The sequence below is a fragment of the Hetaerina americana genome, unplaced genomic scaffold, assembly GCF_022747635.1.
Source record: "Hetaerina americana unplaced genomic scaffold, ioHetAmer1.1.p SCAF_31, whole genome shotgun sequence".
Taxonomy (NCBI): Eukaryota; Metazoa; Arthropoda; class Insecta; order Odonata; family Calopterygidae; genus Hetaerina; species Hetaerina americana.
The window spans coordinates 5,129,172-5,201,260 of record NW_027286886.1 but is presented as its reverse complement, the minus strand read 5'-3'; positions in this window follow the sequence as shown (position 1 = coordinate 5,201,260).

The following is a 72,089-nucleotide window of genomic DNA, read 5'->3' as shown; positions in this document are numbered from 1 at the left end:
CTCGATGCGATCGATCTTTTACTGTGTTATTTAAACCTCGACTTTAGTCACACCGTTAGAAGCAATGAAATAGAAAAATGTACGTCTATCACATAATATATCGGGCACTTGATGGATTTCTGTTGCACAGAAGATATGTAATGTTGCCGTGCACCAATTGTGAGAAGGCATCTGAGCCACGCCACGTAGTCTTCAAAATAATAAATGAAAGGACCCTTGTGACGAGCGATTGAAGGTGGGTAATTTAGCTAACGAAAATTCGAGAGCATAATAGAAATATACATCCTGAAAATCTCTTCGATCGTTAAACGTTTATTTATTTGTGCATTTACTCATTTATTTAGGTTTGAGATGTACCACCCTGAGAATGCGAGCTCAAGAGGTTTGAAGGAAGATTTAGTAATACTGGGAGGGTGAAGACTTGGTGGGAATTCATGAGAATATGCTGCATGGTATCTGCGAACGTCGACTTATTTTTCCAAGTGGAGGAATAATAGACTTGAACATCATCTCTAACTTATGGGAAAAGTCCTGTACGTTATGTATTTTGCGGTGGAACATTTATGTTTCATGTATTTTCCTACCATGTGTTATGAAAATCAATCCTCATGAAAAACAAGCTTGTCTAATTTATGAGCTGTATGTTTGAAAGAAATAAATGGATGTAAGAAAAAAATCCTTATGTTTCACTTCAGCGTCGCATATACACTTAATTTAAAATAATGGCCGCGGCTGAGAGTAGTACCTTTGATGATTAATGTTAGTTCTGGTAATAAACGTACACCTCATATCATGGTGTCATTGAAGCCTTCCGGTACAGTAATCTATGATTGACCTGCCCCAAGCCTTGTTCGTGGTCTATATCCAGGAAATATTAAACTTCGCAGTTGGTTGGTGTTGGGAATACAGAAGTGAAACCGGCAATTCACGATTGTTTAGATGGATTACGTGGTGACCCATAGGTTTAATTGATGGTGCATAAACAAATGCAATGTTAAGTTAAGAGCATTTCATATTTGGAGGTTCGGTATAAGACTTGCTCATACTTTAACTCCTTTTCATGAATACTCCCTGAGAATTTGTACTATAATTTAATCGCCTTACCGAAACAAAGCAAATTGTGAATGGTCATGATGACTGCAAAGTTTTGTCATATTTTTTAAATGCTGCAAGAGGTTAGAATGAAACTGAACAAGATTTCATAGAACTAAATGGTTTTTCCTAAATATGTTTATCAAATAGTTAGCAATGGACTCTGTTCATTAAACGAGCAATACATTAGATTGCTGTCCACGGCAAAAAGCTGTTCTCGTAGAAAAACATAAATTGATGTATTGGCTGAGTACTCTGTCTGTGATTCCGAAAAAATGATGAATATGCATTTCCCGAAGCTATAAATTGGCACTTGCTTCTATTGCTTAGTCTGTAGTATGTGCAAAACTAATGTTCTGTTGCATTATGCAAGGAGAATGAATAATCAATCGCACATTTCTACTATTCTCTACCCACACTTGCCAAAAAAGGGCCTTGATAATTTTTGTTCTTCTTGGAATACAGGTGCGCCTGATATCACGGTGGTCATTGAAGCCTTCTCGCACACTGCCCACTAGATTGGCCCTCCCCAAGCTCTGTTCCTGCACTATATGCAGGAAATTTGTAATAGTTTTATTTTTGCTATTAACTAGAAACACTTCCAACTGCGCATAGACCAAATGCCATGCATGAGGGCCCGCTGGTCATTTATAATAGTGTTAAATCAAAGGGAGTGTTTAGTTGACAGTATTTCTTAATGGTTGAAGTCTTTCACACGCTTTTATTGCTTTTAGTGAATGCTTCCTGAGAACTTGTATTTTGTGATGAACGCCTTAGCCATAAAATCAAAATTTGAATTATCATCTTTGTTCCATTTTTAAGAGAACCATTTCCAATAAGTCAATTGGTTTTTTAGGAATAAATCAATTGCAATATATATTATACAATTCCTGTGAATGATTCACATTATGTCAACAATGCCATGCCCAGGCAGTTCACACCTAAATTCATAAGAGTTAAAGGTGAACAAATAACCATAATATTGTTCTCCTTGTAATCATGAAGCTATTTCAATATATTGAAGGAAATTTTTTAATTATCACATGGAACGAGTAAGGAACCAAAGAATCTAAAGTTACCTAAATAGTAATTATTTGAAGCATGTGATCTTCTGGTAAGGGAGCGGAGACTCTGGTTGCTTTCTCTAAGAAGCGCACCCTAGCACATTGCCTTGCCCGCAGTGCAAATTCATGCATGCCACCAAGGGGGTTCTCCAAGGTGCCTTTGTGATCAGGACCCCCACACATAAATGGCATTTGTCACGGTAAAAGGACAACTACATATAATACAGCTTTCATTCATTCTTTTAATCATTTAATTCGAGCTTGAAAATATTTCTAAACTTTTAAAATACTGCAACAGGTGCGGATGAATCGGAGCATGGGCTTATTTGAATAATTTATTTTTCTTTGACATTTTTCACGAATATCAGCCATTGTCTTCATTCATAATACAGGCGAAACATTGCTCTACTTTCTGCTGCCAGAGGCTATTGTCATAGTGAAAACTATTTCACTCTTTGGACAAATATTTTTTCCCAGATAAAAAAAAATGATGCATTGGTACTTCCCAAAATGAAGTAGGGCACTTGTTCTTATAGTTAGCCTGTAGTACCTGAAAAAGTTTTGTTGAGTTTAAGTTTTTTCAGAAGCAAAATCCACCAAAGATTTCCAACTATATTTACTAGACAGATAACAGCAAATGAGCATTTAAGAAGAAAATATTATTTTGGCTCTATTAGTTATTATACAATGATCACACACCATGTTATTACAATTTGGTGGAAAAAATACTTTCCACACTGCTACTTTGTCATAATTCTTGCAAGGTAAGCAAGTTTTGCATGTCCAGGTCCCATCAGAGGATATATAGTATTTCGGATTTTTGAAATGAATTTTTCTATCCAGATATATTGCCCCTATTGAGTCATTAGCCTTAAGTAGCCACATGACACTAATACCAAACAGACAAGAATGTCTTTGGTGGACATTAAGTCAGGTATTATGTTATACGAGGAAGTTTTCCCAAAGTTGAGAGATTAAATGATAAGTTCATTGAATAATGATGTTGGAGACATTTTGAATGAAGTCAAGCTTTTCCGGCGATGTACCTCAGTCATTAAACCTCATTGGCTTGCTTGCATTACACATGATTCAGGTCGTGGCAAAAAGAAAAGTTTCATGGTAGAAGAAATCAGGAAATGTAGATTCAGAAAATTAATGCCGGCAAATTAGCATTATTATTATAAGACAGAAAAGAACAGTAGCCAGGCATGGAATATGGCAAGTTAAAAATTAGAGAGTTAATGGGATAATCCTTAAAAAGATTTATGGTTACAAAAAATGATGAGGAACGGTTTTTTATCATTTGGTTGAGGTAAGCTATGCTGGTAATGACTGATTCATGTAGAAGAACAACATATGATACACCTAAAGATGAGCATTATGAAACTTCCAGGTAATGGCTGTGCATTTATCTGTAAAAATTAATGCTCATAATTACACACAGTTTATTATTTTATGCTACCTTTCAAATGCATGAAGTGTTGAGTTCATAATTAAAACATGTAACAAATGGTGAAAGGGCTGCATGATAGATTACCCTGTGGGAAGATATAATAAAAAGGGTACCGTGTATGGTTTATAGAGATGCTCTGGACTGATAGTTACAACTCTTTCCCAAGTAAGGAAAAGTATTGCAAAAGCACGGAACTGGTTTATCAACATAACAATGGAAAATGCAAGATGGTCGAGTTATTTTGATAACAGTGATGGTTTTGCCAGTACTGACACTTTGATGAGGAATACTAACTACATTATGATCCATACCTTAGGACCAGGCAGGTCATATTTCATTTAGGTATGATGAGAACCTTCTGGGGCAAGAGGGTCAGGGAATAATGTCCTAGGTTAATTGACAGCTTATGAATTGATTGTAAAAGTGTTTGCTTTGAGGAATATAAAGTGGTACAGAAAAGGATTTTGAGTGGTAGAGTTTGTCAAAGTAGAGTCATTGACTATGACAATGGGTGAGCAGCTGCCAACTGTTGATATTTTCAGTCATACGAAGTAAACTATTTTTGGAACTAAATATGTTTTCAGGATCATGACAAGATTTGCAAGAGAGCATAGAAAATTAATACGAACCTCTGGCGACGATCCTAGATTACATTATTTATGTGGTTAAAGAAATGGTTCACTACTTGGTTGAAAGAGAGAAGAGGTATTTAAGAGGATTGGAGGTGATTAGGCTTTATTGCTAAACATTATAAATAGAAGTATCTGGGACTTTTGTGTTGAAAATTCATAATCCTAGGTGGCAATTATGCCATTCCTCCTTCAACAATCTTCTATATCTAATATAATGATTATGAAGTTTTTGCCACACCTTCTCTGGCAGATGTTTGCATTTCTTGAATCATGCAACATTGCTTTTTTCATAAATTGGAAAAGCCATGTTATGGGTAACCGAAGTAATTGGATTGTAAACGGGAAAGAAAACTTCAACTTATGTTGAAGCCTTCAGTTTCATTTGCAGCCATGTTTAAAGGTAAGTTATCCGAGGTAATTATTTTCGATTGACGGCGTTTTCTTGTCATCGTTTTAATTGTTTCGATACCCGCAAACTACAGAATTACAAATCATACTCAGCTTCAATCTACATAGATGGAGGGCTTAGTTTAGCACAAATTTGAGCATTCAGGCTCATTTTTTTAAAAGAAGCACTGGCATATTTTTTGTTTCCAAAAGGGTTTTTAAATTAAGCGGTTTAAATGATTTTTTTGATTGATATGTGCGATTTTTATTCGGTTACGTTTGCAAAAGATAGAATTGTGCAAAAGAATTATAAGAAAATTCAAAACACAAATTTAATCGCATATCGAAGCATTCGATACTCGATGCGATCGATCTTTTACTGTGTTATTTAAACCTCGACTTTAGTCACACCGTTAGAAGCAATGAAATAGAAAAATGTACGTCTATCACATAATATATCGGGCACTTGATGGATTTCTGTTGCACAGAAGATATGTAATGTTGCCGTGCACCAATTGTGAGAAGGCATCTGAGCCACGCCACGTAGTCTTCAAAATAATAAATGAAAGGACTCTTGTGACGAGCGATTGAAGGTGGGTAATTTAGCTAACGAAAATTCGAGAGCATAATAGAAATATACATCCTGAAAATCTCTTCGATCGTTAAACGTTTATTTATTTGTGCATTTACTCATTTATTTAGGTTTGAGATGTACCACCCTGAGAATGCGAGCTCAAGAGGTTTGAAGGAAGATTTAGTAATACTGGGAGGGTGAAGACTTGGTGGGAATTCATGAGAATATGCTGCATGGTATCTGCGAACGTCGACTTATTTTTCCAAGTGGAGGAATAATAGACTTGAACATCATCTCTAACTTATGGGAAAAGTCCTGTACGTTATGTATTTTGCGGTGGAACATTTATGTTTCATGTATTTTCCTACCATGTGTTATGAAAATCAATCCTTATGAAAAACAAGCTTGTCTAATTTATGAGCTGTATGTTTGAAAGAAATAAATGGATGTAAGAAAAAAATCCTTATGTTTCACTTCAGCGTCGCATATACACTTAATTTAAAATAATGGCCGCGGCTGAGAGTAGTACCTTTGATGATTAATGTTAGTTCTGGTAATAAACGTACACCTCATATCATGGTGTCATTGAAGCCTTCCGGTACAGTAATCTATGATTGACCTGCCCCAAGCCTTGTTCGTGGTCTATATCCAGGAAATATTAAACTTCGCAGTTGGTTGGTGTTGGGAATACAGAAGTGAAACCGGCAATTCACGATTGTTTAGATGGATTACGTGGTGACCCATAGGTTTAATTGATGGTGCATAAACAAATGCAATGTTAAGTTAAGAGCATTTCATATTTGGAGGTTCGGTATAAGACTTGCTCATACTTTAACTCCTTTTCATGAATACTCCCTGAGAATTTGTACTATAATTTAATCGCCTTACCGAAACAAAGCAAATTGTGAATGGTCATGATGACTGCAAAGTTTTGTCATATTTTTTAAATGCTGCAAGAGGTTAGAATGAAACTGAACAAGATTTCATAGAACTAAATGGTTTTTCCTAAATATTTTTATCAAATAGTTAGCAATGGACTCTGTTCATTAAACGAGCAATACATTAGATTGCTGTCCACGGCAAAAAGCTGTTCTCGTAGAAAAACATAAATTGATGTATTGGCTGAGTACTCTGTCTGTGATTCCGAAAAAATGATGAATATGCATTTCCCGAAGCTATAAATTGGCACTTGCTTCTATTGCTTAGTCTGTAGTATGTGCAAAACTAATGTTCTGTTGCATTATGCAAGGAGAATGAATAATCCATCGCACATTTCTACTATTCTCTACCCACACTTGCCAAAAAAGGGCCATGATAATTTTTGTTCTTCTTGGAATACAGGTGCGCCTGATATCACGGTGGTCATTGAAGCCTTCTCGCACACTGCCCACTAGATTGGCCCTCCCCAAGCTCTGTTCCTGCACTATATGCAGGAAATTTGTAACAGTTTTATTTTTGCTATTAACTAGAAACACTTCCAACTGCGCATAGACCAAATGCCATGCATGAGGGCCCGCTGGTCATTTATAATAGTGTTAAATCAAAGGGAGTGTTTAGTTGACAGTATTTCTTAATGGTTGAAGTCTTTCACACGCTTTTATTGCTTTTAGTGAATGCTTCCTGAGAACTTGTATTTTGTGATGAACGCCTTAGCCATAAAATCAAAATTTGAATTATCATCTTTGTTCCATTTTTAAGAGAACCATTTCCAATAAGTCAATTGGTTTTTTAGGAATAAATCAATTGCAATATATATTATACAATTCCTGTGAATGATTCACATTATGTCAACAATGCCATGCCCAGGCAGTTCACACCTAAATTCATAAGAGTTAAAGGTGAACAAATAACCATAATATTGTTCTCCTTGTAATCATGAAGCTATTTCAATATATTGAAGGAAATTTTTTAATTATCCCATGGAACGAGTAAGGAACCAAAGAATCTAAAGTTACCTAAATAGTAATTATTTGAAGCATGTGATCTTCTGGTAAGGGAGCGGAGACTCTGGTTGCTTTCTCTAAGAAGCGCACCCTAGCACATTGCCTTGCCCGCAGTGCAAATTCATGCATGCCACCAAGGGGGTTCTCCAAGGTGCCTTTGTGATCAGGACCCCCACACATAAATGGCATTTGTCACGGTAAAAGGACAACTACACATAATACAGCTTTCATTCATTCTTTTAATCATTTAATTCGAGCTTGAAAATATTTCTAAACTTTTAAAATACTGCAACAGGTGCGGATGAATCGGAGCATGGGCTTATTTGAATAATTTATTTTTCTTTGACATTTTTCACGAATATCAGCCATTGTCTTCATTCATAATACAGGCGAAACATTGCTCTACTTTCTGCTGCCAGAGGCTATTGTCATAGTGAAAACTATTTCACTCTTTGGACAAATATTTTTTCCCAGATAAAAAAAATGATGCATTGGTACTTCCCAAAATGAAGTAGGGCACTTGTCTTTTAGTTAGCCTGTAGTACCTGAAAAAATTTTGTTGAGTTTAAGTTTTTTCAGAAGCAAAATCCACCAAAGATTTCCAACTATATTTACTAGACAGATAACAGCAAATGAGCATTTAAGAAGAAAATATTATTTTGGCTCTATTAGTTATTATACAATGATCACACACCATGTTATTACAATTTGGTGGAAAAAATACTTTCCACACTGCTACTTTGTCATAATTCTTGCAAGGTAAGCAAGTTTTGCATGTCCAGGTCCCATCAGAGGATATATAGTATTTCGGATTTTTGAAATGAATTTTTCTATCCAGATATATTGCCCCTATTGAGTCATTAGCCTTAAGTAGCCACATGACACTAATACCAAACAGACAAGAATGTCTTTGGTGGACATTAAGTCAGGTATTATGTTATACGAGGAAGTTTTCCCAAAGTTGAGAGATTAAATGATAAGTTCATTGAATAATGATGTTGGAGACATTTTGAATGAAGTCAAGCTTTTCCGGCGATGTACCTCAGTCATTAAACCTCATTGGCTTGCTTGCATTACACATGATTCAGGTCGTGGCAAAAAGAAAAGTTTCATGGTAGAAGAAATCAGGAAATGTAGATTCAGAAAATTAATGCCGGCAAATTAGCATTATTATTGTAAGACAGAAAAGAACAGTAGCCAGGCATGGAATATGGCAAGTTAAAAATTAGAGAGTTAATGGGATAATCCTTAAAAAGATTTATGGTTACAAAAAATGATGAGGAACGGTTTTTTATCATTTGGTTGAGGTAAGCTATGCTGGTAATGACTGATTCATGTAGAAGAACAACATATGATACACCTAAAGATGAGCATTATGAAACTTCCAGGTAATGGCTGTGCATTTATCTGTAAAAATTAATGCTCATAATTACACACAGTTTATTATTTTATGCTACCTTTCAAATGCATGAAGTGTTGAGTTCATAATTAAAACATGTAACAAATGGTGAAAGGGCTGCATGATAGATTACCCTGTGGGAAGATATAATAAAAAGGGTACCGTGTATGGTTTATAGAGATGCTCTGGACTGATAGTTACAACTCTTTCCCAAGTAAGGAAAAGTATTGCAAAAGCACGGAACTGGTTTATCAACATAACAATGGAAAATGCAAGATGGTCGAGTTATTTTGATAACAGTGATGGTTTTGCCAGTACTGACACTTTGATGAGGAATACTAACTACATTATGATCCATACCTTAGGACCAGGCAGGTCATATTTCATTTAGGTATGATGAGAACCTTCTGGGGCAAGAGGGTCAGGGAATAATGTCCTAGGTTAATTGACAGCTTATGAATTGATTGTAAAAGTGTTTGCTTTGAGGAATGTAAAGTGGTACAGAAAAGGATTTTGAGTGGTAGAGTTTGTCAAAGTAGAGTCATTGACTATGACAATGGGTGAGCAGCTGCCAACTGTTGATATTTTCAGTCATACGAAGTAAACTATTTTTGGAACTAAATATGTTTTCAGGATCATGACAAGATTTGCAAGAGAGCATAGAAAATTAATACGAACCTCTGGCGACGATCCTAGATTACATTATTTATGTGGTTAAAGAAATGGTTCACTACTTGGTTGAAAGAGAGAAGAGGTATTTAAGAGGATTGGAGGTGATTAGGCTTTATTGCTAAACATTATAAATAGAAGTATCTGGGACTTTTGTGTTGAAAATTCATAATCCTAGGTGGCAATTATGCCATTCCTCCTTCAACAATCTTCTATATCTAATATAATGATTATGAAGTTTTTGCCACACCTTCTCTGGCAGATGTTTGCATTTCTTGAATCATGCAACATTGCTTTTTTCATAAATTGGAAAAGCCATGTTATGGGTAACCGAAGTAATTGGATTGTAAACGGGAAAGAAAACTTCAACTTATGTTGAAGCCTTCAGTTTCATTTGCAGCCATGTTTAAAGGTAAGTTATCCGAGGTAATTATTTTCGATTGACGGCGTTTTCTTGTCATCGTTTTAATTGTTTCGATACCCGCAAACTACAGAATTACAAATCATACTCAGCTTCAATCTACATAGATGGAGGGCTTAGTTTAGCACAAATTTGAGCATTCAGGCTCATTTTTTTAAAAGAAGCACTGGCATATTTTTTGTTTCCAAAAGGGTTTTTAAATTAAGCGGTTTAAATGATTTTTTTGATTGATGTGTGCGATTTTTATTCGGTTACGTTTGCAAAAGATAGAATTGTGCAAAAGAATTATAAGAAAATTCAAAACACAAATTTAATCGCATATCGAAGCATTCGATACTCGATGCGATCGATCTTTTACTGTGTTATTTAAACCTCGACTTTAGTCACACCGTTAGAAGCAATGAAATAGAAAAATGTACGTCTATCACATAATATATCGGGCACTTGATGGATTTCTGTTGCACAGAAGATATGTAATGTTGCCGTGCACCAATTGTGAGAAGGCATCTGAGCCACGCCACGTAGTCTTCAAAATAATAAATGAAAGGACTCTTGTGACGAGCGATTGAAGGTGGGTAATTTAGCTAACGAAAATTCGAGAGCATAATAGAAATATACATCCTGAAAATCTCTTCGATCGTTAAACGTTTATTTATTTGTGCATTTACTCATTTATTTAGGTTTGAGATGTACCACCCTGAGAATGCGAGCTCAAGAGGTTTGAAGGAAGATTTAGTAATACTGGGAGGGTGAAGACTTGGTGGGAATTCATGAGAATATGCTGCATGGTATCTGCGAACGTCGACTTATTTTTCCAAGTGGAGGAATAATAGACTTGAACATCATCTCTAACTTATGGGAAAAGTCCTGTACGTTATGTATTTTGCGGTGGAACATTTATGTTTCATGTATTTTCCTACCATGTGTTATGAAAATCAATCCTCATGAAAAACAAGCTTGTCTAATTTATGAGCTGTATGTTTGAAAGAAATAAATGGATGTAAGAAAAAAATCCTTATGTTTCACTTCAGCGTCGCATATACACTTAATTTAAAATAATGGCCGCGGCTGAGAGTAGTACCTTTGATGATTAATGTTAGTTCTGGTAATAAACGTACACCTCATATCATGGTGTCATTGAAGCCTTCCGGTACAGTAATCTATGATTGACCTGCCCCAAGCCTTGTTCGTGGTCTATATCCAGGAAATATTAAACTTCGCAGTTGGTTGGTGTTGGGAATACAGAAGTGAAACCGGCAATTCACCATTGTTTAGATGGATTACGTGGTGACCCATAGGTTTAATTGATGGTGCGTAAACAAATGCAATGTTAAGTTAAGAGCATTTCATATTTGGAGGTTCGGTATAAGACTTGCTCATACTTTAACTCCTTTTCATGAATACTCCCTGAGAATTTGTACTATAATTTAATCGCCTTACCGAAACAAAGCAAATTGTGAATGGTCATGATGACTGCAAAGTTTTGTCATATTTTTTAAATGCTGCAAGAGGTTAGAATGAAACTGAACAAGATTTCATAGAACTAAATGGTTTTTCCTAAATATTTTTATCAAATAGTTAGCAATGGACTCTGTTCATTAAACGAGCAATACATTAGATTGCTGTCCACGGCAAAAAGCTGTTCTCGTAGAAAAACATAAATTGATGTATTGGCTGAGTACTCTGTCTGTGATTCCGAAAAAATGATGAATATGCATTTCCCGAAGCTATAAATTGGCACTTGCTTCTATTGCTTAGTCTGTAGTATGTGCAAAACTAATGTTCTGTTGCATTATGCAAGGAGAATGAATAATCCATCGCACATTTCTACTATTCTCTACCCACACTTGCCAAAAAAGGGCCTTGATAATTTTTGTTCTTCTTGGAATACAGGTGCGCCTGATATCACGGTGGTCATTGAAGCCTTCTCGCACACTGCCCACTAGATTGGCCCTCCCCAAGCTCTGTTCCTGCACTATATGCAGGAAATTTGTAATAGTTTTATTTTTGCTATTAACTAGAAACACTTCCAACTGCGCATAGACCAAATGCCATGCATGAGGGCCCGCTGGTCATTTATAATAGTGTTAAATCAAAGGGAGTGTTTAGTTGACAGTATTTCTTAATGGTTGAAGTCTTTCACACGCTTTTATTGCTTTTAGTGAATGCTTCCTGAGAACTTGTATTTTGTGATGAACGCCTTAGCCATAAAATCAAAATTTGAATTATCATCTTTGTTCCATTTTTAAGAGAACCATTTCCAATAAGTCAATTGGTTTTTTAGGAATAAATCAATTGCAATATATATTATACAATTCCTGTGAATGATTCACATTATGTCAACAATGCCATGCCCAGGCAGTTCACACCTAAATTCATAAGAGTTAAAGGTGAACAAATAACCATAATATTGTTCTCCTTGTAATCATGAAGCTATTTCAATATATTGAAGGAAATTTTTTAATTATCCCATGGAACGAGTAAGGAACCAAAGAATCTAAAGTTACCTAAATAGTAATTATTTGAAGCATGTGATCTTCTGGTAAGGGAGCGGAGACTCTGGTTGCTTTCTCTAAGAAGCGCACCCTAGCACATTGCCTTGCCCGCAGTGCAAATTCATGCATGCCACCAAGGGGGTTCTCCAAGGTGCCTTTGTGATCAGGACCCCCACACATAAATGGCATTTGTCACGGTAAATAATAATAATAATAATAATAATAATACTTTATTCATTTTAAAAATGGTACAACCATATTAAATGTCGTCAATCATAATATTACTTAATATATAAACATAAGTTCTTAAATGTGATGAAGATTGTCACAAAAGAATTCATCCAATGAGTAAAGTGGGTGAGCAAGTAACCAGGTATATACCCTATTCTTGAAACTCTGGATACCATCTGATTTCAACTGAGTAGGCAGATAGTTATACAGTCGTATGTTCATATTGTGAAATGTGTTGTAAGTTGATGACAATCTACAATAAGTAGTATTTAGATTCGATTTACCTCTTGTGGAATAGTTATGGAGGTTGGATCTTAATTGGTAAGTTTCTAGATTAACTTTCACATGAATCAGAGCCTTAAAGATATACAAACAAAATACAGTCATGATTCTATACCTAATAAAAAAAGGTTTGCAGGAATCACGTGGTGGTATATTAGCAAGAGAGCGAATAGCTCTCTTTTGCAGTAGCAAAATTTGTTTAACATGAGGGGAATGACCCCATAACTCAACACCATAATTCAAATGACATTGAAAGAAGGCATGGTAAAGTGTTAAACGATACTTATTTGAAATGATAAAGTTGAGCTTTCTTAACATATAAACAGCTTTACTAAGTTTATTACAGGTCTGACTGATGTGAGTCTCCCAATTAAGTTTTGTATCAATATAAATTCCTAGTATTTTAGCAGTTTCAATATTAGTTGTTTTTGATTTAAGACTGCACACAATATGCTGAGTTTTGTTAGTATTTAATTGTAAATGATTAACATCAAACCATTCCTTAGCCTGTTTTTGGGTAGGGCTAGATCGTAACTTTGCATCTTCTGGATGTTGACACTTTTGTACAAAAGTAGTGTCATCAGCATATAAAACAGATCTAGGTTTCATATTACAGGGCAAATCATTAATCATGATAATGAAAAGTACTGGGCCAAGCACAGAGCCCTGTGGTACACCACATTTTACTTTAAAAGCTGCAGACCGACAGCCATCAAGTTCAACCAATTGGTGGCGATCATCCAAATATGACTTCATTAGTTTCAGTGCAACTACCTTAATACCATAATATTCTAGCTTTGTTAGTAATATTGAATGATTAACACAGTCGAAGGCCTTACTAAGATCACATAGTGTCACTGAGACTGATTCCTTTTCTTCAAATGCATTAATGACATAATTAACTATGGACTCTACTGCCAAAATTGTAGATTTCCCAGATCGAAAGCCGTACTGGGATTTGGAAAAGAGATTATTTAACTCAAAAAAATTACATATTTGATCTTTCATAATAGCTTCAAAAATTTTACCAAAAACGGGGACTATGGAAATGGGGCGGTAGTTAGCTAAATCATCTTTATCACCTTTCTTATAGACAGGTACTGTTTTGGAATATTTTAGAGCCGTTGGAAAATCTCCTGTCTCAAAACATAAATTGACTAACATTGCTAATGGTTCCGCAATGAGCACAATAATGTCCTTTATTAGGGAGTTAGAAAGACCATAAATATCCTTACTGTTGGATTTTTTAAATTTTTTAACAGTCGATATAATATCAAGTGGAGTAACAAAATTCCATTTAAAATTTAAATTATTCGGAGGAAGATTTTGCAGCATATTACCAATATTGGCAGCATCAACTTTTCGAGAGAACAAATTGTCTTCAACAGCTTTTAAGAAAAAATTATTTACAGCATCTGGGGTGAAAGGAAGATTTTCTTTTCCATTACCATGACCAACTTCTTGATTGATTACACTCCATGCTGCCTTTTGTTTATTTTTTGCATTCAATATAAAATCCTTGTAAGCATTATTTTTTGCACACCTAACTAAATTATAATAATCTCTTTTGTATTTCAAGTAGGCCTCTTTGTCATGCCGGCTTCCACTGGTTTTGTAAGAGTGATAGTAACTAAGTAAATCATTTCTAAGAGCTAATAACTCCCCAGTATACCAGAGATTTTTTAGGACAACTACATATAATACAGCTTTCATTCATTCTTTTAATCATTTAATTCGAGCTTGAAAATATTTCTAAACTTTTAAAATACTGCAACAGGTGCGGATGAATCGGAGCATGGGCTTATTTGAATAATTTATTTTTCTTTGACATTTTTCACGAATATCAGCCATTGTCTTCATTCATAATACAGGCGAAACATTGCTCTACTTTCTGCTGCCAGAGGCTATTGTCATAGTGAAAACTATTTCACTCTTTGGACAAATATTTTTTCCCAGATAAAAAAAAATGATGCATTGGTACTTCCCAAAATGAAGTAGGGCACTTGTTCTTTTAGTTAGCCTGTAGTACCTGAAAAAATTTTGTTGAGTTTAAGTTTTTTCAGAAGCAAAATCCACCAAAGATTTCCAACTATATTTACTAGACAGATAACAGCAAATGAGCATTTAAGAAGAAAATATTATTTTGGCTCTATTAGTTATTATACAATGATCACACACCATGTTATTACAATTTGGTGGAAAAAATACTTTCCACACTGCTACTTTGTCATAATTCTTGCAAGGTAAGCAAGTTTTGCATGTCCAGGTCCCATCAGAGGATATATAGTATTTCGGATTTTTGAAATGAATTTTTCTATCCAGATATATTGCCCCTATTGAGTCATTAGCCTTAAGTAGCCACATGACACTAATACCAAACAGACAAGAATGTCTTTGGTGGACATTAAGTCAGGTATTATGTTATACGAGGAAGTTTTCCCAAAGTTGAGAGATTAAATGATAAGTTCATTGAATAATGATGTTGGAGACATTTTGAATGAAGTCAAGCTTTTCCGGCGATGTACCTCAGTCATTAAACCTCATTGGCTTGCTTGCATTACACATGATTCAGGTCGTGGCAAAAAGAAAAGTTTCATGGTAGAAGAAATCAGGAAATGTAGATTCAGAAAATTAATGCCGGCAAATTAGCATTATTATTGTAAGACAGAAAAGAACAGTAGCCAGGCATGGAATATGGCAAGTTAAAAATTAGAGAGTTAATGGGATAATCCTTAAAAAGATTTATGGTTACAAAAAATGATGAGGAACGGTTTTTTATCATTTGGTTGAGGTAAGCTATGCTGGTAATGACTGATTCATGTAGAAGAACAACATATGATACACCTAAAGATGAGCATTATGAAACTTCCAGGTAATGGCTGTGCATTTATCTGTAAAAATTAATGCTCATAATTACACACAGTTTATTATTTTATGCTACCTTTCAAATGCATGAAGTGTTGAGTTCATAATTAAAACATGTAACAAATGGTGAAAGGGCTGCATGATAGATTACCCTGTGGGAAGATATAATAAAAAGGGTACCGTGTATGGTTTATAGAGATGCTCTGGACTGATAGTTACAACTCTTTCCCAAGTAAGGAAAAAGTATTGCAAAAGCACGGAACTGGTTTATCAACATAACAATGGAAAATGCAAGATGGTCGAGTTATTTTGATAACAGTGATGGTTTTGCCAGTACTGACACTTTGATGAGGAATACTAACTACATTATGATCCATACCTTAGGACCAGGCAGGTCATATTTCATTTAGGTATGATGAGAACCTTCTGGGGCAAGAGGGTCAGGGAATAATGTCCTAGGTTAATTCACAGCTTATGAATTGATTGTAAAAGTGTTTGCTTTGAGGAATGTAAAGTGGTACAGAAAAGGATTTTGAGTGGTAGAGTTTGTCAAAGTAGAGTCATTGACTATGACAATGGGTGAGCAGCTGCCAACTGTTGATATTTTCAGTCATACGAAGTAAACTATTTTTGGAACTAAATATGTTTTCAGGATCATGACAAGATTTGCAAGAGAGCATAGAAAATTAATACGAACCTCTGGCGACGATCCTAGATTACATTATTTATGTGGTTAAAGAAATGGTTCACTACTTGGTTGAAAGAGAGAAGAGGTATTTAAGAGGATTGGAGGTGATTAGGCTTTATTGCTAAACATTATAAATAGAAGTATCTGGGACTTTTGTGTTGAAAATTCATAATCCTAGGTGGCAATTATGCCATTCCTCCTTCAACAATCTTCTATATCTAATATAATGATTATGAAGTTTTTGCCACACCTTCTCTGGCAGATGTTTGCATTTCTTGAATCATGCAACATTGCTTTTTTCATAAATTGGAAAAGCCATGTTATGGGTAACCGAAGTAATTGGATTGTAAACGGGAAAGAAAACTTCAACTTATGTTGAAGCCTTCAGTTTCATTTGCAGCCATGTTTAAAGGTAAGTTATCCGAGGTAATTATTTTCGATTGACGGCGTTTTCTTGTCATCGTTTTAATTGTTTCGATACCCGCAAACTACAGAATTACAAATCATACTCAGCTTCAATCTACATAGATGGAGGGCTTAGTTTAGCACAAATTTGAGCATTCAGGCTCATTTTTTTAAAAGAAGCACTGGCATATTTTTTGTTTCCAAAAGGGTTTTTAAATTAAGCGGTTTAAATGATTTTTTTGATTGATATGTGCGATTTTTATTCGGTTACGTTTGCAAAAGATAGAATTGTGCAAAAGAATTATAAGAAAATTCAAAACACAAATTTAATCGCATATCGAAGCTTTCGATACTCGATGCGATCGATCTTTTACTGTGTTATTTAAACCTCGACTTTAGTCACACCGTTAGAAGCAATGAAATAGAAAAATGTACGTCTATCACATAATATATCGGGCACTTGATGGATTTCTGTTGCACAGAAGATATGTAATGTTGCCGTGCACCAATTGTGAGAAGGCATCTGAGCCACGCCACGTAGTCTTCAAAATAATAAATGAAAGGACTCTTGTGACGAGCGATTGAAGGTGGGTAATTTAGCTAACGAATATTCGAGAGCATAATAGAAATATACATCCTGAAAATCTCTTCGATCGTTAAACTTTTATTTATTTGTGCATTTACTCATTTATTTAGGTTTGAGATGTACCACCCTGAGAATGCGAGCTCAAGAGGTTTGAAGGAAGATTTAGTAATACTGGGAGGGTGAAGACTTGGTGGGAATTCATGAGAATATGCTGCATGGTATCTGCGAACGTCGACTTATTTTTCCAAGTGGAGGAATAATAGACTTGAACATCATCTCTAACTTATGGGAAAAGTCCTGTACGTTATGTATTTTGCGGTGGAACATTTATGTTTCATGTATTTTCCTACCATGTGTTATGAAAATCAATCCTCATGAAAAACAAGCTTGTCTAATTTATGAGCTGTATGTTTGAAAGAAATAAATGGATGTAAGAAAAAAATCCTTATGTTTCACTTCAGCGTCGCATATACACTTAATTTAAAATAATGGCCGCGGCTGAGAGTAGTACCTTTGATGATTAATGTTAGTTCTGGTAATAAACGTACACCTCATATCATGGTGTCATTGAAGCCTTCCGGTACAGTAATCTATGATTGACCTGCCCCAAGCCTTGTTCGTGGTCTATATCCAGGAAATATTAAACTTCGCAGTTGGTTGGTGTTGGGAATACAGAAGTGAAACCGGCAATTCACCATTGTTTAGATGGATTACGTGGTGACCCATAGGTTTAATTGATGGTGCGTAAACAAATGCAATGTTAAGTTAAGAGCATTTCATATTTGGAGGTTCGGTATAAGACTTGCTCATACTTTAACTCCTTTTCATGAATACTCCCTGAGAATTTGTACTATAATTTAATCGCCTTACCGAAACAAAGCAAATTGTGAATGGTCATGGTGACGGCAAAGTTTTGTCATATTTTTTAAATGCTGCAAGAGGTTAGAATGAAACTGAACAAGATTTCATAGAACTAAATGGTTTTTCCTAAATATGTTTATCAAATAGTTAGCAATGGACTCTGTTCATTAAACGAGCAATACATTAGATTGCTGTCCACGGCAAAAAGCTGTTCTCGTAGAAAAACATAAATTGATGTATTGGCTGAGTACTCTGTCTGTGATTCCGAAAAAATGATGAATATGCATTTCCCGAAGCTATAAATTGGCACTTGCTTCTATTGCTTAGTCTGTAGTATGTGCAAAACTAATGTTCTGTTGCATTATGCAAGGAGAATGAATAATCCATTGCACATTTCTACTATTCTCTACCCACACTTGCCAAAAAAGGGCCTTGATAATTTTTGTTCTTCTTGGAATACAGGTGCGCCTGATATCACGGTGGTCATTGAAGCCTTCTCGCACACTGCCCACTAGATTGGCCCTCCCCAAGCTCTGTTCCTGCACTATATGCAGGAAATTTGTAATAGTTTTATTTTTGCTATTAACTAGAAACACTTCCAACTGCGCATAGACCAAATGCCATGCATGAGGGCCCGCTGGTCATTTATAATAGTGTTAAATCAAAGGGAGTGTTTAGTTGACAGTATTTCTTAATGGTTGAAGTCTTTCACACGCTTTTATTGCTTTTAGTGAATGCTTCCTGAGAACTTGTATTTTGTGATGAACGCCTTAGCCATAAAATCAAAATTTGAATTATCATCTTTGTTCCATTTTTAAGAGAACCATTTCCAATAAGTCAATTGGTTTTTTAGGAATAAATCAATTGCAATATATATTATACAATTCCTGTGAATGATTCACATTATGTCAACAATGCCATGCCCAGGCAGTTCACACCTAAATTCATAAGAGTTAAAGGTGAACAAATAACCATAATATTGTTCTCCTTGTAATCATGAAGCTATTTCAATATATTGAAGGAAATTTTTTAATTATCCCATGGAACGAGTAAGGAACCAAAGAATCTAAAGTTACCTAAATAGTAATTATTTGAAGCATGTGATCTTCTGGTAAGGGAGCGGAGACTCTGGTTGCTTTCTCTAAGAAGCGCACCCTAGCACATTGCCTTGCCCGCAGTGCAAATTCATGCATGCCACCAAGGGGGTTCTCCAAGGTGCCTTTGTGATCAGGACCCCCACACATAAATGGCATTTGTCACGGTAAATAATAATAATAATAATAATAATAATACTTTATTCATTTTAAAAATGGTACAACCATATTAAATGTCGTCAATCATAATATTACTTAATATATAAACATAAGTTCTTAAATGTGATGAAGATTGTCACAAAAGAATTCATCCAATGAGTAAAGTGGGTGAGCAAGTAACCAGGTATATACCCTATTCTTGAAACTCTGGATACCATCTGATTTCAACTGAGTAGGCAGATAGTTATACAGTCGTATGTTCATATTGTGAAATGTGTTGTAAGTTGATGACAATCTACAATAAGTAGTATTTAGATTCGATTTACCTCTTGTGGAATAGTTATGGAGGTTGGATCTTAATTGGTAAGTTTCTAGATTAACTTTCACATGAATCAGAGCCTTAAAGATATACAAACAAAATACAGTCATGATTCTATACCTAATAAAAAAAGGTTTGCAGGAATCACGTGGTGGTATATTAGCAAGAGAGCGAATAGCTCTCTTTTGCAGTAGCAAAATTTGTTTAACATGAGGGGAATGACCCCATAACTCAACACCATAATTCAAATGACATTGAAAGAAGGCATGGTAAAGTGTTAAACGATACTTATTTGAAATGATAAAGTTGAGCTTTCTTAACATATAAACAGCTTTACTAAGTTTATTACAGGTCTGACTGATGTGAGTCTCCCAATTAAGTTTTGTATCAATATAAATTCCTAGTATTTTAGCAGTTTCAATATTAGTTGTTTTTGATTTAAGACTGCACACAATATGCTGAGTTTTGTTAGTATTTAATTGTAAATGATTAACATCAAACCATTCCTTAGCCTGTTTTTGGGTAGGGCTAGATCGTAACTTTGCATCTTCTGGATGTTGACACTTTTGTACAAAAGTAGTGTCATCAGCATATAAAACAGATCTAGGTTTCATATTACAGGGCAAATCATTAATCATGATAATGAAAAGTACTGGGCCAAGCACAGAGCCCTGTGGTACACCACATTTTACTTTAAGAGCTGCAGACCGACAGCCATCAAGTTCAACCAATTGGTGGCGATCATCCAAATATGACTTCATTAGTTTCAGTGCAACTCCCTTAATACCATAATATTCTAGCTTTGTTAGTAATATTGAATGATTAACACAGTCGAAGGCCTTACTAAGATCACATAGTGTCACTGAGACTGATTCCTTTTCTTCAAATGCATTAATGACATAATTAACTATGGACTCTACTGCCAAAATTGTAGATTTCCCAGATCGAAAGCCGTACTGGGATTTGGAAAAGAGATTATTTAACTCAAAAAAATTACATATTTGATCTTTCATAATAGCTTCAAAAATTTTACCAAAAACGGGGACTATGGAAATGGGGCGGTAGTTAGCTAAATCATCTTTATCACCTTTCTTATAGACAGGTACTGTTTTGGAATATTTTAGAGCCGTTGGAAAATCTCCTGTCTCAAAACATAAATTGACTAACATTGCTAATGGTTCCGCAATGAGCACAATAATGTCCTTTATTAGGGAGTTAGAAAGACCATAAATATCCTTACTGTTGGATTTTTTAAATTTTTTAACAGTCGATATAATATCAAGTGGAGTAACAAAATTCCATTTAAAATTTAAATTATTCGGAGGAAGATTTTGCAGCATATTACCAATATTGGCAGCATCAACTTTTCGAGAGAACAAATTGTCTTCAACAGCTTTTAAGAAAAAATTATTTACAGCATCTGGGGTGAAAGGAAGATTTTCTTTTCCATTACCATGACCAACTTCTTGATTGATTACACTCCATGCTGCCTTTTGTTTATTTTTTGCATTCAATATAAAATCCTTGTAAGCATTATTTTTTGCACACCTAACTAAATTATAATAATCTCTTTTGTATTTCAAGTAGGCCTCTTTGTCATGCCAGCTTCCACTGGTTTTGTAAGAGTGATAGTAACTAAGTAAATCATTTCTAAGAGCTAATAACTCCCCAGTATACCAGAGATTTTTTAGGACAACTACATATAATACAGCTTTCATTCATTCTTTTAATCATTTAATTCGAGCTTGAAAATATTTCTAAACTTTTAAAATACTGCAACAGGTGCGGATGAATCGGAGCATGGGCTTATTTGAATAATTTATTTTTCTTTGACATTTTTCACGAATATCAGCCATTGTCTTCATTCATAATACAGGCGAAACATTGCTCTACTTTCTGCTGCCAGAGGCTATTGTCATAGTGAAAACTATTTCACTCTTTGGACAAATATTTTTTCCCAGATAAAAAAAAATGATGCATTGGTACTTCCCAAAATGAAGTAGGGCACTTGTTCTTTTAGTTAGCCTGTAGTACCTGAAAAAATTTTGTTGAGTTTAAGTTTTTTCAGAAGCAAAATCCACCAAAGATTTCCAACTATATTTACTAGACAGATAACAGCAAATGAGCATTTAAGAAGAAAATATTATTTTGGCTCTATTAGTTATTATACAATGATCACACACCATGTTATTACAATTTGGTGGAAAAAATACTTTCCACACTGCTACTTTGTCATAATTCTTGCAAGGTAAGCAAGTTTTGCATGTCCAGGTCCCATCAGAGGATATATAGTATTTCGGATTTTTGAAATGAATTTTTCTATCCAGATATATTGCCCCTATTGAGTCATTAGCCTTAAGTAGCCACATGACACTAATACCAAACAGACAAGAATGTCTTTGGTGGACATTAAGTCAGGTATTATGTTATACGAGGAAGTTTTCCCAAAGTTGAGAGATTAAATGATAAGTTCATTGAATAATGATGTTGGAGACATTTTGAATGAAGTCAAGCTTTTCCGGCGATGTACCTCAGTCATTAAACCTCATTGGCTTGCTTGCATTACACATGATTCAGGTCGTGGCAAAAAGAAAAGTTTCATGGTAGAAGAAATCAGGAAATGTAGATTCAGAAAATTAATGCCGGCAAATTAGCATTATTATTGTAAGACAGAAAAGAACAGTAGCCAGGCATGGAATATGGCAAGTTAAAAATTAGAGAGTTAATGGGATAATCCTTAAAAAGATTTATGGTTACAAAAAATGATGAGGAACGGTTTTTTATCATTTGGTTGAGGTAAGCTATGCTGGTAATGACTGATTCATGTAGAAGAACAACATATGATACACCTAAAGATGAGCATTATGAAACTTCCAGGTAATGGCTGTGCATTTATCTGTAAAAATTAATGCTCATAATTACACACAGTTTATTATTTTATGCTACCTTTCAAATGCATGAAGTGTTGAGTTCATAATTAAAACATGTAACAAATGGTGAAAGGGCTGCATGATAGATTACCCTGTGGGAAGATATAATAAAAAGGGTACCGTGTATGGTTTATAGAGATGCTCTGGACTGATAGTTACAACTCTTTCCCAAGTAAGGAAAAAGTATTGCAAAAGCACGGAACTGGTTTATCAACATAACAATGGAAAATGCAAGATGGTCGAGTTATTTTGATAACAGTGATGGTTTTGCCAGTACTGACACTTTGATGAGGAATACTAACTACATTATGATCCATACCTTAGGACCAGGCAGGTCATATTTCATTTAGGTATGATGAGAACCTTCTGGGGCAAGAGGGTCAGGGAATAATGTCCTAGGTTAATTGACAGCTTAGGAATTGATTGTAAAAGTGTTTGCTTTGAGGAATGTAAAGTGGTACAGAAAAGGATTTTGAGTGGTAGAGTTTGTCAAAGTAGAGTCATTGACTATGACAAAGGGTGAGCAGCTGCCAACTGTTGATATTTTCAGTCATACGAAGTAAACTATTTTTGGAACTAAATATGTTTTCAGGATCATGACAAGATTTGCAAGAGAGCATAGAAAATTAATACGAACCTCTGGCGACGATCCTAGATTACATTATTTATGTGGTTAAAGAAATGGTTCACTACTTGGTTGAAAGAGAGAAGAGGTATTTAAGAGGATTGGAGGTGATTAGGCTTTATTGCTAAACATTATAAATAGAAGTATCTGGGACTTTTGTGTTGAAAATTCATAATCCTAGGTGGCAATTATGCCATTCCTCCTTCAATAATCTTCTATATCTAATATAATGATTATGAAGTTTTTGCCACACCTTCTCTGGCAGATGTTTGCATTTCTTGAATCATGCAACATTGCTTTTTTCATAAATTGGAAAAGCCATGTTATGGGTAACCGAAGTAATTGGATTGTAAACGGGAAAGAAAACTTCAACTTATGTTGAAGCCTTCAGTTTCATTTGCAGCCATGTTTAAAGGTAAGTTATCCGAGGTAATTATTTTCGATTGACGGCGTTTTCTTGTCATCGTTTTAATTGTTTCGATACCCGCAAACTACAGAATTACAAATCATACTCAGCTTCAATCTACATAGATGGAGGGCTTAGTTTAGCACAAATTTGAGCATTCAGGCTCATTTTTTTAAAAGAAGCACTGGCATATTTTTTGTTTCCAAAAGGGTTTTTAAATTAAGCGGTTTAAATGATTTTTTTGATTGATATGTGCGATTTTTATTCGGTTACGTTTGCAAAAGATAGAATTGTGCAAAAGAATTATAAGAAAATTCAAAACACAAATTTAATCGCATATCGAAGCATTCGATACTCGATGCGATCGATCTTTTACTGTGTTATTTAAACCTCGACTTTAGTCACACCGTTAGAAGCAATGAAATAGAAAAATGTACGTCTATCACATAATATATCGGGCACTTGATGGATTTCTGTTGCACAGAAGATATGTAATGTTGCCGTGCACCAATTGTGAGAAGGCATCTGAGCCACGCCACGTAGTCTTCAAAATAATAAATGAAAGGACTCTTGTGACGAGCGATTGAAGGTGGGTAATTTAGCTAACGAAAATTCGAGAGCATAATAGAAATATACATCCTGAAAATCTCTTCGATCGTTAAACGTTTATTTATTTGTGCATTTACTCATTTATTTAGGTTTGAGATGTACCACCCTGAGAATGCGAGCTCAAGAGGTTTGAAGGAAGATTTTGTAATACTGGGAGGGTGAAGACTTGGTGGGAATTCATGAGAATATGCTGCATGGTATCTGCGAACGTCGACTTATTTTTCCAAGTGGAGGAATAATAGACTTGAACATCATCTCTAACTTATGGGAAAAGTCCTGTACGTTATGTATTTTGCGGTGGAACATTTATGTTTCATGTATTTTCCTACCATGTGTTATGAAAATCAATCCTCATGAAAAACAAGCTTGTCTAATTTATGAGCTGTATGTTTGAAAGAAATAAATGGATGTAAGAAAAAAATCCTTATGTTTCACTTCAGCGTCGCATATACACTTAATTTAAAATAATGGCCGCGGCTGAGAGTAGTACCTTTGATGATTAATGTTAGTTCTGGTAATAAACGTACACCTCATATCATGGTGTCATTGAAGCCTTCCGGTACAGTAATCTATGATTGACCTGCCCCAAGCCTTGTTCGTGGTCTATATCCAGGAAATATTAAACTTCGCAGTTGGTTGGTGTTGGGAATACAGAAGTGAAACCGGCAATTCACCATTGTTTAGATGGATTACGTGGTGACCCATAGGTTTAATTGATGGTGCGTAAACAAATGCAATGTTAAGTTAAGAGCATTTCATATTTGGAGGTTCGGTATAAGACTTGCTCATACTTTAACTCCTTTTCATGAATACTCCCTGAGAATTTGTACTATAATTTAATCGCCTTACCGAAACAAAGCAAATTGTGAATGGTCATGGTGACGGCAAAGTTTTGTCATATTTTTTAAATGCTGCAAGAGGTTAGAATGAAACTGAACAAGATTTCATAGAACTAAATGGTTTTTCCTAAATATGTTTATCAAATAGTTAGCAATGGACTCTGTTCATTAAACGAGCAATACATTAGATTGCTGTCCACGGCAAAAAGCTGTTCTCGTAGAAAAACATAAATTGATGTATTGGCTGAGTACTCTGTCTGTGATTCCGAAAAAATGATGAATATGCATTTCCCGAAGCTATAAATTGGCACTTGCTTCTATTGCTTAGTCTGTAGTATGTGAAAAACTAATGTTCTGTTGCATTATGCAAGGAGAATGAATAATCCATCGCACATTTCTACTATTCTCTACCCACACTTGCCAAAAAAGGACCTTGATAATTTTTGTTCTTCTTGGAATACAGGTGCGCCTGATATCACGGTGGTCATTGAAGCCTTCTCGCACACTGCCCACTAGATTGGCCCTCCCCAAGCTCTGTTCCTGCACTATATGCAGGAAATTTGTAATAGTTTTATTTTTGCTATTAACTAGAAACACTTCCAACTGCGCATAGACCAAATGCCATGCATGAGGGCCCGCTGGTCATTTATAATAGTGTTAAATCAAAGGGAGTGTTTAGTTGACAGTATTTCTTAATGGTTGAAGTCTTTCACACGCTTTTATTGCTTTTAGTGAATGCTTCCTGAGAACTTGTATTTTGTGATGAACGCCTTAGCCATAAAATCAAAATTTGAATTATCATCTTTGTTCCATTTTTAAGAGAACCATTTCCAATAAGTCAATTGGTTTTTTAGGAATAAATCAATTGCAATATATATTATACAATTCCTGTGAATGATTCACATTATGTCAACAATGCCATGCCCAGGCAGTTCACACCTAAATTCATAAGAGTTAAAGGTGAACAAATAACCATAATATTGTTCTCCTTGTAATCATGAAGCTATTTCAATATATTGAAGGAAATTTTTTAATTATCCCATGGAACGAGTAAGGAACCAAAGAATCTAAAGTTACCTAAATAGTAATTATTTGAAGCATGTGATCTTCTGGTAAGGGAGCGGAGACTCTGGTTGCTTTCTCTAAGAAGCGCACCCTAGCACATTGCCTTGCCCGCAGTGCAAATTCATGCATGCCACCAAGGGGGTTCTCCAAGGTGCCTTTGTGATCAGGACCCCCACACATAAATGGCATTTGTCACGGTAAAAGGACAACTACATATAATACAGCTTTCATTCATTCTTTTAATCATTTAATTCGAGCTTGAAAATATTTCTAAACTTTTAAAATACTGCAACAGGTGCGGATGAATCGGAGCATGGGCTTATTTGAATAATTTATTTTTCTTTGACATTTTTCACGAATATCAGCCATTGTCTTCATTCATAATACAGGCGAAACATTGCTCTACTTTCTGCTGCCAGAGGCTATTGTCATAGTGAAAACTATTTCACTCTTTGGACAAATATTTTTTCCCAGATAAAAAAAAATGATGCATTGGTACTTCCCAAAATGAAGTAGGGCACTTGTTCTTTTAGTTAGCCTGTAGTACCTGAAAAAATTTTGTTGAGTTTAAGTTTTTTCAGAAGCAAAATCCACCAAAGATTTCCAACTATATTTACTAGACAGATAACAGCAAATGAGCATTTAAGAAGAAAATATTATTTTGGCTCTATTAGTTATTATACAATGATCACACACCATGTTATTACAATTTGGTGGAAAAAATACTTTCCACAGTGCTACTTTGTCATAATTCTTGCAAGGTAAGCAAGTTTTGCATGTCCAGGTCCCATCAGAGGATATATAGTATTTCGGATTTTTGAAATGAATTTTTCTATCCAGATATATTGCCCCTATTGAGTCATTAGCCTTAAGTAGCCACATGACACTAATACCAAACAGACAAGAATGTCTTTGGTGGACATTAAGTCAGGTATTATGTTATACGAGGAAGTTTTCCCAAAGTTGAGAGATTAAATGATAAGTTCATTGAATAATGATGTTGGAGACATTTTGAATGAAGTCAAGCTTTTCCGGCGATGTACCTTAGTCATTAAACCTCATTGGCTTGCTTGCATTACACATGATTCAGGTCGTGGCAAAAAGAAAAGTTTCATGGTAGAAGAAATCAGGAAATGTAGATTCAGAAAATTAATGCCGGCAAATTAGCATTATTATTATAAGACAGAAAAGAACAGTAGCCAGGCATGGAATATGGCAAGTTAAAAATTAGAGAGTTAATGGGATAATCCTTAAAAAGATTTATGGTTACAAAAAATGATGAGGAACGGTTTTTTATCATTTGGTTGAGGTAAGCTATGCTGGTAATGACTGATTCATGTAGAAGAACAACATATGATACACCTAAAGATGAGCATTATGAAACTTCCAGGTAATGGCTGTGCATTTATCTGTAAAAATTAATGCTCATAATTACACACAGTTTATTATTTTATGCTACCTTTCAAATGCATGAAGTGTTGAGTTCATAATTAAAACATGTAACAAATGGTGATAGGGCTGCATGATAGATTACCCTGTGGGAAGATATAATAAAAAGGGTACCGTGTATGGTTTATAGAGATGCTCTGGACTGATAGTTACAACTCTTTCCCAAGTAAGGAAAAAGTATTGCAAAAGCACGGAACTGGTTTATCAACATAACAATGGAAAATGCAAGATGGTCGAGTTATTTTGATAACAGTGATGGTTTTGCCAGTACTGACACTTTGATGAGGAATACTAACTACATTATGATCCATACCTTAGGACCAGGCAGGTCATATTTCATTTAGGTATGATGAGAACCTTCTGGGGCAAGAGGGTCAGGGAATAATGTCCTAGGTTAATTGACAGCTTAGGAATTGATTGTAAAAGTGTTTGCTTTGAGGAATGTAAAGTGGTACAGAAAAGGATTTTGAGTGGTAGAGTTTGTCAAAGTAGAGTCATTGACTATGACAAAGGGTGAGCAGCTGCCAACTGTTGATATTTTCAGTCATACGAAGTAAACTATTTTTGGAACTAAATATTTTTTCAGGATCATGAAAAGATTTGCAAGAGAGCATAGAAAATTAATACGAACCTCTGGCGACGATCCTAGATTACATTATTTATGCGGTTAAAGAAATGGTTCACTACTTGGTTGAAAGAGAGAAGAGGTATTTAAGAGGATTGGAGGTGATTAGGCTTTATTGCTAAACATTATAAATAGAAGTATCTGGGACTTTTGTGTTGAAAATTCATAATCCTAGGTGGCAATTATGCCATTCCTCCTTCAACAATCTTCTATATCTAATATAATGATTATGAAGTTTTTGCCACACCTTCTCTGGCAGATGTTTGCATTTCTTGAATCATGCAACATTGCTTTTTTCATAAATTGGAAAAGCCATGTTATGGGTAACCGAAGTAATTGGATTGTAAACGGGAAAGAAAACTTCAACTTATGTTGAAGCCTTCAGTTTCATTTGCAGCCATGTTTAAAGGTAAGTTATCCGAGGTAATTATTTTCGATTGACGGCGTTTTCTTGTCATCGTTTTAATTGTTTCGATACCCGCAAACTACAGAATTACAAATCATACTCAGCTTCAATCTACATAGATGGAGGGCTTAGTTTAGCACAAATTTGAGCATTCAGGCTCATTTTTTTAAAAGAAGCACTGGCATATTTTTTGTTTCCAAAAGGGTTTTTAAATTAAGCGGTTTAAATGATTTTTTTGATTGATATGTGCGATTTTTATTCGGTTACGTTTGCAAAAGATAGAATTGTGCAAAAGAATTATAAGAAAATTCAAAACACAAATTTAATCGCATATCGAAGCATTCGATACTCGATGCGATCGATCTTTTACTGTGTTATTTAAACCTCGACTTTAGTCACACCGTTAGAAGCAATGAAATAGAAAAATGTACGTCTATCACATAATATATCGGGCACTTGATGGATTTCTGTTGCACAGAAGATATGTAATGTTGCCGTGCACCAATTGTGAGAAGGCATCTGAGCCACGCCACGTAGTCTTCAAAATAATAAATGAAAGGACTCTTGTGACGAGCGATTGAAGGTGGGTAATTTAGCTAACGAAAATTCGAGAGCATAATAGAAATATACATCCTGAAAATCTCTTCGATCGTTAAACGTTTATTTATTTGTGCATTTACTCATTTATTTAGGTTTGAGATGTACCACCCTGAGAATGCGAGCTCAAGAGGTTTGAAGGAAGATTTAGTAATACTGGGAGGGTGAAGACTTGGTGGGAATTCATGAGAATATGCTGCATGGTATCTGCGAACGTCGACTTATTTTTCCAAGTGGAGGAATAATAGACTTGAACATCATCTCTAACTTATGGGAAAAGTCCTGTACGTTATGTATTTTGCGGTGGAACATTTATGTTTCATGTATTTTCCTACCATGTGTTATGAAAATCAATCCTCATGAAAAACAAGCTTGTCTAATTTATGAGCTGTATGTTTGAAAGAAATAAATGGATGTAAGAAAAAAATCCTTATGTTTCACTTCAGCGTCGCATATACACTTAATTTAAAATAATGGCCGCGGCTGAGAGTAGTACCTTTGATGATTAATGTTAGTTCTGGTAATAAACGTACACCTCATATCATGGTGTCATTGAAGCCTTCCGGTACAGTAATCTATGATTGACCTGCCCCAAGCCTTGTTCGTGGTCTATATCCAGGAAATATTAAACTTCGCAGTTGGTTGGTGTTGGGAATACAGAAGTGAAACCGGCAATTCACCATTGTTTAGATGGATTACGTGGTGACCCATAGGTTTAATTGATGGTGCGTAAACAAATGCAATGTTAAGTTAAGAGCATTTCATATTTGGAGGTTCGGTATAAGACTTGCTCATACTTTAACTCCTTTTCATGAATACTCCCTGAGAATTTGTACTATAATTTAATCGCCTTACCGAAACAAAGCAAATTGTGAATGGTCATGGTGACAGCAAAGTTTTGTCATATTTTTTAAATGCTGCAAGAGGTTAGAATGAAACTGAACAAGATTTCATAGAACTAAATGGTTTTTCCTAAATATGTTTATCAAATAGTTAGCAATGGACTCTGTTCATTAAACGAGCAATACATTAGATTGCTGTCCACGGCAAAAAGCTGTTCTCGTAGAAAAACATAAATTGATGTATTGGCTGAGTACTCTGTCTGTGATTCCGAAAAAATGATGAATATGCATTTCCCGAAGCTATAAATTGGCACTTGCTTCTATTGCTTAGTCTGTAGTATGTGCAAAACTAATGTTCTGTTGCATTATGCAAGGAGAATGAATAATCCATTGCACATTTCTACTATTCTCTACCCACACTTGCCAAAAAAGGGCCTTGATAATTTTTGTTCTTCTTGGAATACAGGTGCGCCTGATATCACGGTGGTCATTGAAGCCTTCTCGCACACTGCCCACTAGATTGGCCCTCCCCAAGCTCTGTTCCTGCACTATATGCAGGAAATTTGTAATAGTTTTATTTTTGCTATTAACTAGAAACACTTCCAACTGCGCATAGACCAAATGCCATGCATGAGGGCCCGCTGGTCATTTATAATAGTGTTAAATCAAAGGGAGTGTTTAGTTGACAGTATTTCTTAATGGTTGAAGTCTTTCACACGCTTTTATTGCTTTTAGTGAATGCTTCCTGAGAACTTGTATTTTGTGATGAACGCCTTAGCCATAAAATCAAAATTTGAATTATCATCTTTGTTCCATTTTTAAGAGAACCATTTCCAATAAGTCAATTGGTTTTTTAGGAATAAATCAATTGCAATATATATTATACAATTCCTGTGAATGATTCACATTATGTCAACAATGCCATGCCCAGGCAGTTCACACCTAAATTCATAAGAGTTAAAGGTGAACAAATAACCATAATATTGTTCTCCTTGTAATCATGAAGCTATTTCAATATATTGAAGGAAATTTTTTAATTATCCCATGGAACGAGTAAGGAACCAAAGAATCTAAAGTTACCTAAATAGTAATTATTTGAAGCATGTGATCTTCTGGTAAGGGAGCGGAGACTCTGGTTGCTTTCTCTAAGAAGCGCACCCTAGCACATTGCCTTGCCCGCAGTGCAAATTCATGCATGCCACCAAGGGGGTTCTCCAAGGTGCCTTTGTGATCAGGACCCCCACACATAAATGGCATTTGTCACGGTAAAAGGACAACTACATATAATACAGCTTTCATTCATTCTTTTAATCATTTAATTCGAGCTTGAAAATATTTCTAAACTTTTAAAATACTGCAACAGGTGCGGATGAATCGGAGCATGGGCTTATTTGAATAATTTATTTTTCTTTGACATTTTTCACGAATATCAGCCATTGTCTTCATTCATAATACAGGCGAAACATTGCTCTACTTTCTGCTGCCAGAGGCTATTGTCATAGTGAAAACTATTTCACTCTTTGGACAAATATTTTTTCCCAGATAAAAAAAAATGATGCATTGGTACTTCCCAAAATGAAGTAGGGCACTTGTTCTTTTAGTTAGCCTGTAGTACCTGAAAAAATTTTGTTGAGTTTAAGTTTTTTCAGAAGCAAAATCCACCAAAGATTTCCAACTATATTTACTAGACAGATAACAGCAAATGAGCATTTAAGAAGAAAATATTATTTTGGCTCTATTAGTTATTATACAATGATCACACACCATGTTATTACAATTTGGTGGAAAAAATACTTTCCACACTGCTACTTTGTCATAATTCTTGCAAGGTAAGCAAGTTTTGCATGTCCAGGTCCCATCAGAGGATATATAGTATTTCGGATTTTTGAAATGAATTTTTCTATCCAGATATATTGCCCCTATTGAGTCATTAGCCTTAAGTAGCCACATGACACTAATACCAAACAGACAAGAATGTCTTTGGTGGACATTAAGTCAGGTATTATGTTATACGAGGAAGTTTTCCCAAAGTTAAGAGATTAAATGATAAGTTCATTGAATAATGATGTTGGAGACATTTTGAATGAAGTCAAGCTTTTCCGGCGATGTACCTCAGTCATTAAACCTCATTGGCTTGCTTGCATTACACATGATTCAGGTCGTGGCAAAAAGAAAAGTTTCATGGTAGAAGAAATCAGGAAATGTAGATTCAGAAAATTAATGCCGGCAAATTAGCATTATTTTTGTAAGACAGAAAAGAACAGTAGCCAGGCATGGAATATGGCAAGTTAAAAATTAGAGAGTTAATGGGATAATCCTTAAAAAGATTTATGGTTACAAAAAATGATGAGGAACGGTTTTTTATCATTTGGTTGAGGTAAGCTATGCTGGTAATGACTGATTCATGTAGAAGAACAACATATGATACACCTAAAGATGAGCATTATGAAACTTCCAGGTAATGGCTGTGCATTTATCTGTAAAAATTAATGCTCATAATTACACACAGTTTATTATTTTATGCTACCTTTCAAATGCATGAAGTGTTGAGTTCATAATTAAAACATGTAACAAATGGTGAAAGGGCTGCATGATAGATTACCCTGTGGGAAGATATAATAAAAAGGGTACCGTGTATGGTTTATAGAGATGCTCTGGACTGATAGTTACAACTCTTTCCCAAGTAAGGAAAAAGTATTGCAAAAGCACGGAACTGGTTTATCAACATAACAATGGAAAATGCAAGATGGTCGAGTTATTTTGATAACAGTGATGGTTTTGCCAGTACTGACACTTTGATGAGGAATACTAACTACATTATGATCCATACCTTAGGACCAGGCAGGTCATATTTCATTTAGGTATGATGAGAACCTTCTGGGGCAAGAGGGTCAGGGAATAATGTCCTAGGTTAATTGACAGCTTAGGAATTGATTGTAAAAGTGTTTGCTTTGAGGAATGTAAAGTGGTACAGAAAAGGATTTTGAGTGGTAGATTTTGTCAAAGTAGAGTCATTGACTATGACAAAGGGTGAGCAGCTGCCAACTGTTGATATTTTCAGTCATACGAAGTAAACTATTTTTGGAACTAAATATGTTTTCAGGATCATGACAAGATTTGCAAGAGAGCATAGAAAATTAATACGAACCTCTGGCGACGATCCTAGATTACATTATTTATGTGGTTAAAGAAATGGTTCACTACTTGGTTGAAAGAGAGAAGAGGTATTTAAGAGGATCGGAGGTGATTAGGCTTTATTGATAAACATTATAAATAGAAGTATCTGGGACTTTTGTGTTGAAAATTCATAATCCTAGGTGGCAATTATGCCATTCCTCCTTCAATAATCTTCTATATCTAATATAATGATTATGAAGTTTTTGCCACACCTTCTCTGGCAGATGTTTGCATTTCTTGAATCATGCAACATTGCTTTTTTCATAAATTGGAAAAGCCATGTTATGGGTAACCGAAGTAATTGGATTGTAAACGGGAAAGAAAACTTCAACTTATGTTGAAGCCTTCAGTTTCATTTGCAGCCATGTTTAAAGGTAAGTTATCCGAGGTAATTATTTTCGATTGACGGCGTTTTCTTGTCATCGTTTTAATTGTTTCGATACCCGCAAACTACAGAATTACAAATCATACTCAGCTTCAATCTACATAGATGGAGGGCTTAGTTTAGCACAAATTTGAGCATTCAGGCTCATTTTTTTAAAAGAAGCACTGGCATATTTTTTGTTTCCAAAAGGGTTTTTAAATTAAGCGGTTTAAATGATTTTTTTGATTGATATGTGCGATTTTTATTCGGTTACGTTTGCAAAAGATAGAATTGTGCAAAAGAATTATAAGAAAATTCAAAACACAAATTTAATCGCATATCGAAGCATTCGATACTCGATGCGATCGATCTTTTACTGTGTTATTTAAACCTCGACTTTAGTCACACCGTTAGAAGCAATGAAATAGAAAAATGTACGTCTATCACATAATATATCGGGCACTTGATGGATTTCTGTTGCACAGAAGATATGTAATGTTGCCGTGCACCAATTGTGAGAAGGCATCTGAGCCACGCCACGTAGTCTTCAAAATAATAAATGAAAGGACTCTTGTGACGAGCGATTGAAGGTGGGTAATTTAGCTAACGAAAATTCGAGAGCATAATAGAAATATACATCCTGAAAATCTCTTCGATCGTTAAACGTTTATTTATTTGTGCATTTACTCATTTATTTAGGTTTGAGATGTACCACCCTGAGAATGCGAGCTCAAGAGGTTTGAAGGGAGATTTTGTAATACTGGGAGGGTGAAGACTTGGTGGGAATTCATGAGAATATGCTGCATGGTATCTGCGAACGTCGACTTATTTTTCCAAGTGGAGGAATAATAGACTTGAACATCATCTCTAACTTATGGGAAAAGTCCTGTACGTTATGTATTTTGCGGTGGAACATTTATGTTTCATGTATTTTCCTACCATGTGTTATGAAAATCAATCCTCATGAAAAACAAGCTTGTCTAATTTATGAGCTGTATGTTTGAAAGAAATAAATGGATGTAAGAAAAAAATCCTTATGTTTCACTTCAGCGACGCATATACACTTAATTTAAAATAATGGCCGCGGCTGAGAGTAGTACCTTTCATGATTAATGTTAGTTCTGGTAATAAACGTACACCTCATATCATGGTGTCATTGAAGCCTTCCGGTACAGTAATCTATGATTGACCTGCCCCAAGCCTTGTTCGTGGTCTATATCCAGGAAATATTAAACTTCGCAGTTGGTTGGTGTTGGGAATACAGAAGTGAAACCGCCAATTCACCATTGTTTAGATGGATTACGTGGTGACCCATAGGTTTAATTGATGGTGCGTAAACAAATGCAATGTTAAGTTAAGAGCATTTCATATTTGGAGGTTCGGTATAAGACTTGCTCATACTTTAACTCCTTTTCATGAATACTCCCTGAGAATTTGTACTATAATTTAATCGCCTTACCGAAACAAAGCAAATTGTGAATGGTCATGATGACTGCAAAGTTTTGTAATATTTTTTAAATGCTGCAAGATGTTAGAATGAAACTGAACAAGATTTCATAGAACTAAATGGTTTTTCCTAAATATGTTTATCAAATAGTTAGCAATGGACTCTGTTCATTAAACGAGCAATACATTAGATTGCTGTCCACGGCAAAAAGCTGTTCTCGTAGAAAAACATAAATTGATGTATTGGCTGAGTACTCTGTCTGTGATTCCGAAAAAATGATGAATATGCATTTCCCGAAGCTATAAATTGGCACTTGCTTCTATTGCTTAGTCTGTAGTATGTGAAAAACTAATGTTCTGTTGCATTATGCAAGGAGAATGAATAATCCATCGCACATTTCTACTATTCTCTACCCACACTTGCCAAAAAAGGGCCTTGATAATTTTTGTTCTTCTTGGAATACAGGTGCGCCTGATATCACGGTGGTCATTGAAGCCTTCTCGCACACTGCCCACTAGATTGGCCCTCCCCAAGCTCTGTTCCTGCACTATATGCAGGAAATTTGTAATAGTTTTATTTTTGCTATTAACTAGAAACACTTCCAACTGCGCATAGACCAAATGCCATGCATGAGGGCCCGCTGGTCATTTATAATAGTGTTAAATCAAAGGGAGTGTTTAGTTGACAGTATTTCTTAATGGTTGAAGTCTTTCACACGCTTTTATTGCTTTTAGTGAATGCTTCCTGAGAACTTGTATTTTGTGATGAACGCCTTAGCCATAAAATCAAAATTTGAATTATCATCTTTGTTCCATTTTTAAGAGAACCATTTCCAATAAGTCAATTGGTTTTTTAGGAATAAATCAATTGCAATATATATTATACAATTCCTGTGAATGATTCACATTATGTCAACAATGCCATGCCCAGGCAGTTCACACCTAAATTCATAAGAGTTAAAGGTGAACAAATAACCATAATATTGTTCTCCTTGTAATCATGAAGCTATTTCAATATATTGAAGGAAATTTTTTAATTATCCCATGGAACGAGTAAGGAACCAAAGAATCTAAAGTTACCTAAATAGTAATTATTTGAAGCATGTGATCTTCTGGTAAGGGAGCGGAGACTCTGGTTGCTTTCTCTAAGAAGCGCACCCTAGCACATTGCCTTGCCCGCAGTGCAAATTCATGCATGCCACCAAGGGGGTTCTCCAAGGTGCCTTTGTGATCAGGACCCCCACACATAAATGGCATTTGTCACGGTAAAAGGACAACTACATATAATACAGCTTTCATTCATTCTTTTAATCATTTAATTCGAGCTTGAAAATATTTCTAAACTTTTAAAATACTGCAACAGGTGCGGATGAATCGGAGCATGGGCTTATTTGAATAATTTATTTTTCTTTGACATTTTTCACGAATATCAGCCATTGTCTTCATTCATAATACAGGCGAAACATTGCTCTACTTTCTGCTGCCAGAGGCTATTGTCATAGTGAAAACTATTTCACTCTTTGGACAAATATTTTTTCCCAGATAAAAAAAAATGATGCATTGGTACTTCCCAAAATGAAGTAGGGCACTTGTTCTTTTAGTTAGCCTGTAGTACCTGAAAAAATTTTGTTGAGTTTAAGTTTTTTCAGAAGCAAAATCCACCAAAGATTTCCAACTATATTTACTAGACAGATAACAGCAAATGAGCATTTAAGAAGAAAATATTATTTTGGCTCTATTAGTTATTATACAATGATCACACACCATGTTATTACAATTTGGTGGAAAAAATACTTTCCACACTGCTACTTTGTCATAATTCTTGCAAGGTAAGCAAGTTTTGCATGTCCAGGTCCCATCAGAGGATATATAGTATTTCGGATTTTTGAAATGAATTTTTCTATCCAGATATATTGCCCCTATTGAGTCATTAGCCTTAAGTAGCCACATGACACTAATACCAAACAGACAAGAATGTCTTTGGTGGACATTAAGTCAGGTATTATGTTATACGAGGAAGTTTTCCCAAAGTTGAGAGATTAAATGATAAGTTCATTGAATAATGATGTTGGAGACATTTTGAATGAAGTCAAGCTTTTCCGGCGATGTACCTCAGTCATTAAACCTCATTGGCTTGCTTGCATTACACATGATTCAGGTCGTGGCAAAAAGAAAAGTTTCATGGTAGAAGAAATCAGGAAATGTAGATTCAGAAAATTAATGCCGGCAAATTAGCATTATTTTTGTAAGACAGAAAAGAACAGTAGCCAGGCATGGAATATGGCAAGTTAAAAATTAGAGAGTTAATGGGATAATCCTTAAAAAGATTTATGGTTACAAAAAATGATGAGGAACGGTTTTTTATCATTTGGTTGAGGTAAGCTATGCTGGTAATGACTGATTCATGTAGAAGAACAACATATGATACACCTAAAGATGAGCATTATGAAACTTCCAGGTAATGGCTGTGCATTTATCTGTAAAAATTAATGCTCATAATTACACACAGTTTATTATTTTATGCTACCTTTCAAATGCATGAAGTGTTGAGTTCATAATTAAAACATGTAACAAATGGTGAAAGGGCTGCATGATAGATTACCCTGTGGGAAGATATAATAAAAAGGGTACCGTGTATGGTTTATAGAGATGCTCTGGACTGATAGTTACAACTCTTTCCCAAGTAAGGAAAAAGTATTGCAAAAGCACGGAACTGGTTTATCAACATAACAATGGAAAATGCAAGATGGTCGAGTTATTTTGATAACAGTGATGGTTTTGCCAGTACTGACACTTTGATGAGGAATACTAACTACATTATGATCCATACCTTAGGACCAGGCAGGTCATATTTCATTTAGGTATGATGAGAACCTTCTGGGGCAAGAGGGTCAGGGAATAATGTCCTAGGTTAATTGACAGCTTAGGAATTGATTGTAAAAGTGTTTGCTTTGAGGAATGTAAAGTGGTACAGAAAAGGATTTTGAGTGGTAGATTTTGTCAAAGTAGAGTCATTGACTATGACAAAGGGTGAGCAGCTGCCAACTGTTGATATTTTCAGTCATACGAAGTAAACTATTTTTGGAACTAAATATGTTTTCAGGATCATGACAAGATTTGCAAGAGAGCATAGAAAATTAATACGAACCTCTGGCGACGATCCTAGATTACATTATTTATGTGGTTAAAGAAATGGTTCACTACTTGGTTGAAAGAGAGAAGAGGTATTTAAGAGGATCGGAGGTGATTAGGCTTTATTGCTAAACATTATAAATAGAAGTATCTGGGACTTTTGTGTTGAAAATTCATAATCCTAGGTGGCAATTATGCCATTCCTCCTTCAATAATCTTCTATATCTAATATAATGATTATGAAGTTTTTGCCACACCTTCTCTGGCAGATGTTTGCATTTCTTGAATCATGCAACATTGCTTTTTTCATAAATTGGAAAAGCCATGTTATGGGTAACCGAAGTAATTGGATTGTAAACGGGAAAGAAAACTTCAACTTATGTTGAAGCCTTGAGTTTCATTTGCAGCCATGTTTAAAGGTAAGTTATCCGAGGTAATTATTTTCGATTGACGGCGTTTTCTTGTCATCGTTTTAATTGTTTCGATACCCGCAAACTACAGAATTACAAATCATACTCAGCTTCAATCTACATAGATGGAGGGCTTAGTTTAGCACAAATTTGAGCATTCAGGCTCATTTTTTTAAAAGAAGCACTGGCATATTTTTTGTTTCCAAAAGGGTTTTTAAATTAAGCGGTTTAAATGATTTTTTTGATTGATATGTGCGATTTTTATTCGGTTACGTTTGCAAAAGATAGAATTGTGCAAAAGAATTATAAGAAAATTCAAAACACAAATTTAATCGCATATCGAAGCATTCGATACTCGATGCGATCGATCTTTTACTGTGTTATTTAAACCTCGACTTTAGTCACACCGTTAGAAGCAATGAAATAGAAAAATGTACGTCTATCACATAATATATCGGGCACTTGATGGATTTCTGTTGCACAGAAGATATGTAATGTTGCCGTGCACCAATTGTGAGAAGGCATCTGAGCCACGCCACGTAGTCTTCAAAATAATAAATGAAAGGACTCTTGTGACGAGCGATTGAAGGTGGGTAATTTAGCTAACGAAAATTCGAGAGCATAATAGAAATATACATCCTGAAAATCTCTTCGATCGTTAAACGTTTATTTATTTGTGCATTTACTCATTTATTTAGGTTTGAGATGTACCACCCTGAGAATGCGAGCTCAAGAGGTTTGAAGGAAGATTTAGCAATACTGGGAGGGTGAAGACTTGGTGGGAATTCATGAGAATATGCTGCATGGTATCTGCGAACGTCGACTTATTTTTCCAAGTGGAGGAATAATAGACTTGAACATCATCTCTAACTTATGGGAAAAGTCCTGTACGTTATGTATTTTGCGGTGGAACATTTATGTTTCATGTATTTTCCTACCATGTGTTATGAAAATCAATCCTCATGAAAAACAAGCTTGTCTAATTTATGAGCTGTATGTTTGAAAGAAATAAATGGATGTAAGAAAAAAATCCTTATGTTTCACTTCAGCGTCGCATATACACTTAATTTAAAATAATGGCCGCGGCTGAGAGTAGTACCTTTGATGATTAATGTTAGTTCTGGTAATAAACGTACACCTCATATCATGGTGTCATTGAAGCCTTCCGGTACAGTAATCTATGATTGACCTGCCCCAAGCCTTGTTCGTGGTCTATATCCAGGAAATATTAAACTTCGCAGTTGGTTGGTGTTGGGAATACAGAAGTGAAACCGCCAATTCACCATTGTTTAGATGGATTACGTGGTGACCCATAGGTTTAATTGATGGTGCGTAAACAAATGCAATGTTAAGTTAAGAGCATTTCATATTTGGAGGTTCGGTATAAGACTTGCTCATACTCTAACTCCTTTTCATGAATACTCCCTGAGAATTTGTACTATAATTTAATCGCCTTACCGAAACAAAGCAAATTGTGAATGGTCATGGTGACGGCAAAGTTTTGTCATATTTTTTAAATGCTGCAAGAGGTTAGAATGAAACTGAACAAGATTTCATAGAACTAAATGGTTTTTCCTAAATATGTTTATCAAATAGTTAGCAATGGACTCTGTTCATTAAACGAGCAATACATTAGATTGCTGTCCACGGCAAAAAGCTGTTCTCGTAGAAAAACATAAATTGATGTATTGGCTGAGTACTCTGTCTGTGATTCCGAAAAAATGATGAATATGCATTTCCCGAAGCTATAAATTGGCACTTGCTTCTATTGCTTAGTCTGTAGTATGTGAAAAACTAATGTTCTGTTGCATTATGCAAGGAGAATGAATAATCCATCGCACATTTCTACTATTCTCTACCCACACTTGCCAAAAAAGGGCCTTGATAATTTTTGTTCTTCTTGGAATACAGGTGCGCCTGATATCACGGTGGTCATTGAAGCCTTCTCGCACACTGCCCACTAGATTGGCCCTCCCCAAGCTCTGTTCCTGCACTATATGCAGGAAATTTGTAATAGTTTTATTTTTGCTATTAACTAGAAACACTTCCAACTGCGCATAGACCAAATGCCATGCATGAGGGCCCGCTGGTCATTTATAATAGTGTTAAATCAAAGGGAGTGTTTAGTTGACAGTATTTCTTAATGGTTGAAGTCTTTCACACGCTTTTATTGCTTTTAGTGAATGCTTCCTGAGAACTTGTATTTTGTGATGAACGCCTTAGCCATAAAATCAAAATTTGAATTATCATCTTTGTTCCATTTTTAAGAGAACCATTTCCAATAAGTCAATTGGTTTTTTAGGAATAAATCAATTGCAATATATATTATACAATTCCTGTGAATGATTCACATTATGTCAACAATGCCATGCCCAGGCAGTTCACACCTAAATTCATAAGAGTTAAAGGTGAACAAATAACCATAATATTGTTCTCCTTGTAATCATGAAGCTATTTCAATATATTGAAGGAAATTTTTTAATTATCCCATGGAACGAGTAAGGAACCAAAGAATCTAAAGTTACCTAAATAGTAATTATTTGAAGCATGTGATCTTCTGGTAAGGGAGCGGAGACTCTGGTTGCTTTCTCTAAGAAGCGCACCCTAGCACATTGCCTTGCCCGCAGTGCAAATTCATGCATGCCACCAAGGGGGTTCTCCAAGGTGCCTTTGTGATCAGGACCCCCACACATAAATGGCATTTGTCACGGTAAAAGGACAACTACATATAATACAGCTTTCATTCATTCTTTTAATCATTTAATTCGAGCTTGAAAATATTTCTAAACTTTTAAAATACTGCAACAGGTGCGGATGAATCGGAGCATGGGCTTATTTGAATAATTTATTTTTCTTTGACATTTTTCACGAATATCAGCCATTGTCTTCATTCATAATACAGGCGAAACATTGCTCTACTTTCTGCTGCCAGAGGCTATTGTCATAGTGAAAACTATTTCACTCTTTGGACAAATATTTTTTCCCAGATAAAAAAAAATGATGCATTGGTACTTCCCAAAATGAAGTAGGGCACTTGTTCTTTTAGTTAGCCTGTAGTACCTGAAAAAATTTTGTTGAGTTTAAGTTTTTTCAGAAGCAAAATCCACCAAAGATTTCCAACTATATTTACTAGACAGATAACAGCAAATGAGCATTTAAGAAGAAAATATTATTTTGGCTCTATTAGTTATTATACAATGATCACACACCATGTTATTACAATTTGGTGGAAAAAATACTTTCCACACTGCTACTTTGTCATAATTCTTGCAAGGTAAGCAAGTTTTGCATGTCCAGGTCCCATCAGAGGATATATAGTATTTCGGATTTTTGAAATGAATTTTTCTATCCAGATATATTGCCCCTATTGAGTCATTAGCCTTAAGTAGCCACATGACACTAATACCAAACAGACAAGAATGTCTTTGGTGGACATTAAGTCAGGTATTATGTTATACGAGGAAGTTTTCCCAAAGTTGAGAGATTAAATGATAAGTTCATTGAATAATGATGTTGGAGACATTTTGAATGAAGTCAAGCTTTTCCGGCGATGTACCTCAGTCATTAAACCTCATTGGCTTGCTTGCATTACACATGATTCAGGTCGTGGCAAAAAGAAAAGTTTCATGGTAGAAGAAATCAGGAAATGTAGATTCAGAAAATTAATGCCGGCAAATTAGCATTATTATTGTAAGACAGAAAAGAACAGTAGCCAGGCATGGAATATGGCAAGTTAAAAATTAGAGAGTTAATGGGATAATCCTTAAAAAGATTTATGGTTACAAAAAATGATGAGGAACGGTTTTTTATCATTTGGTTGAGGTAAGCTATGCTGGTAATGACTGATTCATGTAGAAGAACAACATATGATACACCTAAAGATGAGCATTATGAAACTTCCAGGTAATGGCTGTGCATTTATCTGTAAAAATTAATGCTCATAATTACACACAGTTTATTATTTTATGCTACCTTTCAAATGCATGAAGTGTTGAGTTCATAATTAAAACATGTAACAAATGGTGAAAGGGCTGCATGATAGATTACCCTGTGGGAAGATATAATAAAAAGGGTACCGTGTATGGTTTATAGAGATGCTCTGGACTGATAGTTACAACTCTTTCCCAAGTAAGGAAAAAGTATTGCAAAAGCACGGAACTGGTTTATCAACATAACAATGGAAAATGCAAGATGGTCGAGTTATTTTGATAACAGTGATGGTTTTGCCAGTACTGACACTTTGATGAGGAATACTAACTACATTATGATCCATACCTTAGGACCAGGCAGGTCATATTTCATTTAGGTATGATGAGAACCTTCTGGGGCAAGAGGGTCAGGGAATAATGTCCTAGGTTAATTGACAGCTTAGGAATTGATTGTAAAAGTGTTTGCTTTGAGGAATGTAAAGTGGTACAGAAAAGGATTTTGAGTGGTAGATTTTGTCAAAGTAGAGTCATTGACTATGACAAAGGGTGAGCAGCTGCCAACTGTTGATATTTTCAGTCATACGAAGTAAACTATTTTTGGAACTAAATATGTTTTCAGGATCATGACAAGATTTGCAAGAGAGCATAGAAAATTAATACGAACCTCTGGCGACGATCCTAGATTACATTATTTATGTGGTTAAAGAAATGGTTCACTACTTGGTTGAAAGAGAGAAGAGGTATTTAAGAGGATCGGAGGTGATTAGGCTTTATTGCTAAACATTATAAATAGAAGTATCTGGGACTTTTGTGTTGAAAATTCATAATCCTAGGTGGCAATTATGCCATTCCTCCTTCAATAATCTTCTATATCTAATATAATGATTATGAAGTTTTTGCCACACCTTCTCTGGCAGATGTTTGCATTTCTTGAATCATGCAACATTGCTTTTTTCATAAATTGGAAAAGCCATGTTATGGGTAACCGAAGTAATTGGATTGTAAACGGGAAAGAAAACTTCAACTTATGTTGAAGCCTTGAGTTTCATTTGCAGCCATGTTTAAAGGTAAGTTATCCGAGGTAATTATTTTCGATTGACGGCGTTTTCTTGTCATCGTTTTAATTGTTTCGATACCCGCAAACTACAGAATTACAAATCATACTCAGCTTCAATCTACATAGATGGAGGGCTTAGTTTAGCACAAATTTGAGCATTCAGGCTCATTTTTTTAAAAGAAGCACTGGCATATTTTTTGTTTCCAAAAGGGTTTTTAAATTAAGCGGTTTAAATGATTTTTTTGATTGATATGTGCGATTTTTATTCGGTTACGTTTGCAAAAGATAGAATTGTGCAAAAGAATTATAAGAAAATTCAAAACACAAATTTAATCGCATATCGAAGCATTCGATACTCGATGCGATCGATCTTTTACTGTGTTATTTAAACCTCGACTTTAGTCACACCGTTAGAAGCAATGAAATAGAAAAATGTACGTCTATCACATAATATATCGGGCACTTGATGGATTTCTGTTGCACAGAAGATATGTAATGTTGCCGTGCACCAATTGTGAGAAGGCATCTGAGCCACGCCACGTAGTCTTCAAAATAATAAATGAAAGGACTCTTGTGACGAGCGATTGAAGGTGGGTAATTTAGCTAACGAAAATTCGAGAGCATAATAGAAATATACATCATGAAAATCTCTTCGATCGTTAAACGTTTATTTATTTGTGCATTTACTCATTTATTTAGGTTTGAGATGTACCACCCTGAGAATGCGAGCTCAAGAGGTTTGAAGGAAGATTTTGTAATACTGGGAGGGTGAAGACTTGGTGGGAATTCATGAGAATATGCTGCATGGTATCTGCGAACGTCGACTTATTTTTCCAAGTGGAGGAATAATAGACTTGAACATCATCTCTAACTTATGGGAAAAGTCCTGTACGTTATGTATTTTGCGGTGGAACATTTATGTTTCATGTATTTTCCTACCATGTGTTATGAAAATCAATCCTCATGAAAAACAAGCTTGTCTAATTTATGAGCTGTATGTTTGAAAGAAATAAATGGATGTAAGAAAAAAATCCTTATGTTTCACTTCAGCGTCGCATATACACTTAATTTAAAATAATGGCCGCGGCTGAGAGTAGTACCTTTGATGATTAATGTTAGTTCTGGTAATAAACGTACACCTCATATCATGGTGTCATTGAAGCCTTCCGGTACAGTAATCTATGATTGACCTGCCCCAAGCCTTGTTCGTGGTCCATATCCAGGAAATATTAAACTTCGCAGTTGGTTGGTGTTGGGAATACAGAAGTGAAACCGGCAATTCACCATTGTTTAGATGGATTACGTGGTGACCCATAGGTTTAATTGATGGTGCGTAAACAAATGCAATGTTAAGTTAAGAGCATTTCATATTTGGAGGTTCGGTATAAGACTTGCTCATACTTTAACTCCTTTTCATGAATACTCCCTGAGAATTTGTACTATAATTTAATCGCCTTACCGAAACAAAGCAAATTGTGAATGGTCATGGTGACGGCAAAGTTTTGTCATATTTTTTAAATGCTGCAAGAGGTTAGAATGAAACTGAACAAGATTTCATAGAACTAAATGGTTTTTCCTAAATATGTTTATCAAATAGTTAGCAATGGACTCTGTTCATTAAACGAGCAATACATTAGATTGCTGTCCACGGCAAAAAGCTGTTCTCGTAGAAAAACATAAATTGATGTATTGGCTGAGTACTCTGTCTGTGATTCCGAAAAAATGATGAATATGCATTTCCCGAAGCTATAAATTGGCACTTGCTTCTATTGCTTAGTCTGTAGTATGTGAAAAACTAATGTTCTGTTGCATTATGCAAGGAGAATGAATAATCCATCGCACATTTCTACTATTCTCTACCCACACTTGCCAAAAAAGGGCCTTGATAATTTTTGTTCTTCTTGGAATACAGGTGCGCCTGATATCACGGTGGTCATTGAAGCCTTCTCGCACACTGCCCACTAGATTGGCCCTCCCCAAGCTCTGTTCCTGCACTATATGCAGGAAATTTGTAATAGTTTTATTTTTGCTATTAACTAGAAACACTTCCAACTGCGCATAGACCAAATGCCATGCATGAGGGCCCGCTGGTCATTTATAATAGTGTTAAATCAAAGGGAGTGTTTAGTTGACAGTATTTCTTAATGGTTGAAGTCTTTCACACGCTTTTATTGCTTTTAGTGAATGCTTCCTGAGAACTTGTATTTTGTGATGAACGCCTTAGCCATAAAATCAAAATTTGAATTATCATCTTTGTTCCATTTTTAAGAGAACCATTTCCAATAAGTCAATTGGTTTTTTAGGAATAAATCAATTGCAATATATATTATACAATTCCTGTGAATGATTCACATTATGTCAACAATGCCATGCCCAGGCAGTTCACACCTAAATTCATAAGAGTTAAAGGTGAACAAATAACCATAATATTGTTCTCCTTGTAATCATGAAGCTATTTCAATATATTGAAGGAAATTTTTTAATTATCCCATGGAACGAGTAAGGAACCAAAGAATCTAAAGTTACCTAAATAGTAATTATTTGAAGCATGTGATCTTCTGGTAAGGGAGCGGAGACTCTGGTTGCTTTCTCTAAGAAGCGCACCCTAGCACATTGCCTTGCCCGCAGTGCAAATTCATGCATGCCACCAAGGGGGTTCTCCAAGGTGCCTTTGTGATCAGGACCCCCACACATAAATGGCATTTGTCACGGTAAAAGGACAACTACATATAATACAGCTTTCATTCATTCTTTTAATCATTTAATTCGAGCTTGAAAATATTTCTAAACTTTTAAAATACTGCAACAGGTGCGGATGAATCGGAGCATGGGCTTATTTGAATAATTTATTTTTCTTTGACATTTTTCACGAATATCAGCCATTGTCTTCATTCATAATACAGGCGAAACATTGCTCTACTTTCTGCTGCCAGAGGCTATTGTCATAGTGAAAACTATTTCACTCTTTGGACAAATATTTTTTCCCAGATAAAAAAAAATGATGCATTGGTACTTCCCAAAATGAAGTAGGGCACTTGTTCTTTTAGTTAGCCTGTAGTACCTGAAAAAATTTTGTTGAGTTTAAGTTTTTTCAGAAGCAAAATCCACCAAAGATTTCCAACTATATTTACTAGACAGATAACAGCAAATGAGCATTTAAGAAGAAAATATTATTTTGGCTCTATTAGTTATTATACAATGATCACACACCATGTTATTACAATTTGGTGGAAAAAATACTTTCCACACTGCTACTTTGTCATAATTCTTGCAAGGTAAGCAAGTTTTGCATGTCCAGGTCCCATCAGAGGATATATAGTATTTCGGATTTTTGAAATGAATTTTTCTATCCAGATATATTGCCCCTATTGAGTCATTAGCCTTAAGTAGCCACATGACACTAATACCAAACAGACAAGAATGTCTTTGGTGGACATTAAGTCAGGTATTATGTTATACGAGGAAGTTTTCCCAAAGTTGAGAGATTAAATGATAAGTTCATTGAATAATGATGTTGGAGACATTTTGAATGAAGTCAAGCTTTTCCGGCGATGTACCTCAGTCATTAAACCTCATTGGCTTGCTTGCATTACACATGATTCAGGTCGTGGCAAAAAGAAAAGTTTCATGGTAGAAGAAATCAGGAAATGTAGATTCAGAAAATTAATGCCGGCAAATTAGCATTATTATTGTAAGACAGAAAAGAACAGTAGCCAGGCATGGAATATGGCAAGTTAAAAATTAGAGAGTTAATGGGATAATCCTTAAAAAGATTTATGGTTACAAAAAATGATGAGGAACGGTTTTTTATCATTTGGTTGAGGTAAGCTATGCTGGTAATGACTGATTCATGTAGAAGAACAACATATGATACACCTAAAGATGAGCATTATGAAACTTCCAGGTAATGGCTGTGCATTTATCTGTAAAAATTAATGCTCATAATTACACACAGTTTATTATTTTATGCTACCTTTCAAATGCATGAAGTGTTGAGTTCATAATTAAAACATGTAACAAATGGTGAAAGGGCTGCATGATAGATTACCCTGTGGGAAGATATAATAAAAAGGGTACCGTGTATGGTTTATAGAGATGCTCTGGACTGATAGTTACAACTCTTTCCCAAGTAAGGAAAAAGTATTGCAAAAGCACGGAACTGGTTTATCAACATAACAATGGAAAATGCAAGATGGTCGAGTTATTTTGATAACAGTGATGGTTTTGCCAGTACTGACACTTTGATGAGGAATACTAACTACATTATGATCCATACCTTAGGACCAGGCAGGTCATATTTCATTTAGGTATGATGAGAACCTTCTGGGGCAAGAGGGTCAGGGAATAATGTCCTAGGTTAATTGACAGCTTAGGAATTGATTGTAAAAGTGTTTGCTTTGAGGAATGTAAAGTGGTACAGAAAAGGATTTTGAGTGGTAGATTTTGTCAAAGTAGAGTCATTGACTATGACAAAGGGTGAGCAGCTGCCAACTGTTGATATTTTCAGTCATACGAAGTAAACTATTTTTGGAACTAAATATGTTTTCAGGATCATGACAAGATTTGCAAGAGAGCATAGAAAATTAATACGAACCTCTGGCGACGATCCTAGATTACATTATTTATGTGGTTAAAGAAATGGTTCACTACTTGGTTGAAAGAGAGAAGAGGTATTTAAGAGGATCGGAGGTGATTAGGCTTTATTGCTAAACATTATAAATAGAAGTATCTGGGACTTTTGTGTTGAAAATTCATAATCCTAGGTGGCAATTATGCCATTCCTCCTTCAATAATCTTCTATATCTAATATAATGATTATGAAGTTTTTGCCACACCTTCTCTGGCAGATGTTTGCATTTCTTGAATCATGCAACATTGCTTTTTTCATAAATTGGAAAAGCCATGTTATGGGTAACCGAAGTAATTGGATTGTAAACGGGAAAGAAAACTTCAACTTATGTTGAAGCCTTGAGTTTCATTTGCAGCCATGTTTAAAGGTAAGTTATCCGAGGTAATTATTTTCGATTGACGGCGTTTTCTTGTCATCGTTTTAATTGTTTCGATACCCGCAAACTACAGAATTACAAATCATACTCAGCTTCAATCTACATAGATGGAGGGCTTAGTTTAGCACAAATTTGAGCATTCAGGCTCATTTTTTTAAAAGAAGCACTGGCATATTTTTTGTTTCCAAAAGGGTTTTTAAATTAAGCGGTTTAAATGATTTTTTTGATTGATATGTGCGATTTTTATTCGGTTACGTTTGCAAAAGATAGAATTGTGCAAAAGAATTATAAGAAAATTCAAAACACAAATTTAATCGCATATCGAAGCATTCGATACTCGATGCGATCGATCTTTTACTGTGTTATTTAAACCTCGACTTTAGTCACACCGTTAGAAGCAATGAAATAGAAAAATGTACGTCTATCACATAATATATCGGGCACTTGATGGATTTCTGTTGCACAGAAGATATGTAATGTTGCCGTGCACCAATTGTGAGAAGGCATCTGAGCCACGCCACGTAGTCTTCAAAATAATAAATGAAAGGACTCTTGTGACGAGCGATTGAAGGTGGGTAATTTAGCTAACGAAAATTCGAGAGCATAATAGAAATATACATCATGAAAATCTCTTCGATCGTTAAACGTTTATTTATTTGTGCATTTACTCATTTATTTAGGTTTGAGATGTACCACCCTGAGAATGCGAGCTCAAGAGGTTTGAAGGAAGATTTTGTAATACTGGGAGGGTGAAGACTTGGTGGGAATTCATGAGAATATGCTGCATGGTATCTGCGAACGTCGACTTATTTTTCCAAGTGGAGGAATAATAGACTTGAAACATCATCTCTAACTTATGGGAAAAGTCCTGTACGTTATGTATTTTGCGGTGGAACATTTATGTTTCATGTATTTTCCTACCATGTGTTATGAAAATCAATCCTCATGAAAAACAAGCTTGTCTAATTTATGAGCTGTATGTTTGAAAGAAATAAATGGATGTAAGAAAAAAATCCTTATGTTTCACTTCAGCGTCGCATATACACTTAATTAAAATAATGGCCGCGGCTGAGAGTAGTACCTTTGATGATTAATGTTAGTTCTGGTAATAAACGTACACCTCATATCATGGTGTCATTGAAGCCTTCCGGTACAGTAATCTATGATTGACCTGCCCCAAGCCTTGTTCGTGGTCTATATCCAGGAAATATTAAACTTCGCAGTTGGTTGGTGTTGGGAATACAGAAGTGAAACCGGCAATTCACCATTGTTTAGATGGATTACGTGGTGACCCATAGGTTTAATTGATGGTGCGTAAACAAATGCAATGTTAAGTTAAGAGCATTTCATATTTGGAGGTTCGGTATAAGACTTGCTCATACTTTAACTCCTTTTCATGAATACTCCCTGAGAATTTGTACTATAATTTAATCGCCTTACCGAAACAAAGCAAATTGTGAATGGTCATGGTGACGGCAAAGTTTTGTCATATTTTTTAAATGCTGCAAGAGGTTAGAATGAAACTGAACAAGATTTCATAGAACTAAATGGTTTTTCCTAAATATGTTTATCAAATAGTTAGCAATGGACTCTGTTCATTAAACGAGCAATACATTAGATTGCTGTCCACGGCAAAAAGCTGTTCTCGTAGAAAAACATAAATTGATGTATTGGCTGAGTACTCTGTCTGTGATTCCGAAAAAATGATGAATATGCATTTCCCGAAGCTATAAATTGGCACTTGCTTCTATTGCTTAGTCTGTAGTATGTGAAAAACTAATGTTCTGTTGCATTATGCAAGGAGAATGAATAATCCATCGCACATTTCTACTATTCTCTACCCACACTTGCCAAAAAAGGGCCTTGATAATTTTTGTTCTTCTTGGAATACAGGTGCGCCTGATATCACGGTGGTCATTGAAGCCTTCTCGCACACTGCCCACTAGATTGGCCCTCCCCAAGCTCTGTTCCTGCACTATATGCAGGAAATTTGTAATAGTTTTATTTTTGCTATTAACTAGAAACACTTCCAACTGCGCATAGACCAAATGCCATGCATGAGGGCCCGCTGGTCATTTATAATAGTGTTAAATCAAAGGGAGTGTTTAGTTGACAGTATTTCTTAATGGTTGAAGTCTTTCACACGCTTTTATTGCTTTTAGTGAATGCTTCCTGAGAACTTGTATTTTGTGATGAACGCCTTAGACATAAAATCAAAATTTGAATTATCATCTTTGTTCCATTTTTAAGAGAACCATTTCCAATAAGTCAATTGGTTTTTTAGGAATAAATCAATTGCAATATATATTATACAATTCCTGTGAATGATTCACATTATGTCAACAATGCCATGCCCAGGCAGTTCACACCTAAATTCATAAGAGTTAAAGGTGAACAAATAACCATAATATTGTTCTCCTTGTAATCATGAAGCTATTTCAATATATTGAAGGAAATTTTTTAATTATCCCATGGAACGAGTAAGGAACCAAAGAATCTAAAGTTACCTAAATAGTAATTATTTGAAGCATGTGATCTTCTGGTAAGGGAGCGGAGACTCTGGTTGCTTTCTCTAAGAAGCGCACCCTAGCACATTGCCTTGCCCGCAGTGCAAATTCATGCATGCCACCAAGGGGGTTCTCCAAGGTGCCTTTGTGATCAGGACCCCCACACATAAATGGCATTTGTCACGGTAAAAGGACAACTACATATAATACAGCTTTCATTCATTCTTTTAATCATTTAATTCGAGCTTGAAAATATTTCTAAACTTTTAAAATACTGCAACAGGTGCGGATGAATCGGAGCATGGGCTTATTTGAATAATTTATTTTTCTTTGACATTTTTCACGAATATCAGCCATTGTCTTCATTCATAATACAGGCGAAACATTGCTCTACTTTCTGCTGCCAGAGGCTATTGTCATAGTGAAAACTATTTCACTCTTTGGACAAATATTTTTTCCCAGATAAAAAAAAATGATGCATTGGTACTTCCCAAAATGAAGTAGGGCACTTGTTCTTTTAGTTAGCCTGTAGTACCTGAAAAAATTTTGTTGAGTTTAAGTTTTTTCAGAAGCAAAATCCACCAAAGATTTCCAACTATATTTACTAGACAGATAACAGCAAATGAGCATTTAAGAAGAAAATATTATTTTGGCTCTATTAGTTATTATACAATGATCACACACCATGTTATTACAATTTGGTGGAAAAAATACTTTCCACACTGCTACTTTGTCATAATTCTTGCAAGGTAAGCAAGTTTTGCATGTCCAGGTCCCATCAGAGGATATATAGTATTTCGGATTTTTGAAATGAATTTTTCTATCCAGATATATTGCCCCTATTGAGTCATTAGCCTTAAGTAGCCACATGACACTAATACCAAACAGACAAGAATGTCTTTGGTGGACATTAAGTCAGGTATTATGTTATACGAGGAAGTTTTCCCAAAGTTGAGAGATTAAATGATAAGTTCATTGAATAATGATGTTGGAGACATTTTGAATGAAGTCAAGCTTTTCCGGCGATGTACCTCAGTCATTAAACCTCATTGGCTTGCTTGCATTACACATGATTCAGGTCGTGGCAAAAAGAAAAGTTTCATGGTAGAAGAAATCAGGAAATGTAGATTCAGAAAATTAATGCCGGCAAATTAGCATTATTATTGTAAGACAGAAAAGAACAGTAGCCAGGCATGGAATATGGCAAGTTAAAAATTAGAGAGTTAATGGGATAATCCTTAAAAAGATTTATGGTTACAAAAAATGATGAGGAACGGTTTTTTATCATTTGGTTGAGGTAAGCTATGCTGGTAATGACTGATTCATGTAGAAGAACAACATATGATACACCTAAAGATGAGCATTATGAAACTTCCAGGTAATGGCTGTGCATTTATCTGTAAAAATTAATGCTCATAATTACACACAGTTTATTATTTTATGCTACCTTTCAAATGCATGAAGTGTTGAGTTCATAATTAAAACATGTAACAAATGGTGAAAGGGCTGCATGATAGATTACCCTGTGGGAAGATATAATAAAAAGGGTACCGTGTATGGTTTATAGAGATGCTCTGGACTGATAGTTACAACTCTTTCCCAAGTAAGGAAAAAGTATTGCAAAAGCACGGAACTGGTTTATCAACATAACAATGGAAAATGCAAGATGGTCGAGTTATTTTGATAACAGTGATGGTTTTGCCAGTACTGACACTTTGATGAGGAATACTAACTACATTATGATCCATACCTTAGGACCAGGCAGGTCATATTTCATTTAGGTATGATGAGAACCTTCTGGGGCAAGAGGGTCAGGGAATAATGTCCTAGGTTAATTGACAGCTTAGGAATTGATTGTAAAAGTGTTTGCTTTGAGGAATGTAAAGTGGTACAGAAAAGGATTTTGAGTGGTAGATTTTGTCAAAGTAGAGTCATTGACTATGACAAAGGGTGAGCAGCTGCCAACTGTTGATATTTTCAGTCATACGAAGTAAACTATTTTTGGAACTAAATATGTTTTCAGGATCATGACAAGATTTGCAAGAGAGCATAGAAAATTAATACGAACCTCTGGCGACGATCCTAGATTACATTATTTATGTGGTTAAAGAAATGGTTCACTACTTGGTTGAAAGAGAGAAGAGGTATTTAAGAGGATCGGAGGTGATTAGGCTTTATTGCTAAACATTATAAATAGAAGTATCTGGGACTTTTGTGTTGAAAATTCATAATCCTAGGTGGCAATTATGCCATTCCTCCTTCAATAATCTTCTATATCTAATATAATGATTATGAAGTTTTTGCCACACCTTCTCTGGCAGATGTTTGCATTTCTTGAATCATGCAACATTGCTTTTTTCATAAATTGGAAAAGCCATGTTATGGGTAACCGAAGTAATTGGATTGTAAACGGGAAAGAAAACTTCAACTTATGTTGAAACCTTCAGTTTCATTTGCAGCCATGTTTAAAGGTAAGTTATCCGAGGTAATTATTTTCGATTGACGGCGTTTTCTTGTCATCGTTTTAATTGTTTCGATACCCGCAAACTACAGAATTACAAATCATACTCAGCTTCAATCTACATAGATGGAGGGCTTAGTTTAGCACAAATTTGAGCATTCAGGCTCATTTTTTTAAAAGAAGCACTGGCATATTTTTTGTTTCCAAAAGGGTTTTTAAATTAAGCGGTTTAAATGATTTTTTTTGATTGATATGTGCGATTTTTATTCGGTTACGTTTGCAAAAGATAGAATTGTGCAAAAGAATTATAAGAAAATTCAAAACACAAATTTAATCGCATATCGAAGCATTCGATACTCGATGCGATCGATCTTTTACTGTGTTATTTAAACCTCGACTTTAGTCACACCGTTAGAAGCAATGAAATAGAAAAATGTACGTCTATCACATAATATATCGGGCACTTGATGGATTTCTGTTGCACAGAAGATATGTAATGTTGCCGTGCACCAATTGTGAGAAGGCATCTGAGCCACGCCACGTAGTCTTCAAAATAATAAATGAAAGGACTCTTGTGACGAGCGATTGAAGGTGGGTAATTTAGCTAACGAAAATTCGAGAGCATAATAGAAATATACATCCTGAAAATCTCTTCGATCGTTAAACGTTTATTTATTTGTGCATTTACTCATTTATTTAGGTTTGAGATGTACCACCCTGAGAATGCGAGCTCAAGAGGTTTGAAGGAAGATTTAGCAATACTGGGAGGGTGAAGACTTGGTGGGAATTCATGAGAATATGCTGCATGGTATCTGCGAACGTCGACTTATTTTTCCAAGTGGAGGAATAATAGACTTGAACATCATCTCTAACTTATGGGAAAAGTCCTGTACGTTATGTATTTTGCGGTGGAACATTTATGTTTCATGTATTTTCCTACCATGTGTTATGAAAATCAATCCTCATGAAAAACAAGCTTGTCTAATTTATGAGCTGTATGTTTGAAAGAAATAAATGGATGTAAGAAAAAAATCCTTATGTTTCACTTCAGCGTCGCATATACACTTAATTTAAAATAATGGCCGCGGCTGAGAGTAGTACCTTTGATGATTAATGTTAGTTCTGGTAATAAACGTACACCTCATATCATGGTGTCATTGAAGCCTTCCGGTACAGTAATCTATGATTGACCTGCCCCAAGCCTTGTTCGTGGTCTATATCCAGGAAATATTAAACTTCGCAGTTGGTTGGTGTTGGGAATACAGAAGTGAAACCGCCAATTCACCATTGTTTAGATGGATTACGTGGTGACCCATAGGTTTAATTGATGGTGCGTAAACAAATGCAATGTTAAGTTAAGAGCATTTCATATTTGGAGGTTCGGTATAAGACTTGCTCATACTCTAACTCCTTTTCATGAATACTCCCTGAGAATTTGTACTATAATTTAATCGCCTTACCGAAACAAAGCAAATTGTGAATGGTCATGGTGACGGCAAAGTTTTGTCATATTTTTTAAATGCTGCAAGAGGTTAGAATGAAACTGAACAAGATTTCATAGAACTAAATGGTTTTTCCTAAATATGTTTATCAAATAGTTAGCAATGGACTCTGTTCATTAAACGAGCAATACATTAGATTGCTGTCCACGGCAAAAAGCTGTTCTCGTAGAAAAACATAAATTGATGTATTGGCTGAGTACTCTGTCTGTGATTCCGAAAAAATGATGAATATGCATTTCCCGAAGCTATAAATTGGCACTTGCTTCTATTGCTTAGTCTGTAGTATGTGAAAAACTAATGTTCCGTTGCATTATGCAAGGAGAATGAATAATCCATCGCACATTTCTACTATTCTCTACCCACACTTGCCAAAAAAGGGCCTTGATAATTTTTGTTCTTCTTGGAATACAGGTGCGCCTGATATCACGGTGGTCATTGAAGCCTTCTCGCACACTGCCCACTAGATTGGCCCTCCCCAAGCTCTGTTCCTGCACTATATGCAGGAAATTTGTAATAGTTTTATTTTTGCTATTAACTAGAAACACTTCCAACTGCGCATAGACCAAATGCCATGCATGAGGGCCCGCTGGTCCTTTATAATAGTGTTAAATCAAAGGGAGTGTTTAGTTGACAGTATTTCTTAATGGTTGAAGTCTTTCACACGCTTTTATTGCTTTTAGTGAATGCTTCCTGAGAACTTGTATTTTGTGATGAACGCCTTAGCCATAAAATCAAAATTTGAATTATCATCTTTGTTCCATTTTTAAGAGAACCATTTCCAATAAGTCAATTGGTTTTTTAGGAATAAATCAATTGCAATATATATTATACAATTCCTGTGAATGATTCACATTATGTCAACAATGCCATGCCCAGGCAGTTCACACCTAAATTCATAAGAGTTAAAGGTGAACAAATAACCATAATATTGTTCTCCTTGTAATCATGAAGCTATTTCAATATATTGAAGGAAATTTTTTAATTATCCCATGGAACGAGTAAGGAACCAAAGAATCTAAAGTTACCTAAATAGTAATTATTTGAAGCATGTGATCTTCTGGTAAGGGAGCGGAGACTCTGGTTGCTTTCTCTAAGAAGCGCACCCTAGCACATTGCCTTGCCCGCAGTGCAAATTCATGCATGCCACCAAGGGGGTTCTCCAAGGTGCCTTTGTGATCAGGACCCCCACACATAAATGGCATTTGTCACGGTAAAAGGACAACTACATATAATACAGCTTTCATTCATTCTTTTAATCATTTAATTCGAGCTTGAAAATATTTCTAAACTTTTAAAATACTGCAACAGGTGCGGATGAATCGGAGCATGGGCTTATTTGAATATTTTATTTTTCTTTGACATTTTTCACGAATATCAGCCATTGTCTTCATTCATAATACAGGCGAAACATTGCTCTACTTTCTGCTGCCAGAGGCTATTGTCATAGTGAAAACTATTTCACTCTTTGGACAAATATTTTTTCCCAGATAAAAAAAAATGATGCATTGGTACTTCCCAAAATGAAGTAGGGCACTTGTTCTTTTAGTTAGCCTGTAGTACCTGAAAAAATTTTGTTGAGTTTAAGTTTTTTCAGAAGCAAAATCCACCAAAGATTTCCAACTATATTTACTAGACAGATAACAGCAAATGAGCATTTAAGAAGAAAATATTATTTTGGCTCTATTAGTTATTATACAATGATCACACACCATGTTATTACAATTTGGTGGAAAAAATACTTTCCACACTGCTACTTTGTCATAATTCTTGCAAGGTAAGCAAGTTTTGCATGTCCAGGTCCCATCAGAGGATATATAGTATTTCGGATTTTTGAAATGAATTTTTCTATCCAGATATATTGCCCCTATTGAGTCATTAGCCTTAAGTAGCCACATGACACTAATACCAAACAGACAAGAATGTCTTTGGTGGACATTAAGTCAGGTATTATGTTATACGAGGAAGTTTTCCCAAAGTTGAGAGATTAAATGATAAGTTCATTGAATAATGATGTTGGAGACATTTTGAATGAAGTCAAGCTTTTCCGGCGATGTACCTCAGTCATTAAACCTCATTGGCTTGCTTGCATTACACATGATTCAGGTCGTGGCAAAAAGAAAAGTTTCATGGTAGAAGAAATCAGGAAATGTAGATTCAGAAAATTAATGCCGGCAAATTAGCATTATTATTGTAAGACAGAAAAGAACAGTAGCCAGGCATGGAATATGGCAAGTTAAAAATTAGAGAGTTAATGGGATAATCCTTAAAAAGATTTATGGTTACAAAAAATGATGAGGAACGGTTTTTTATCATTTGGTTGAGGTAAGCTATGCTGGTAATGACTGATTCATGTAGAAGAACAACATATGATACACCTAAAGATGAGCATTATGAAACTTCCAGGTAATGGCTGTGCATTTATCTGTAAAAATTAATGCTCATAATTACACACAGTTTATTATTTTATGCTACCTTTCAAATGCATGAAGTGTTGAGTTCATAATTAAAACATGTAACAAATGGTGAAAGGGCTGCATGATAGATTACCCTGTGGGAAGATATAATAAAAAGGGTACCGTGTATGGTTTATAGAGATGCTCTGGACTGATAGTTACAACTCTTTCCCAAGTAAGGAAAAAGTATTGCAAAAGCACGGAACTGGTTTATCAACATAACAATGGAAAATGCAAGATGGTCGAGTTATTTTGATAACAGTGATGGTTTTGCCAGTACTGACACTTTGATGAGGAATACTAACTACATTATGATCCATACCTTAGGACCAGGCAGGTCATATTTCATTTAGGTATGATGAGAACCTTCTGGGGCAAGAGGGTCAGGGAATAATGTCCTAGGTTAATTGACAGCTTAGGAATTGATTGTAAAAGTGTTTGCTTTGAGGAATGTAAAGTGGTACAGAAAAGGATTTTGAGTGGTAGATTTTGTCAAAGTAGAGTCATTGACTATGACAAAGGGTGAGCAGCTGCCAACTGTTGATATTTTCAGTCATACGAAGTAAACTATTTTTGGAACTAAATATGTTTTCAGGATCATGACAAGATTTGCAAGAGAGCATAGAAAATTAATACGAACCTCTGGCGACGATCCTAGATTACATTATTTATGTGGTTAAAGAAATGGTTCACTACTTGGTTGAAAGAGAGAAGAGGTATTTAAGAGGATCGGAGGTGATTAGGCTTTATTGCTAAACATTATAAATAGAAGTATCTGGGACTTTTGTGTTGAAAATTCATAATCCTAGGTGGCAATTATGCCATTCCTCCTTCAATAATCTTCTATATCTAATATAATGATTATGAAGTTTTTGCCACACCTTCTCTGGCAGATGTTTGCATTTCTTGAATCATGCAACATTGCTTTTTTCATAAATTGGAAAAGCCATGTTATGGGTAACCGAAGTAATTGGATTGTAAACGGGAAAGAAAACTTCAACTTATGTTGAAGCCTTGAGTTTCATTTGCAGCCATGTTTAAAGGTAAGTTATCCGAGGTAATTATTTTCGATTGACGGCGTTTTCTTGTCATCGTTTTAATTGTTTCGATACCCGCAAACTACAGAATTACAAATCATACTCAGCTTCAATCTACATAGATGGAGGGCTTAGTTTAGCACAAATTTGAGCATTCAGGCTCATTTTTTTAAAAGAAGCACTGGCATATTTTTTGTTTCCAAAAGGGTTTTTAAATTAAGCGGTTTAAATGATTTTTTTTGATTGATATGTGCGATTTTTATTCGGTTACGTTTGCAAAAGATAGAATTGTGCAAAAGAATTATAAGAAAATTCAAAACACAAATTTAATCGCATATCGAAGCATTCGATACTCGATGCGATCGATCTTTTACTGTGTTATTTAAACCTCGACTTTAGTCACACCGTTAGAAGCAATGAAATAGAAAAATGTACGTCTATCACATAATATATCGGGCACTTGATGGATTTCTGTTGCACAGAAGATATGTAATGTTGCCGTGCACCAATTGTGAGAAGGCATCTGAGCCACGCCACGTAGTCTTCAAAATAATAAATGAAAGGACTCTTGTGACGAGCGATTGAAGGTGGGTAATTTAGCTAACGAAAATTCGAGAGCATAATAGAAATATACATCCTGAAAATCTCTTCGATCGTTAAACGTTTATTTATTTGTGCATTTACTCATTTATTTAGGTTTGAGATGTACCACCCTGAGAATGCGAGCTCAAGAGGTTTGAAGGAAGATTTAGCAATACTGGGAGGGTGAAGACTTGGTGGGAATTCATGAGAATATGCTGCATGGTATCTGCGAACGTCGACTTATTTTTCCAAGTGGAGGAATAATAGACTTGAACATCATCTCTAACTTATGGGAAAAGTCCTGTACGTTATGTATTTTGCGGTGGAACATTTATGTTTCATGTATTTTCCTACCATGTGTTATGAAAATCAATCCTCATGAAAAACAAGCTTGTCTAATTTATGAGCTGTATGTTTGAAAGAAATAAATGGATGTAAGAAAAAAATCCTTATGTTTCACTTCAGCGTCGCATATACACTTAATTTAAAATAATGGCCGCGGCTGAGAGTAGTACCTTTGATGATTAATGTTAGTTCTGGTAATAAACGTACACCTCATATCATGGTGTCATTGAAGCCTTCCGGTACAGTAATCTATGATTGACCTGCCCCAAGCCTTGTTCGTGGTCTATATCCAGGAAATATTAAACTTCGCAGTTGGTTGGTGTTGGGAATACAGAAGTGAAACCGCCAATTCACCATTGTTTAGATGGATTACGTGGTGACCCATAGGTTTAATTGATGGTGCGTAAACAAATGCAATGTTAAGTTAAGAGCATTTCATATTTGGAGGTTCGGTATAAGACTTGCTCATACTCTAACTCCTTTTCATGAATACTCCCTGAGAATTTGTACTATAATTTAATCGCCTTACCGAAACAAAGCAAATTGTGAATGGTCATGGTGACGGCAAAGTTTTGTCATATTTTTTAAATGCTGCAAGAGGTTAGAATGAAACTGAACAAGATTTCATAGAACTAAATGGTTTTTCCTAAATATGTTTATCAAATAGTTAGCAATGGACTCTGTTCATTAAACGAGCAATACATTAGATTGCTGTCCACGGCAAAAAGCTGTTCTCGTAGAAAAACATAAATTGATGTATTGGCTGAGTACTCTGTCTGTGATTCCGAAAAAATGATGAATATGCATTTCCCGAAGCTATAAATTGGCACTTGCTTCTATTGCTTAGTCTGTAGTATGTGAAAAACTAATGTTCCGTTGCATTATGCAAGGAGAATGAATAATCCATCGCACATTTCTACTATTCTCTACCCACACTTGCCAAAAAAGGGCCTTGATAATTTTTGTTCTTCTTGGAATACAGGTGCGCCTGATATCACGGTGGTCATTGAAGCCTTCTCGCACACTGCCCACTAGATTGGCCCTCCCCAAGCTCTGTTCCTGCACTATATGCAGGAAATTTGTAATAGTTTTATTTTTGCTATTAACTAGAAACACTTCCAACTGCGCATAGACCAAATGCCATGCATGAGGGCCCGCTGGTCATTTATAATAGTGTTAAATCAAAGGGAGTGTTTAGTTGACAGTATTTCTTAATGGTTGAAGTCTTTCACACGCTTTTATTGCTTTTAGTGAATGCTTCCTGAGAACTTGTATTTTGTGATGAACGCCTTAGCCATAAAATCAAAATTTGAATTATCATCTTTGTTCCATTTTTAAGAGAACCATTTCCAATAAGTCAATTGGTTTTTTAGGAATAAATCAATTGCAATATATATTATACAATTCCTGTGAATGATTCACATTATGTCAACAATGCCATGCCCAGGCAGTTCACACCTAAATTCATAAGAGTTAAAGGTGAACAAATAACCATAATATTGTTCTCCTTGTAATCATGAAGCTATTTCAATATATTGAAGGAAATTTTTTAATTATCCCATGGAACGAGTAAGGAACCAAAGAATCTAAAGTTACCTAAATAGTAATTATTTGAAGCATGTGATCTTCTGGTAAGGGAGCGGAGACTCTGGTTGCTTTCTCTAAGAAGCGCACCCTAGCACATTGCCTTGCCCGCAGTGCAAATTCATGCATGCCACCAAGGGGGTTCTCCAAGGTGCCTTTGTGATCAGGACCCCCACACATAAATGGCATTTGTCACGGTAAAAGGACAACTACATATAATACAGCTTTCATTCATTCTTTTAATCATTTAATTCGAGCTTGAAAATATTTCTAAACTTTTAAAATACTGCAACAGGTGCGGATGAATCGGAGCATGGGCTTATTTGAATATTTTATTTTTCTTTGACATTTTTCACGAATATCAGCCATTGTCTTCATTCATAATACAGGCGAAACATTGCTCTACTTTCTGCTGCCAGAGGCTATTGTCATAGTGAAAACTATTTCACTCTTTGGACAAATATTTTTTCCCAGATAAAAAAAAATGATGCATTGGTACTTCCCAAAATGAAGTAGGGCACTTGTTCTTTTAGTTAGCCTGTAGTACCTGAAAAAATTTTGTTGAGTTTAAGTTTTTTCAGAAGCAAAATCCACCAAAGATTTCCAACTATATTTACTAGACAGATAACAGCAAATGAGCATTTAAGAAGAAAATATTATTTTGGCTCTATTAGTTATTATACAATGATCACACACCATGTTATTACAATTTGGTGGAAAAAATACTTTCCACACTGCTACTTTGTCATAATTCTTGCAAGGTAAGCAAGTTTTGCATGTCCAGGTCCCATCAGAGGATATATAGTATTTCGGATTTTTGAAATGAATTTTTCTATCCAGATATATTGCCCCTATTGAGTCATTAGCCTTAAGTAGCCACATGACACTAATACCAAACAGACAAGAATGTCTTTGGTGGACATTAAGTCAGGTATTATGTTATACGAGGAAGTTTTCCCAAAGTTGAGAGATTAAATGATAAGTTCATTGAATAATGATGTTGGAGACATTTTGAATGAAGTCAAGCTTTTCCGGCGATGTACCTCAGTCATTAAACCTCATTGGCTTGCTTGCATTACACATGATTCAGGTCGTGGCAAAAAGAAAAGTTTCATGGTAGAAGAAATCAGGAAATGTAGATTCAGAAAATTAATGCCGGCAAATTAGCATTATTATTGTAAGACAGAAAAGAACAGTAGCCAGGCATGGAATATGGCAAGTTAAAAATTAGAGAGTTAATGGGATAATCCTTAAAAAGATTTATGGTTACAAAAAATGATGAGGAACGGTTTTTTATCATTTGGTTGAGGTAAGCTATGCTGGTAATGACTGATTCATGTAGAAGAACAACATATGATACACCTAAAGATGAGCATTATGAAACTTCCAGGTAATGGCTGTGCATTTATCTGTAAAAATTAATGCTCATAATTACACACAGTTTATTATTTTATGCTACCTTTCAAATGCATGAAGTGTTGAGTTCATAATTAAAACATGTAACAAATGGTGAAAGGGCTGCATGATAGATTACCCTGTGGGAAGATATAATAAAAAGGGTACCGTGTATGGTTTATAGAGATGCTCTGGACTGATAGTTACAACTCTTTCCCAAGTAAGGAAAAAGTATTGCAAAAGCACGGAACTGGTTTATCAACATAACAATGGAAAATGCAAGATGGTCGAGTTATTTTGATAACAGTGATGGTTTTGCCAGTACTGACACTTTGATGAGGAATACTAACTACATTATGATCCATACCTTAGGACCAGGCAGGTCATATTTCATTTAGGTATGATGAGAACCTTCTGGGGCAAGAGGGTCAGGGAATAATGTCCTAGGTTAATTGACAGCTTAGGAATTGATTGTAAAAGTGTTTGCTTTGAGGAATGTAAAGTGGTACAGAAAAGGATTTTGAGTGGTAGATTTTGTCAAAGTAGAGTCATTGACTATGACAAAGGGTGAGCAGCTGCCAACTGTTGATATTTTCAGTCATACGAAGTAAACTATTTTTGGAACTAAATATGTTTTCAGGATCATGACAAGATTTGCAAGAGAGCATAGAAAATTAATACGAACCTCTGGCGACGATCCTAGATTACATTATTTATGTGGTTAAAGAAATGGTTCACTACTTGGTTGAAAGAGAGAAGAGGTATTTAAGAGGATCGGAGGTGATTAGGCTTTATTGCTAAACATTATAAATAGAAGTATCTGGGACTTTTGTGTTGAAAATTCATAATCCTAGGTGGCAATTATGCCATTCCTCCTTCAATAATCTTCTATATCTAATATAATGATTATGAAGTTTTTGCCACACCTTCTCTGGCAGATGTTTGCATTTCTTGAATCATGCAACATTGCTTTTTTCATAAATTGGAAAAGCCATGTTATGGGTAACCGAAGTAATTGGATTGTAAACGGGAAAGAAAACTTCAACTTATGTTGAAGCCTTCAGTTTCATTTGCAGCCATGTTTAAAGGTAAGTTATCCGAGGTAATTATTTTCGATTGACGGCGTTTTCTTGTCATCGTTTTAATTGTTTCGATACCCGCAAACTACAGAATTACAAATCATACTCAGCTTCAATCTACATAGATGGAGGGCTTAGTTTAGCACAAATTTGAGCATTCAGGCTCATTTTTTTAAAAGAAGCACTGGCATATTTTTTGTTTCCAAAAGGGTTTTTAAATTAAGCGGTTTAAATGATTTTTTTGATTGATATGTGCGATTTTTATTCGGTTACGTTTGCAAAAGATAGAATTGTGCAAAAGAATTATAAGAAAATTCAAAACACAAATTTAATCGCATATCGAAGCATTCGATACTCGATGCGATCGATCTTTTACTGTGTTATTTAAACCTCGACTTTAGTCACACCGTTAGAAGCAATGAAATAGAAAAATGTACGTCTATCACATAATATATCGGGCACTTGATGGATTTCTGTTGCACAGAAGATATGTAATGTTGCCGTGCACCAATTGTGAGAAGGCATCTGAGCCACGCCACGTAGTCTTCAAAATAATAAATGAAAGGACTCTTGTGACGAGCGATTGAAGGTGGGTAATTTAGCTAACGAAAATTCGAGAGCATAATAGAAATATACATCCTGAAAATCTCTTCGATCGTTAAACGTTTATTTATTTGTGCATTTACTCATTTATTTAGGTTTGAGATGTACCACCCTGAGAATGCGAGCTCAAGAGGTTTGAAGGAAGATTTTGTAATACTGGGAGGGTGAAGACTTGGTGGGAATTCATGAGAATATGCTGCATGGTATCTGCGAACGTCGACTTATTTTTCCAAGTGGAGGAATAATAGACTTGAACATCATCTCTAACTTATGGGAAAAGTCCTGTACGTTATGTATTTTGCGGTGGAACATTTATGTTTCATGTATTTTCCTACCATGTGTTATGAAAATCAATCCTCATGAAAAACAAGCTTGTCTAATTTATGAGCTGTATGTTTGAAAGAAATAAATGGATGTAAGAAAAAAATCCTTATGTTTCACTTCAGCGTCGCATATACACTTAATTTAAAATAATGGCCGCGGCTGAGAGTAGTACCTTTGATGATTAATGTTAGTTCTGGTAATAAACGTACACCTCATATCATGGTGTCATTGAAGCCTTCCGGTACAGTAATCTATGATTGACCTGCCCCAAGCCTTGTTCGTGGTCTATATCCAGGAAATATTAAACTTCGCAGTTGGTTGGTGTTGGGAATACAGAAGTGAAACCGGCAATTCACCATTGTTTAGATGGATTACGTGGTGACCCATGGGTTTAATTGATGGTGCGTAAACAAATGCAATGTTAAGTTAAGAGCATTTCATATTTGGAGGTTCGGTATAAGACTTGCTCATACTTTAACTCCTTTTCATGAATACTCCCTGAGAATTTGTACTATAATTTAATCGCCTTACCGAAACAAAGCAAATTGTGAATGGTCATGGTGACGGCAAAGTTTTGTCATATTTTTTAAATGCTGCAAGAGGTTAGAATGAAACTGAACAAGATTTCATAGAACTAAATGGTTTTTCCTAAATATGTTTATCAAATAGTTAGCAATGGACTCTGTTCATTAAACGAGCAATACATTAGATTGCTGTCCACGGCAAAAAGCTGTTCTCGTAGAAAAACATAAATTGATGTATTGGCTGAGTACTCTGTCTGTGATTCCGAAAAAATGATGAATATGCATTTCCCGAAGCTATAAATTGGCACTTGCTTCTATTGCTTAGTCTGTAGTATGTGCAAAACTAATGTTCTGTTGCATTATGCAAGGAGAATGAATAATCCATTGCACATTTCTACTATTCTCTACCCACACTTGCCAAAAAAGGGCCTTGATAATTTTTGTTCTTCTTGGAATACAGGTGCGCCTGATATCACGGTGGTCATTGAAGCCTTCTCGCACACTGCCCACTAGATTGGCCCTCCCCAAGCTCTGTTCCTGCACTATATGCAGGAAATTTGTAATAGTTTTATTTTTGCTATTAACTAGAAACACTTCCAACTGCGCATAGACCAAATGCCATGCATGAGGGCCCGCTGGTCATTTATAATAGTGTTAAATCAAAGGGAGTGTTTAGTTGACAGTATTTCTTAATGGTTGAAGTCTTTCACACGCTTTTATTGCTTTTAGTGAATGCTTCCTGAGAACTTGTATTTTGTGATGAACGCCTTAGCCATAAAATCAAAATTTGAATTATCATCTTTGTTCCATTTTTAAGAGAACCATTTCCAATAAGTCAATTGGTTTTTTAGGAATAAATCAATTGCAATATATATTATACAATTCCTGTGAATGATTCACATTATGTCAACAATGCCATGCCCAGGCAGTTCACACCTAAATTCATAAGAGTTAAAGGTGAACAAATAACCATAATATTGTTCTCCTTGTAATCATGAAGCTATTTCAATATATTGAAGGAAATTTTTTAATTATCCCATGGAACGAGTAAGGAACCAAAGAATCTAAAGTTACCTAAATAGTAATTATTTGAAGCATGTGATCTTCTGGTAAGGGAGCGGAGACTCTGGTTGCTTTCTCTAAGAAGCGCACCCTAGCACATTGCCTTGCCCGCAGTGCAAATTCATGCATGCCACCAAGGGGGTTCTCCAAGGTGCCTTTGTGATCAGGACCCCCACACATAAATGGCATTTGTCACGGTAAAAGGACAACTACATATAATACAGCTTTCATTCATTCTTTTAATCATTTAATTCGAGCTTGAAAATATTTCTAAACTTTTAAAATACTGCAACAGGTGCGGATGAATCGGAGCATGGGCTTATTTGAATAATTTATTTTTCTTTGACATTTTTCACGAATATCAGCCATTGTCTTCATTCATAATACAGGCGAAACATTGCTCTACTTTCTGCTGCCAGAGGCTATTGTCATAGTGAAAACTATTTCACTCTTTGGACAAATATTTTTTCCCAGATAAAAAAAAATGATGCATTGGTACTTCCCAAAATGAAGTAGGGCACTTGTTCTTTTAGTTAGCCTGTAGTACCTGAAAAAGTTTTGTTGAGTTTAAGTTTTTTCAGAAGCAAAATCCACCAAAGATTTCCAACTATATTTACTAGACAGATAACAGCAAATGAGCATTTAAGAAGAAAATATTATTTTGGCTCTATTAGTTATTATACAATGATCACACACCATGTTATTACAATTTGGTGGAAAAAATACTTTCCACAGTGCTACTTTGTCATAATTCTTGCAAGGTAAGCAAGTTTTGCATGTCCAGGTCCCATCAGAGGATATATAGTATTTCGGATTTTTGAAATGAATTTTTCTATCCAGATATATTGCCCCTATTGAGTCATTAGCCTTAAGTAGCCACATGACACTAATACCAAACAGACAAGAATGTCTTTGGTGGACATTAAGTCAGGTATTATGTTATACGAGGAAGTTTTCCCAAAGTTGAGAGATTAAATGATAAGTTCATTGAATAATGATGTTGGAGACATTTTGAATGAAGTCAAGCTTTTCCGGCGATGTACCTCAGTCATTAAACCTCATTGGCTTGCTTGCATTACACATGATTCAGGTCGTGGCAAAAAGAAAAGTTTCATGGTAGAAGAAATCAGGAAATGTAGATTCAGAAAATTAATGCCGGCAAATTAGCATTATTATTGTAAGACAGAAAAGAACAGTAGCCAGGCATGGAATATGGCAAGTTAAAAATTAGAGAGTTAATGGGATAATCCTTAAAAAGATTTATGGTTACAAAAAATGATGAGGAACGGTTTTTTATCATTTGGTTGAGGTAAGCTATGCTGGTAATGACTGATTCATGTAGAAGAACAACATATGATACACCTAAAGATGAGCATTATGAAACTTCCAGGTAATGGCTGTGCATTTATCTGTAAAAATTAATGCTCATAATTACACACAGTTTATTATTTTATGCTACCTTTCAAATGCATGAAGTGTTGAGTTCATAATTAAAACATGTAACAAATGGTGAAAGGGCTGCATGATAGATTACCCTGTGGGAAGATATAATAAAAAGGGTACCGTGTATGGTTTATAGAGATGCTCTGGACTGATAGTTACAACTCTTTCCCAAGTAAGGAAAAAGTATTGCAAAAGCACGGAACTGGTTTATCAACATAACAATGGAAAATGCAAGATGGTCGAGTTATTTTGATAACAGTGATGGTTTTGCCAGTACTGACACTTTGATGAGGAATACTAACTACATTATGATCCATACCTTAGGACCAGGCAGGTCATATTTCATTTAGGTATGATGAGAACCTTCTGGGGCAAGAGGGTCAGGGAATAATGTCCTAGGTTAATTGACAGCTTAGGAATTGATTGTAAAAGTGTTTGCTTTGAGGAATGTAAAGTGGTACAGAAAAGGATTTTGAGTGGTAGATTTTGTCAAAGTAGAGTCATTGACTATGACAAAGGGTGAGCAGCTGCCAACTGTTGATATTTTCAGTCATACGAAGTAAACTATTTTTGGAACTAAATATGTTTTCAGGATCATGACAAGATTTGCAAGAGAGCATAGAAAATTAATACGAACCTCTGGCGACGATCCTAGATTACATTATTTATGTGGTTAAAGAAATGGTTCACTACTTGGTTGAAAGAGAGAAGAGGTATTTAAGAGGATCGGAGGTGATTAGGCTTTATTGCTAAACATTATAAATAGAAGTATCTGGGACTTTTGTGTTGAAAATTCATAATCCTAGGTGGCAATTATGCCATTCCTCCTTCAATAATCTTCTATATCTAATATAATGATTATGAAGTTTTTGCCACACCTTCTCTGGCAGATGTTTGCATTTCTTGAATCATGCAACATTGCTTTTTTCATAAATTGGAAAAGCCATGTTATGGGTAACCGAAGTAATTGGATTGTAAACGGGAAAGAAAACTTCAACTTATGTTGAAGCCTTCAGTTTCATTTGCAGCCATGTTTAAAGGTAAGTTATCCGAGGTAATTATTTTCGATTGACGGCGTTTTCTTGTCATCGTTTTAATTGTTTCGATACCCGCAAACTACAGAATTACAAATCATACTCAGCTTCAATCTACATAGATGGAGGGCTTAGTTTAGCACAAATTTGAGCATTCAGGCTCATTTTTTTAAAAGAAGCACTGGCATATTTTTTGTTTCCAAAAGGGTTTTTAAATTAAGCGGTTTAAATGATTTTTTTGATTGATATGTGCGATTTTTATTCGGTTACGTTTGCAAAAGATAGAATTGTGCAAAAGAATTATAAGAAAATTCAAAACACAAATTTAATCGCATATCGAAGCATTCGATACTCGATGCGATCGATCTTTTACTGTGTTATTTAAACCTCGACTTTAGTCACACCGTTAGAAGCAATGAAATAGAAAAATGTACGTCTATCACATAATATATCGGGCACTTGATGGATTTCTGTTGCACAGAAGATATGTAATGTTGCCGTGCACCAATTGTGAGAAGGCATCTGAGCCACGCCACGTAGTCTTCAAAATAATAAATGAAAGGACTCTTGTGACGAGCGATTGAAGGTGGGTAATTTAGCTAACGAAAATTCGAGAGCATAATAGAAATATACATCCTGAAAATCTCTTCGATCGTTAAACGTTTATTTATTTGTGCATTTACTCATTTATTTAGGTTTGAGATGTACCACCCTGAGAATGCGAGCTCAAGAGGTTTGAAGGAAGATTTTGTAATACTGGGAGGGTGAAGACTTGGTGGGAATTCATGAGAATATGCTGCATGGTATCTGCGAACGTCGACTTATTTTTCCAAGTGGAGGAATAATAGACTTGAACATCATCTCTAACTTATGGGAAAAGTCCTGTACGTTATGTATTTTGCGGTGGAACATTTATGTTTCATGTATTTTCCTACCATGTGTTATGAAAATCAATCCTCATGAAAAACAAGCTTGTCTAATTTATGAGCTGTATGTTTGAAAGAAATAAATGGATGTAAGAAAAAAATCCTTATGTTTCACTTCAGCGTCGCATATACACTTAATTTAAAATAATGGCCGCGGCTGAGAGTAGTACCTTTGATGATTAATGTTAGTTCTGGTAATAAACGTACACCTCATATCATGGTGTCATTGAAGCCTTCCGGTACAGTAATCTATGATTGACCTGCCCCAAGCCTTGTTCGTGGTCTATATCCAGGAAATATTAAACTTCGCAGTTGGTTGGTGTTGGGAATACAGAAGTGAAACCGGCAATTCACCATTGTTTAGATGGATTACGTGGTGACCCATAGGTTTAATTGATGGTGCGTAAACAAATGCAATGTTAAGTTAAGAGCATTTCATATTTGGAGGTTCGGTATAAGACTTGCTCATACTTTAACTCCTTTTCATGAATACTCCCTGAGAATTTGTACTATAATTTAATCGCCTTACCGAAACAAAGCAAATTGTGAATGGTCATGGTGACGGCAAAGTTTTGTCATATTTTTTAAATGCTGCAAGAGGTTAGAATGAAACTGAACAAGATTTCATAGGACTAAATGGTTTTTCCTAAATATGTTTATCAAATAGTTAGCAATGGACTCTGTTCATTAAACGAGCAATACATTAGATTGCTGTCCACGGCAAAAAGCTGTTCTCGTAGAAAAACATAAATTGATGTATTGGCTGAGTACTCTGTCTGTGATTCCGAAAAAATGATGAATATGCATTTCCCGAAGCTATAAATTGGCACTTGCTTCTATTGCTTAGTCTGTAGTATGTGCAAAACTAATGTTCTGTTGCATTATGCAAGGAGAATGAATAATCCATCGCACATTTCTACTATTCTCTACCCACACTTGCCAAAAAAGGGCCTTGATAATTTTTGTTCTTCTTGGAATACAGGTGCGCCTGATATCACGGTGGTCATTGAAGCCTTCTCGCACACTGCCCACTAGATTGGCCCTCCCCAAGCTCTGTTCCTGCACTATATGCAGGAAATTTGTAATAGTTTTATTTTTGCTATTAACTAGAAACACTTCCAACTGCGCATAGACCAAATGCCATGCATGAGGGCCCGCTGGTCATTTATAATAGTGTTAAATCAAAGGGAGTGTTTAGTTGACAGTATTTCTTAATGGTTGAAGTCTTTCACACGCTTTTATTGCTTTTAGTGAATGCTTCCTGAGAACTTGTATTTTGTGATGAACGCCTTAGCCATAAAATCAAAATTTGAATTATCATCTTTGTTCCATTTTTAAGAGAACCATTTCCAATAAGTCAATTGGTTTTTTAGGAATAAATCAATTGCAATATATATTATACAATTCCTGTGAATGATTCACATTATGTCAACAATGCCATGCCCAGGCAGTTCACACCTAAATTCATAAGAGTTAAAGGTGAACAAATAACCATAATATTGTTCTCCTTGTAATCATGAAGCTATTTCAATATATTGAAGGAAATTTTTTAATTATCCCATGGAACGAGTAAGGAACCAAAGAATCTAAAGTTACCTAAATAGTAATTATTTGAAGCATGTGATCTTCTGGTAAGGGAGCGGAGACTCTGGTTGCTTTCTCTAAGAAGCGCACCCTAGCACATTGCCTTGCCCGCAGTGCAAATTCATGCATGCCACCAAGGGGGTTCTCCAAGGTGCCTTTGTGATCAGGACCCCCACACATAAATGGCATTTGTCACGGTAAAAGGACAACTACATATAATACAGCTTTCATTCATTCTTTTAATCATTTAATTCGAGCTTGAAAATATTTCTAAACTTTTAAAATACTGCAACAGGTGCGGATGAATCGGAGCATGGGCTTATTTGAATAATTTATTTTTCTTTGACATTTTTCACGAATATCAGCCATTGTCTTCATTCATAATACAGGCGAAACATTGCTCTACTTTCTGCTGCCAGAGGCTATTGTCATAGTGAAAACTATTTCACTCTTTGGACAAATATTTTTTCCCAGATAAAAAAAAATGATGCATTGGTACTTCCCAAAATGAAGTAGGGCACTTGTTCTTATAGTTAGCCTGTAGTACCTGAAAAAGTTTTGTTGAGTTTAAGTTTTTTCAGAAGCAAAATCCACCAAAGATTTCCAACTATATTTACTAGACAGATAACAGCAAATGAGCATTTAAGAAGAAAATATTATTTTGGCTCTATTAGTTATTATACAATGATCACACACCATGTTATTACAATTTGGTGGAAAAAATACTTTCCACAGTGCTACTTTGTCATAATTCTTGCAAGGTAAGCAAGTTTTGCATGTCCAGGTCCCATCAGAGGATATATAGTATTTCGGATTTTTGAAATGAATTTTTCTATCCAGATATATTGCCCCTATTGAGTCATTAGCCTTAAGTAGCCACATGACACTAATACCAAACAGACAAGAATGTCTTTGGTGGACATTAAGTCAGGTATTATGTTATACGAGGAAGTTTTCCCAAAGTTGAGAGATTAAATGATAAGTTCATTGAATAATGATGTTGGAGACATTTTGAATGAAGTCAAGCTTTTCCGGCGATGTACCTCAGTCATTAAACCTCATTGGCTTGCTTGCATTACACATGATTCAGGTCGTGGCAAAAAGAAAAGTT